Below are 61,828 nucleotides of genomic sequence, written 5' to 3'. Positions count from 1 at the left end.
GGTTTCGGCGATGAGGGGGCGAGGGTGGGGAGGGCCTGACACAATTTTTCCAGGGAATTACTGGCTGCCTCATTCCTGGAAGCGTTCAAGGCCAGGTTGGACAGGGCTGGGAGCATGGAAGGTGTCCCTGCCTGTGGGAGTTGGAGCAGGATGATCCCAAAGGTCCCTTCCAATCCAAACCATTCCCTGATCCTGTTTCTCCTCCATTTCTGTGTTCCAGACATGGAATTCCTAACCTCATCCCCAGGATGGTTTTTGAGGTCCCTCCCAACCCAAAGCACTCCACGATTCCACAGTTCTGGTGTCCCAGTTTCTGTCAGGTTTTTGGCACAGCAGCCTCGGGGTTAAACTGGTGGAGGCTTGGACTGGGTGGATGAGCCCCGTGGGGGTGAAAAAGAGGCAGATTCTGGTGCTGGGGTTGTTTGACACCTTAATTAAAACGTTAATTAATGGGATGGGTTTAGAAAATCCTTGGGTGGCACCAAATTGGGCTGGAATTGCTGAAGGAACAGTCCCAGAACTGGGATAACTGGGATGGGTTAACTGGGATGCAAGGGCTGGGAAAAAGCAGCTTGGAAGATGAACTGGACCAAACTGGAGCTGGAAGTGAGGGCAGAGCTGGCCCTTGGTCTGTGGGCTCTGAGTCACAGCACTGGGAACTGGGAAAAGGCTGGGAAGAAAATCCCGAATAAAAAAAAAAAAAAAAAAAAAAAGGCTCTCCTAAGGTAAATTCCACAGCTTTTTTTTTTTTTTTTTTTTTTTTTTTTTTTTTTTTTTTTTTTTTTTGGCTAGGGCTAGATAGGAGAAAAACAAATTGTTGTGGTGAAGAAAATGGGGATGGATTTCCTTTTTTTTTTTTTTTTTATTTTTTTTTTTTTATTTTTTTCCTTCCCAGTTTTCCGCGGTGGTTGTGTGAGGACACGGAGGCAACAGAAAGAAATCAAATTATTTATTGTAATGCACTTCGTGGGAGGTTTTTCTGGCGAGGTGAGGAGGAGGAGCAGCTCACCTGTGCGCCTGCATGAGCCTGGCCCGCACCTCCCTGCAGGAGCGAAAAGGCATCCCCGGCATGCACGGCCACGCGCTCATTAACATAATTAACATTTCAATGAGGATGCCCTCCCCGTGCACTGCTTCCATCCAGGGGATGATGGAATCCAGCTGTTGGTGCCCGGATTAGTTGGGAACCACGGCGGGGAGGATTTTCCACCGCCCAGCCTGGAGGAACCCTCCCGTGTGAACCCTGATTGTGATTTAAATGTACGAGTTTTAATTTAAATGTACAGGAGAGTTTTAATGTCTTTCAAGATCTCGTTGTAATGTCGGTGATGCTCGCGGGGGCAAGAAAGAGAGGAACCAGATTTGCTAAATATTTTTCAACTTTATTCTTGAATACACGGGGGGAAGATAAAATCGCAGGAGTCCGCGATGCTCCTGCCGTCACAGCGGTTCCTTTTTCCCTCGCAAAATCCTGGGGCTGCTTTCAAACAACCTTAAAATCAGACCCCAGCGAGAAGGGAAATCCGTGGAAATCCGATGGAGAACACCCGGCTGCTGCTCCCCGGGGAAAACCAAAACCCGGCAGGTTGAAATTCCTGCCGGGAATTTAAAGTGTCGGTGCTCGGGACCAAGCCGGGGGTCGGCCCGACCCCAAATCTGATGTGCAAAGAGGAACGAGGAGAGGGTGGGAGCATCCTTTGGGTCGGGGGGCGAATCCTCCACGAGCCGGGGGCTGGCTCGCAGGGGTTCAGTTCTTCACACAGAGCGGTACCAGGGTGACTTTCTGCTGCTGCTGCTGGTGGCCGGGATGTGGTGGCAGGGGGACAGCGGGCGGGCAGCAGCGGGGCACGGCCCGGGGGCAGCGCCGGATGCAGGGACAGCGATGCTGCAGCGGCAGGGGCTGCAGCACCACCGGGGGCTCCTCATCGTGCTCCGGGCACTGCTCCACTCTCCTGCGGGGCTTCCCGCAGGAATCGGGCTCCGGGCAGGGCGGGCGAGGCCGGTGCTGCTCCAGCGGCCGCCGGTGGATTTTCACGGGCGGGGGGCACACGGGGGGCACCGGGCTCACCTCCACCCTCCGCCGGGGCTTGCAGCTCTGCGGGGCTGGGCAGCAGCCGGGCTGCGGTGGGCACAGCTCGGCAGGGTGGCAGCCCTGGGGTGGGCTCTGGCAGGAGCCCTCGATGTCGTGGCTGAGGCTGCCGGGGTTGGGATTTTGGCAGTGCCCGGTGGAGCCGGGCCACGTCCAGCCCTTGTGGCCGCAGTCCGAGCAGTGCTGGCACAGCTCGTGGTCGGTGCCGCCTTTCTGGTAGAGCATCCTGGGGCAGAGATCACAGAACACGGGAGTTAGTGAGGGTGGGGAAGGATTCCGGGGTCATCCAGTCCAACCTGGGATCAACATCTCCCATCAGCCCAGATCTCTGAGTGCCACGGCCAGGAATTCCTCGGACACCTCCAGGGATGGGCACTCCGGACCTCCCTGGGCAGCCCCTGCCTGTCCCTGACCTCCCTTTCCATGGGGAAATTCCTCCTCATCCCAACCTGACCGTGCCCTGGCCCAGCTCCTCTCCTCCTGTCCCTGTTCCCTGCGAGCAGAGCCCGAGCCCCCTTCACTGCATCTCCTGCCAGGGAGCTGTGCAGAGCCCGAAATTCCCCCTGAGCCTCCTTTTCTCCAGCCTGAGCCCCCCAATTCCCTCGGGAGCTGCTTCTCCCATGACTCACAAATCCTTTGAGCATGACCAAGCCCTTGGGCATAAACAGCCTGGGAAAAAGAAAACAAAACACCGACTCCTTTTTTTTTTTTTCTTTTTCTTTTTTTTTTTGTCATTTCCAAGGAAAAAAACTGAGGAACGTGAGAGAATCCAACTCACCCTGCGAGCAGAAACGGGCCGGGCTGAGCAGGGAGTCGGAGTCCTGGGGACAGAGCTGGGGCTGAAAGCTTTTATACGTGGCCGAGCTCTCCTGGGAATGAGGCACGTCCTGGGAATTAATAGCTGAGCACTGAGGCCGCTGCCGTGTGTGTGTGTTTGTGTGTGTTTTGTTTCTGGCACTCTCTGTCGGATTAATCAGCCACAATTAGCGCCGGCCCAGCGCTCTGCAGGACCAGTGGCCATTATGTCATTAGCCCTGGTCATGCTCAGATCGGCTCCTGCCTCTGAGTCAGGTGGGATACGGGGATGCGGATACCTGGGATGCCGCGATGCTGAGTGGTGACCCCAAAAAAGAGGCTCCGGTGGCGGTGGGGAAAACCATGGGAAAATCCAGGAGCTCTTCCAGGGGAAGGGGAGGGAACCCAGGGTAACCACAGGAACTCCTGTGGGTGTCTTGGGGATGGGAATTCTGCATCTCTACGGGCACGGGGGGACAGAGGCGAGCCGGAGATGGGATTTTTGGGTGTTTATTCCCTGGTTTAAATGAATTCTTTCCCGAGTGGCTACGGCAAGGAAAAGCCTTTTATGTGTGGAAAGTCTGGAATGGGGACACCAGAGGAGCGATGACCTCACACAGAAACAATCCCAGGCTTTGCCAGGCACCTTCCTGTGCCACCTTTCTGGCATTTCAGCTTTGATTCACGTTCAGGGTAGCTGCTCCACTTTGCCTTTCTGCGGCAGAGACATTTTTTTAAGTACCAGGAAAATTCCTCTCCCGGGGTTCCAAAGGCATTTCCATGCGGAGCCTCTGCGAGGGATGCTCCGAGCTGTGCCCGGTTGGAATTTGGGTCTGAATCACTGGGAGAAGCATCCGCAGAATTCGGGGCTGTGGCTCCAGGGCTGCGCTGGCACCTGACAGGGTTCTGCTGTAATTTATTCCGTAGCTACAGGAGAAGTGGAATTGCCTGGCATGAAGCCATGGGATTTGTGTGGAAAGATGGAAAAGGACCTCGGGATCTGTTAGGGCCAAGCAGGATTTTAGGTTTTGAACTCATTGCCAGAGTCTCAAGTTTATGCTGGGTTTGGATTTTATTTTTTTTTTTTTTAATTTTCACATTAGAAGAGTTTTGGAGCCACTTCCCGAGGATTTAAAAAATCCCCAGGCGTGAATACTGAATTTCTGATCTGGCCTCTTGAAGTTTCCCACATTTTAATAGAACCCAGAGAAAATTACTCAGCATTTCTGGATCCTTCAGTCTGGACCTAAATCTGATCAACCTGGGCTAGTGGGAGATGTCCCTGTCCTTTAAAGTCCCTTCCAGCCAGAACGATCCTGGTCCATTTAATCAATTTAAGAACTCTTCTTTAAAGCTCAGCAAATTCTCTGGAAATATTCCCATTAGGAAAACAATTCAGCTCTGGCTTTGGGACCACAGAGATGCTTTGGTACAAACCGGGTCTCAAATCAGGAGAATTTCAAATAATCAAATAATTAAATGGAATTAAACTGATGCTCCTCTTGCTGAGGTGACTTTTTTCACCTGCCGGTCCCATTTTCCCCCAGGTGAGCACCAGCCCGAAGAGGCCACCAGGTGCACTGGGACATCGTCATCACAGAATGACAAACATGCAAAATTAATTACGTTAATCAATTAGGCAAATGCTAAACACTCCCACACTGAAACTCTTGTTTAAGGGATAAAGAGAAATGAATAAACACAACCCAGGAGTTTGCAGGATCAGAACTCACAAAATTTATTGTCTTGCACAGCTAATTGGGGATTAAAGAAAGGGGAGGGAGGAGGAGACATCCATCATCCCACACACCAGGAGGGGAAGGAAGAGCAGCACCAGAAACTCGCTGGGCAGCGGCTTCAGGGCACAGCAAAGCACCTAAAGGGGACTAAGAGCAGCAAAAAGAGAAGATCTGAGCATCCAAGAACAGCAGGAAGATCTTTTGGGGCGGTGTCCACATCTGGCCTCAGTTGCCGCCGCAGCAGCCGCCGCAGCAGCCGTTGTTGTTGCTGATGGTGTAGCAGCAGGACATGGGCATGCAGCAGGACTGCATGGGCATGCAGCAGGGGCTGCAGCACTGCATGGGGCTGCAGCACATCGGGGTCTTGCAGCACTGGGGGCTGCTGTAGCAGCACACCGAGTAATTATTTCCACCGCCGCAGCATCCGTTGGGCATCTTGGGGGTTGGTGGGAAGCTGGAAGGAGCAGAGAGAGGCCGTGAGTGGGAACACGGGTTTGGTTAAATGGGGTTAATTCAAAGCTCTCTTCATTCATTCACATTTGGGGACTCAGGGAGGGCGAACCCAGGCATTGTTTGTAAATGGTGGAACCCACAACTCCGCGTTTTTACCGCAGTGCAGGTGCCCAATGACACATTCCAGGGCACCTCTGGTGTCTTAGGAAGAGCAGCCCAGCACTGAGCCCTCACTCTGGGCCCTTCTGGAATGTTCTCCATCCCCCTCCCCTGCATGGTTAATACTCCCAGAGCATCCCCGAATGTCTCAAGCTCGTCCCTGTAACTCCTTGTGCAGAGTTCGTAAAACTCCGACATCCAAGCCCCATCCCAGACCCCAAGCAACACTTGGATCTGCTGCAAGAAATCCGAAATTCCCATTTGGGAGGTGAAGGAAGGGTTAGAAGTTCTCACTTACCCTGCTGAAGAGTGAGGAGAAGTGAAGGGAGGAGGAGACGAGCGAATGAAGTGAGCTGGGCCCGGAGCCCTTTTATATTCCCGGCCATCCTTCCTCCTGGAAGTGAGACAGCCATTGACCATTCCAGCTTCCCTGTTTATCCATCCAAACCCATATTTTTTAGCCATATGTGTCGCCTGGAATTTGCATTTCGCCTCATTACTGGAGATCACCACCCTCGTTCTGCCTCGTCATGGTTTAGCCTGGAGATAATCAAAGGGCTCCCATGAATTTGGATGAATTTGTCCTCCCCACAAACCTCGCGAGGGAGCCAAAAAATGTGGCCTCGTATCTGCTGGACTGAGATGTTCTGGGATTGACTCAGCAGCAGCTGGTGCTGAATCAGTGCCGGAGTCGAAACCGAGCCCCGGCGTCGTGCCGGGCGTTCCATTGGAAAGGAGCTTGGAGCAAATTGGGGAAATGTCAGGAAAATTGGAGGTGCTTGCTCCTGGCTGCTGGACACTCACGTGAGGAGCGTTCGGGGTGTCTGGGGCTCAGTCACCCGCACGTGACTCCGTGCAAATCCATTCTGGAATGGTTTGGGTTGGAAAGAACCCTAAAGATCACCCAGTTCCACCCCATGGGCAGGGACACGTCCAACCAGAGCAGGCTGCTCAGAGCTCCAGCCAGCCTTGACCTTGGACACTTCCAGGTTTGGGAAGTTCTCGTTTCATTCATTAAGGTTTGTTAGCAGTAGCGTTTTTATTATTATTCCAATTCAAAAGGTTAAGGGGCGGCTTTGCACAAAGGATGGTGGCTCTGGGGCTGGGTGTGACCCCAAATCAACATTTCCCTGCTGCAGCCTCCCCTAAAGTCTAGCAGGACCCCCCCTTGCCCAGCCCCCAGTGGGGAGGGAGGGATCTGGAGTTGGTGCAGGACCCTTGGAGGGTGTTGGAAGGGGAAGGGGCCAAGAATGAACCAAAGGTGAGAAGGTTGAGGAGGAAGAGAAGAAACAGCACCGAAACTGCTCCTCACTGGGCTGGTGGACCTGAGGGACTCAGGAAGAGAATTTGTTGAGGTGAAACCATTTTTTGGGAGGGAGAGAGAGGAAGGGAGGGACATGGAGGTGAGGCAGAGCCTTGGGCAGCTGAACCCTGGCAGGAACAATTCCAGGGAGGAATTTGGGGAGGAATTTTTGCACAGTCTGAAATTGCAGCTCTCAGATGAGGACCTCGCCGCATTATCCTGAGAGCTGCCTAATGAGAGGATGGTGGATCCTGCCGGGCCAGTTCCCTGCTGCTGCCTGACATCCTCAGGGATCCCGGGGCTGCTCGGGACGGGGGTCGGCCCAGGTGAGCGTGGACCAGCCCCGGGATGGTGACAGGGACCTCGGTTTGCTCTCTGTTCAGTGCGAGGGGGAGCAGGTTGAGATTTTAGAGCTGTTTCACCCCTGCAGGAAATTCCAAGAGCTCCTTTCCAGGCTTTCCTGGCATGAAAACAATTTCTTGGAGAAGCAAGGCAGGGAACTGTGACTCCTCTGTGAAGGGCAGGAGAACATGGGTGTCATTTCCTTCCTGGTGCGAGACACATTTATTTGTCTATCAATTTATAAATTTACATTTATTAACATAAACCCATTTATTAATTTACAAGGAATTAATGGGGCACAGGCAGAGGGATACACTCCCCTTGTGCCTCCTGAGGGAAATTTTCCTTTGGTGAATCCTGCAGCTGGGAGAAGGAAGATCGAGGTGGGCACTTCCCACCCCAGGTGGTCGTGCCCAGCTCTTGACCCGGACCATTTTTGGGGAGTGGGATGTGGATCACAACAAAGGGACTGAAGCAGGGTGGAAACAGATCCACAAAAGGACATTAAATGCACCAAAAGGACGGCAGTGCAGAACTTTCATGTTTTGGTGCAGCCCCGACTGACCCTCGAAATCAGCAGAGGTTTCTCAGCACTGATTTTACAGCTTCAGCTCAGTTCCATGTCCCCAGTGTCATTCTGTTCCCAGGGACTGTCTGTGGGTCCTGAGGAGGTTTTTGGCTGTCTGGAATCTGTGGAGCTTTCCTAGCCAGGATGTGTCTGTGTCCTTTCTGAAAATACTCCAGTTGTTTTGTGAGTTTATGAATTATTTTCATAGAATCAGAGACCGCTTTGGGTTGGAAGGGATCTTAGAAATCCACTTATTCTGCCCCCTGCCATGGGCAGGGACACTTCCACTCTCCCAGGTGGCTCCAAACCCTGTCCAACCTGGTCTTGGGCACTTCCAGGGATGACAAAACCAGAAATTCCCTGGAAAACCTGTGTCAGGCCATCACCACCCTCACAGGGAATGATTTGTTCCCAATATCCAAACTCAATTCCCCCTCTGTTGGTCTGACCCCGTTCCCTGTGTCCTGTCCCTGCAATTCCAGATGAAAAGTCCCTCTCCAGCTCCCCTGCAGATCCTGGAAGCTGCTCTGAGGTCTCCACACAACCTTCTTTTCTCCTTTTCTTTCCCCATTTTTCTGTTATTTTCTACTGAGAGGGCAAATATTGCTCCCAGAAACCCCAGTTTCAATTAATTTACCCAATTCTCTTTGCGTTCCCCTAGTGAACAGCTTGGAGACAGGAGAATCCCAAAACTGGGGGAAAAAATAAAACGCCAGGAAAAGGCGAAAAGCGCGGAAAAACCCTCAGGATCCACCAGCGGACAAACAGATCAACACCAGGAGGTTGCAGGGTCACAAACTAGGGATTTTATTGGGTTTTTTTTTCAGACAGATTGACAGTGATGAAAAGAGTGACACATCCCACACACCAAGAGGTAAAACGAAGAGCAGGACCGGCGCTCACGGGAGGAACTCGCTGAGCGGCGGCTTCAGGGCACATCACAAGCACGAGGTGAGGGAAGGCAGGAGGAGAAGAGGAGTTCTGCAGTCTCTAAGCACGGGAGGAGGAGAATTTGAGCGTTATCCATATCCACATCCATATCCGAGAGGGAATTAGCCGGGCCGGCCTCAGTTGCCACCGCAGCAGCCGCCGTTGTTGCCGCCGCAGCAGCCGCCGTTGTTGCTGCTGATGGTGTAGCAGCAGGACATGGGCATGCAGCAGGACTGCATGGGCATGCAGCAGGGGGTGCAGCAGGGGCTGCAGCACTGCATGGGGCTGCAGCACATGGGCCTCTTGCAGGTCTTGGGGCTGCTGTAGCAGCACACGGAGTAATTACTGCCACCGCCGCAGCATCCGGACATCTTGGAGATGGGAGAGGAGGCAAAGCTGGAAGGGAAAAAAAGAATTTGTCTTTTTCTCTGCTTGAATCTCCCCGAGGATGAGGCAGCCCAAAGGATTCTTATCCCCAAATCCATCCCAAACCAGCCAGGGATGTTCCTGCTGTCCTGAACCCCAGCACAGACTCCTGTGTTGCTGGCATTTTATTCCAGCGCTGGTTCTGCCAGAGAGAACCCACCTGGGTGCAGCCCAGAAACAATCTCTGGTCCCCAAAACCAATCTGTGATCCCAAATCTCATCCCAACCAGCCCAGAAAATCCTGGAGAAGCCCTGGGAAGCAGAGTCCCAAAGTAAAGACAAGTAGCAAAGCCCGACTTACCCTGCTGAGCAGTGGAGAGAGGAGAGGAGAAGTGGAGATGATCGAATGAAGACCCCTGGGCTCCAGGAGCTTTTTATACGCTCCAAAGCCTCCTCCCCTGGAAATGAGGCATCCCTTGGCAATTCCCTGACCCCTCACGTGCCTTCCTCCCGTGTTTAACCCCTGCCTATTTCTGTTTGCTCACCCCCTCAATTGTGTCCCCATAATTACTCATCCAGAGGAGCAACAGATGCAAATTTTCTAATGGATTTGCGTTAGTGGGACTGGGAGGGAGGGAGGGAGCTCTGAGGTATTCCCAGCCCTTCCCAAGGAATGACCTTGGGACACGGGGACGCTTAACAATGTGCCTGGGGGGAGCTAGGTGCTGGAGCAGTGGCACAACCATGCCTGGAACTCAGAGCTCTCATTGTCCAGGTGTCCCCTCTGCCTCTGGCCGGGATCTTTGCGGGTCAGTGGAAATTTTGGGTCAATGGGAATCCTTTTATCCCTGCCTCTGTGGTCAAAATTTAGGATGAAATTTCCCCTTTCTCAGTCTTGCTCTTGGGCCTCCCATCAGGGTGCTGGGTCCTCACACTCCCTGGGGTTTTTTTAAAATTTTTGTTGTATTATTAACATTTTCTTTTTACATTTTCCTCTGTGGAATGGATGGTTGAGTAGAAATGAATCAACAGTGAACACGTGAGGGTTTTTTCCACAACAATCCCATTTTCTGAGATTATCCCAAAGGTTTCTGAGGGCGCTTGTGGTGACCACGTTTGAGCGTGCACACGAGGAACTGAGGCCACGTGCAGAGCAGGGAGAAACAACCCCACGTCAGAAGATGCTGGTGGTGATTCCATGTGGCGAGAAGGGCCCACGGTGAAAGATGGGAATACCAGGGTGCTGAGGCAGCACCAATTCATGACAAAAAGAGGTGGCCATGACATCCAGGAGGCTCTGACTGTGAGGCTGACGTGGTGGCAGGTGATCCCTGGTGACTGGGACAGGATCTGCCTTTCCAGGATGTGACCATGACCTCTTGTGACGTCGCGTGTCCCTTCCGGAGTTGACAATTCCCTGGAATTGTCCCCAGGGGAGCATTGTTTTGGTCACCCAATAATCACTGAGAGTTGCCTGCAGGAAGCAACGTCCTCCTTGTGTAAACCCTCAAACATCTCCCCTGAATCAAGCATTCATCGCATTTTTATCGGGCTTTATTGTCCTGTTGGCCAAGATGATCCCAGTGTTGTAGTCATAGAAATTCGGGATGATTTGGGTTGGAAGAAAACCCAAAGATCATCCAGCCCAACCCTCCTGGATGGGCAGGGACACTTTCCACTAGCCCAGGTTGCTCCAAACCCCATCCAGGCTGGCCTTGGGCACATCCAGGGATGGGACTCCCATAGAACACCCTCACAGGGAAGGATTTCTTCCCCAAATCCCATCTAAACCTGTCTCTTCTCCAGGCTGAACCACCCCACCACTCGCAGCATTTACAGCATTTTCCCTGTTCAGTGCCATTTAACCTGCACTTGGGACACAAATAACACCTCCACAAAATTCCTTTTAGAGGCCACGTCCCATCCTGGGATGTCTTTGGGAACTTCCTTGGTGGTTCTGTGGGTTTGAGTTGCAGGACTTTTGTGGATCTGTTCCTGCAGCTTTTCCAATGTTGGGTGAGGCCAGGTCTGGTTTAGCTGGAGATGTCTCTGTCCATGGCAGGGGTGTTGGAATGAGGTTGATTTTAACATCCCGTCCAACCCAAAGCCATCCCACAAGTCTGTGATCCAAAGATGGAATGAATATTCACAGAAAGCTCTTTATAAAACATTCTGATATGGGATATCCTCCTGCCCGTGCACTGTGCCTGATTCACAACAAATAAAAACCCTCCTCAAGACCCAGGCAATGATTTCAGGAGAGTCAAACACGTAAAGAAGATGATTTTAATGTAGAGAAGATGATTTTAATGCAGATGTCGCATGTGAAGTTTGGAGGAAGCAAATCAAGCCAGAGCTCCGGGCATTTTCTCCAGACCTGCAATTCCGAGCTGAGTCCTGAATTTTAATAGCAAAGAAAGTCCCAGCTGGGGAGGGAAGGTATCCTTGACTCATGGGTTTGCTATTTTAGGAATGAGGCTTTTAAGTTGGATGCCAAGCCCGGGTTTCATTCCTGGGCTCGTAATCCAGGAACTCGTGGGGGAAATGCTTTGCTCACGTAAAAATCCTGATTTTGGGGTGTTTCTAAGCTTTTATTTTTGGAAGATGGTGGTGGGAAGAAGATGCTGCCTGCTGTCCAGTGAGTAGTGAATTCCTCTGGGAATGATTCCGAGATCACAGATGAGCTCCTGTGCATCTCACAACTTCCTCCCGAGGGCAGCTCCAATCTCTGCTCTGGGACATGGGACAGGAGCCCAGGGAAGGGCTGGAGCTGGGCCAGAGAAGGTCTAGGCTGGATATTTCTAGAAAGTTCTTCCTCAAAGGGTGCTGGGCACTGCCCAAGTTCCCCAGGGAATGGGCACGGCCCCACAGAGCTCCAGGAACATTTGAACAGCACTGCCAGGGCCAGGATGGGATTTTGGGGTGAGGATGGGATTTTGGGGTGTCTGTGGAGGGGCAGGGGTTGGACTTCATGATCCTGGTGGATCCTTTCCAAGTCAGGATATTCCAGGAGTCTCTGATTTGTGGAGTGCTGTGTTTTCAGAGGGTGCATTTCTGCCTCACTCAGTTTTGAGTTTTAATTACTGCAGCTTTCAGCTTTGTTGTAAAGTCTGAGCTGAGATGAATGTTCAGGAGGGGCAAGAAGGGATCAAGGAGTGGTCTGGGCTGGAAAGGACTTTAAAACTCATCCCATTTCTCCCCTGGCCACGAGGCACCTCCCACTGTCCCAGGCTGCTCCAAGCCCCAGTGGCCAGCCTGGCTTTAGACACTTCCAGGGGTCCAGGGGCAGCCACAGCTGCTCTGGGAATTCCATTCCAGAGGAGCGGGAATGCTCCACTTGCTTCAGACATGACATGATTTGTGCCAGCAGCCTCGACAACTCTTTGTGTCCCAAATGTTCTGTTGTGCCACTGGGACACATCCAGGACCTTGGCCAAGGGCACAGGGGGTGCCAGAATGAGGACAAATTTTGGGCAAAGTGACAGATCCTGGGCAAGGTGACAAACTCTGGGCGAGGTGACAAACAAAGCACAAAGCCATGTAAGAACCACCAAAAGACCAAATGTTGCATTTTGCTTAATGCTGAATTTTATTGTCTGCAAGTCAAGAGAGAAAATGAAGAGTGATCACAGTGACACCAAAGGTTTCCCAAACACCAGGAGGAGAATGAACACCTCAGTACTATCTAATGATAAATTGATAAATTCTGGGCTACAAAAGACAGTAAAAAATTAAAGACAGTCGATTACTAAAGGACAGAAAGAAGGAGCATCTTAAGTTTGAAAAGAAGAAAATCGCTACGAATGGGCTCCGTCATGATGAGAATGAGCAGCAGAGGAGCAGCTTTTCACTTCCTTGTGCCCGTTCCCAGAGGGGGAGCAGCTCAGCAGCTCTTCTTGATGCAGCACTGCTGGATGGGGATGCAGGGGGTGCAGAACTTCCTCACGGGGGTGCAACAAACCACCACGGGCTTCTTCACCACACACGAGCAGCAGGACAGCGACCCGCAGGGGCAGCAGCAGGGCCGGGGCACGCAGCACACGGACTTCTGGCACACCTTGGTGCAGCACACGGACTGCTGGCACGGGTCACAGCACACAGACTGGCACGGGTTGCAGCAGGACTGGCATGGGTCACAGCAGGACTGGCATGGGTCACAGCAAGGCTTCTGGCACGGGTCACAGCAGGACTGGCATGGGTCACAGCAGGACTGGCACGGGTCACAGCAAGGCTTCTGGCATGGGTCACAGCAGGACTGGCACGGGTCACAGCAAGGCTTCTGGCATGGATCACAGCAGGACTGGCACGGGTCACAGCAAGGCTTCTGGCATGGGTCACAGCAGGACTGGCACGGGTCACAGCAGGGCTTCTGGCATGGGTCACAGCACACAGTCTGGCATGGATCACAGCAGGGTTTCTGGCATGGGTCACAGCAGGACTGGCACGGGTCACAACAAGGCTTCTGGCATGGATCACAGCAGGACTGGCACGGGTCACAGCAGGGTTTCTGGCATGGGTCACAGCAGGACTGGCACGGGTCACAGCAAGGCTTCTGGCATGGATCACAGCACACAGTCTGGCATGGATCACAGCAGGGTTTCTGGCATGGGTCACAGCAGGACTGGCATGGGTCACAGCAAGGCTTCTGGCATGGATCACAGCAGGACTGGCACGGGTCACAGCAGGACTGGCACGGGTCACAGCAGGGTTTCTGGCATGGATCACAGCAGGACTGGCACGGGTCACAGCAGGGCTTCTGGCACGGGTCACAGCAGGACTGGCATGGATCACAGCAGGACTGGCACGGGTCACAGCAGGACTGGCACGGGTCACAGCAAGGCTTCTGGCATGGATCACAGCAGGACTGGCACGGGTCACAGCACACGGTTTTCTGGCAAGGGTCGCAGCAGCGGGACTGCTGGCATGGGGAGCAGCACACCGTCTTGCAGGGACTGCAGCACACAGTCTTGCATGGGCTGCAGCACACTGTCTTGCAGGGACTGCAGCACACAGTCTTGCACGGGGTGCAGCAGACGGTCTTGCTCTTCACGACAGAGCAGCATCCTGTGGAACAGCATCCAGTGGAGCACATGGTGTTGGGAGAGGAGTGAAGGGTGGCCGGAGCGAGGACCTGAAACACAAAGGACTTGGAGATTGAACCTGTGTTTCCAGCCCCATATCCCATCCCATCCCATCCCATCCCATCCCATCCCATCCCATCCCATCCCATCCCATCCCATCCCATCCCATCCCATCCCATCCCATCCCATCCCATCCCATCCCATCCCATCCCATCCCATCCCATCCCATCCCACCCTCTGTCTTGTTTCTTTGGCTTGAGTTGGAAACCCAAGATCCTCGCAGTCATGGAACCACCTGTGCTCTGTACCAGAGAGATCTGAACTCTTCTGGGGATTGCCCGAGCTGGGCTCATCCAGGATGTTCCCTCCCCAAATTTCCACCCTGACCAGCACATTTTCCACTGTGCTCTCTCCACCTTCTCCAAGAGGCAACAGATCAACAGCGTCAAAAAAATCTGGATTTCAGAGAGAGCTGCAGGTCATGGAACCCTGCAACCATGGAATGCTGAAAACGTGGAATCGTAAAACCTTGGAATCAAAAACCCATTGACTCCCAAAGCCATGGAATCAAAAACCCCTTGACTCACAAAGCCATGGAATCAAAAACCCATGGAATCAAAACTCAGGGAATCCCAAAGCCATGGAACCAAGAACAATTTGGCTCAGAAACACCCTTAAAGCTCCACCCAGCCCAATGCCCTGCAGAAATCAGACACAAAGCCCCATCTCATCGCTCACCAACACCAAAAGAGACCTGAGGATCCCTGGCAGGAGACACTCACCGTTCTTGCTGGGAGCTGAAGGTGTGTGAGGAGCAAAGGCGCCCGGACACCTTTTATTGAGGTCGGAATTGTCCTGCCGGACATGAGGTACCCCCCAGCAATCTGTGATTTACGCACCAAACCTGTACTTATTCACCCCATGGGCCTTCATGTGTTTAGTCTTTGCCTCGTGGCTTTTGACCAACCCCTCAATTTTGGGTCATTACCAATTTGTCGTGTGAATTTTTTACAATTTTTTAATGTCCAGTTAATTCTTGTGGGATGCTTGGAGGGGTTGTTTCTGCTAGCTTTGCATATGGTGTGGCTGCTGCGTGGATATGATTAATTGACATAAAAATCCTAGTTAAGATCTAGGTGCAGTGGATTCCAGAAGCTTCTGGATGTCAGTTGCTCCTTGATACGATTTAAAAAATAGAATTCCATGAAGTGCAATTCTACGGTCCCGTGCTTTTTGTCTGAATGCAGAAATGGTGAAGCCCCAAATCCTTCTCTGGGGCCACCAGAAGGGCAAATCCTTGCTAGGAGGGTCTTTAGAGATCTTAGCATTATGTGAGGATAAATTAGCAAAACATCATTTTATACAGGTTTGCTTGCTCAATGAAATGTTAAACAGTGAATGGAACAGGAGCACATCTTTCCAAAAGAAAAATGAAAACAGTGCTCAGCCTGAAACCTCTGAAATGTAAAATAACAATTTAAATCTTATAGGGTAGCAAAAAGAATTTTATTGTATGGGTGAGTTGTGAACTGGGGCAGGAAATGCAAAATTATTCATTAAAATCGTAGATATGAATATAGCAAATTATAAAACTGAGAGAATTTTATATGTGACAGAAAATTCAAAGTGACTGAAAACACCCAAGAAAGTTCTCAGCATCTCATCCCACGCTGCCTCATCCCATCTGCACACATTTTCCCATGAAAATAGAATTATGGGATCATGGAATATCCCAAGCTGGAAGGGACCCACAGGGACCATCCCATCCACCCGTGCCTGAGGTCGGTGTCCAAACTCTCCTTGAGTCTCAGGGCCTGGCCAATATCAAATATTCCCACTGCAATCTGGAAATTTGGGATTGGTTTTGGAAATCCGGAATTGGTTTCAGGTCTAATCAGAGCCAGCATTTTTCCCAATTCCTCTCTGATGTATTCAAATAAAAGCAAAATACAAAACCACTCTCGAAGTTTTGCATCCTTGTTTATGCTCAGCCTATCTCGATCTGCAAAATTCCTGTTCGATTATTTTCAGATTCCAAGATGCCCTGGAGTAATGGAAGAGCCACCCACGGATGTTAATTCTGGAAAAACTCATTAGTGCTGATGCTAATGACCATGTGATCAGTCATTAATGGGGGATGCTAATATCTGTTTTGCATAAAAGCACCCGTGGGATGCCCTGAGCACCTCTCAAAGATCTCAAATTAAGCCACGACTTTATAAAAAATTATCTCTGTCCGGTCAGGAAAAACTCACGGGACTCACGGTGAGTGACCCTGAGCTGAGTGACCCCGAGCTGAGTGACCCCGAGATGAGTGACCTTGAGTGACCCCAAGATGAGTGACCCCTGCCTGTGAGTGACCCCGGGGTGAAATATTTGGAGCAAGGGCTGCTCCTGCTGGGGGTCCCCTCCATCCTTGGAGACCCCTCACTCCTGCTGGGCTGAAGGAGGGCAGATTTTGGCTGTGTTTGCTCCTCCAGTTTGGGACGTTGAGGACACTTTGGGTCACCAGAACCTTGTGCCTCTGTTTCCCCTCAGTTCTGCTCCTGATTGGCTGCGTCACGATTTGAGGAGCTGGTCCTGCTTCGAAGGATTCCCAGGACCGTGAAGTCACTGCTTCTCCAGGCAAGGTCATGCCAAGGTCAGCGTTCCGGTTCCCTCATAGCTTAATTTCCTATTGGGTTCAGGTGTGTTAATGACCTTGAGCCAGGTGCCTTAATTAGTGATTGACATTCACACCGACCGAGCAGCCTCGGCTCAGGGAATTCCAGAGCCTGCTAAGAAGGGGCAGGAAACTCTGTCATTTCTGACATCCAGAGAGAGGAGGTAAAGGAGGAGAGCTTGGCCAAAATGAGGCCGTTTTGAGTTGACTTTGGATGGATTTGGTGCACAGATTCATCCAGCGAGCCAAAAAAAACCCCCATTGTTACAGCTGGATGTGGACACCAGAGGTGTTTAAAGCTCTGCCAGGCGGAGTCATTGACCCAACAGCGATTTTTACGGAGGAAAATATTCAAATCAGGGCTGTAAAATTTCTCAGTTGTGTTTTGCTTTGAGAGAAAGGCTCTGGAAGATGCCCAGAGGGGAAGAGCTCTGTTTGTTTGGATTGGGGATCCAGGAAAACAAACCTTGCTGGGACACAGCCGAGGCAAATTCCTCCCCATGAATCCCTGGTGGTTTCCTCACAGTTTATCCTGGTTGTGGAATCCTCTGCATCGTTATTGGACCTGCCCTTGGCAGAGCAGAAATGTCCCTTTGGGCGACCTGGATTTCTCTTGCCAAATGTTTGTGGTTCTCCAAGGCCTCCCCACCCTCACAGGGAAAAATTTCTTCCTTTTATGCCACTTAAAACTCCTCTCCATCACTCTGGAATAATTTCCCCGTGTCCTGTCATTGCAGTTCCTGAGGAAAAATCCCTCTCCAGCTTCCCCGGAGTCCCTGCAGATCCTGGGAGGGGTTCTGGGGTCTCCATAGGCTCAGCATTCCCAACATTCCCAGCCTGGATCCACAGGGAAAGGCTCCTTATCGACTTTGTGACCCTCTGTGGATTTGGAAAAGGAAATAAAACCATGGTCAGTGACAGAGGAGAAAGTTGGAAGCTGGGGCAGCACAGGGTAGTGAAAGTCTCTGTTGCAAGACCGAACCTGGGGCCACAAAACCTCAGGAACCCAATTCCCACCTTCAGGGAGGGCAGGAATGAGTAAGAAAATTATTTATTTTTCAGGCTTCTGTGAGGCTGAGCCACCTCCTAGCAAGGGCAAGAACCCCCAGGCATGTGAATCATCCACTGCTCTGTCCCGGCTGCAACTTTTCCTTTTTAACCCATTCCTCTCTAATGAGCATTTCCCCCATAACCTATAAATAACTAATTCCAATTGCTTATTGACCAACTGGTCATTTAGCGGCCGTTGCAGCACTCAACTCATTCCAGGCTCTTTCCCATGCCAGGGATGGGTGATGAGGGATGAATCACGCCAGGGAAACCTTTGTTTGTTTTACACTGCAGAAAACTGGTTAATTGAGGTTGTTCCACGTTCCAAACCCTGCAGGAATTGGTTTTATTTTGGTTCCAAAAATAGCAGAGGCTCTGAAAGCACAATTAGGCGGGGAAAACATGAACGGACAGGTCAGGTGGAAACCTGAACCCCCAACATCTGCTGAGCCCAGGGCAAGGATTAATTTCCCCCAGGAATTCACCCCACATGCTCCTCCTGGCCCTGGAGGGTTTTTCCATGGATTTCACGTTTCCTTGGCACCCCTCTGGCTCTAGGGGTTAAACAATGCTTCTAAACCCACAGGAAAATGGAGATGCCACCAGACCAGCATGGAATCCCAGAGCAATCCCAGAGAAAAAAGGTCCCAGGCCACCAAATCCAAGCTGTGCCCGATGGCCAGGGCACTGAGTGCTACCTCCAGGAATTCTTTGGACACCTCCAGGGATGGGCACTCCAAACCTCCCTGGGCAGCCCCTGCCAAGCCTGACCCCCCCCTTTCCTGGAGGAAATTCCTCCTGATTCCAACCTGAGCCTCCTGCCAGGGAGCTGTGGAGGGCAAGGTCCCCCCCAAGCCTCCTTTTCTCCAGCCTGATCCCCCCAGCTCCCTCAGGAGTTGTCCATTCCCTTCTCGTACTGCCCCAGCCCCTTCCCCAGCTCCGTTCCCTTCTCTGGACACGCTCCAGCCCCTCAATGTCCCTCTTGCCCATCGATGCAGCCTATTTAATGAAAACATCCAGGACTGTTAGGTCAGCTTGAAACACCATTTTTATTTTCTTGCTGGAGAACGAAGCAGCAGAGCAAGAAGGGAACCATTCCCAGCGTCGGCAGAGGAAAGATAAACAGCTCAGATCTCCTTAAAACCAGAGATTTCATCCCAAAACTGCGTCGCCTCGGGCAGTTTTAGAAGGCTTTGCTTGCTGAGAAGTGCCAAAGCGAGCACGGAGAGCAGGTCCTGCCCTCAGTATTTGGGGTACATTGGCAGCTTGCAGATGTTCTTGGTGACCTGGGGACAGACTGGGGGGCAGTAACGCTGCACTGGGGGGCAGCAGGGCTGCACCGGGGGGCAATAGCGCTGCACTGGGGGGCAATAGCGCTGCACTGGGGCACAGCAAGGTGTCACGTAGCTGAACTTCTGCACAGGCTGCCTCTGGATGGTGTAGTGGCACGAGGGCCCCGAGTCGTGGCAGGAGGAGCGGGACCCGTGGCAGGAGGAGCGGGATCCGTGGCAGGAGGATTCGTAGTCGTGGCAAGACCCGCGGGAGCACATCCTGGAGTTCTGGCAAGGCTGTTTGGAGCGAGGGATCAGCACCGTGAGAGCAGGCTCTGATTCAATCCTTACTATTCCACCCCCCCCCCCCCCGCCTTTCCTTTTTAGTGATTTTTTATTTTCTTGGGATCTCCCATGAACTATTTCTCCCCATTTTTTACCTTTAATCCAGACCCAGCACCCCTTTGATCCCTCCTGGATCTGCTGGGTGTGCTCTGGGAATTGGGGTGTGAAATCAGGTCCCTGTGAGTTAATTGGAGCCCATCTGCCAAACCCCAGTTCCAGCGGAGTTTGGGTCACCCCAGGATCCCTCTGGGGGCTGCACCTTTCCTGGGAATCCTTGGAAGGAATCCTTGTCCCTCCATCTGCCATTCCCCATCCACCCCTCAGCACAGGCAGGAGGCTCTTCCCTAAATCCCAGCTCCATAAAAACCCTGTGGTGGAGGTTTCCTCTCTATCAGCAAGAACAGAAATGGTAAAATTGCTCTTAATTTTTCTTACCCTCTGCAGCTGCAGCGAGAATTTTCTGGAAGCGAAGGTGAGCGGTTGTGGAGGACGGGGCTGAGGGACCTTTTATACCCTCCTGAGGTTCTCTGGGAAGTGAGGCACCTCCTTGCCACGACACTTTAATTAATTCTGTGTCCAATCCCGCCGATGTTTGCACTTCCCCTGATTTGAGGTGTTCCCTCCGTGACGCACCGGGCCTCGTCCCGCTGGCGATTCCCAACGCAGGGATTTTGGAAGGCTCCTGTCTCCCATTTCCTGGAGACTGACACTGATGTGACGGGTGTTAATTAGGGATGAGGGACAAACTGGGATTGCATCAGGAAAGGTCTCAGAAACGCTGACTCCTGCTCCCGTTGGGTGCAGGTGACAGCTCAGGGTTTTAATTCTCGTGTTGCTGAGTGCCAAGAGGAAATGGGATTACCAGGCTGCAATTCCTGAGGATGGCACAACCCTGGAAAATCCAGCGGGATCTCCTCAGCTCCCTGCGATGGCAACAGAGAAAAATGTTCCTGTGTCTTCACGTGTCCCTCGACTTGGCAGATGCCTGGGATGATCCCATCAGGTTGTTCCACAGGTTATTAATGCGTAAGATCGGAGAAAAAACACCTGACCCTGAGCTCTGCACGAGGTTTGAGGATTTGAGTTTTCCCATTCCTTGGTTTCTCTTTCCTTCTCACGTTTTTTTCAGCTGACCTCACCAAAGGATTCAGATGGGAGGAGCTGGAGTTTGAGCAAATGCTGGGTTTTGTCACTGCTGGTGGAAGTTTGGGCACTAAAACTGGATTTATGGCCCTGTTTCACTCAGAGTTTGAAGTATAAGAAAATGAAACTCCTCAGCCTGGGGAAGTGTGGCCCATTCGAGCACTTCACTGCCTGGGAAGGGAAAATCTCCCAAACCTGGGGAGTCCCACTGCTGTTCTCCAGGTTGAAGGCAGCTGGTTCCTCATGGGGGGTTTTGTGGAGCAAGGGAGGATGGCAGGAACTCCTCAGGGATGTTTGGAGACCCACGTGTGGGGCCCTCAGCAGGTGCTCTGGTGACAAAATGGGAGCTCGTGGGACAGTTCTCCTCTTGCATCACATTGATGCTCTCCAAAAATCTTTCCACCTCCTCAAGAGCCTTCCAAAAACACCCCAAAACCATCTCTGAATCTTTGAGATTCAGGGCCTGCTCAGGAAAATGGGATCTCAAAAGAGTTCCCACCATACTTTGTTCTTTTCACAGGAATTTGGGCCTTTCAGATATCTGGAAATTTCTACCCAAGGTCAGAAATAGAGCTCGGAGTAAGTTATTACATATTGAGAAGGACCACTGGCAACTGTGACCTACTTATTCCACTTCCGTTTGATTTCTGGAATCGCTGAGGTGGGAAAAGCCCTCCCAGATCATCAAGTCCAATCTTTCACCATCTCCCCCTTTCTTTTCCTGATGTGTCTTTTATTCATTCCCAAATGAACGTGGGAACTATTTGACACCAAATATTGGGAAAGAAATCTGAATAGAAAAACCCCTGAAAAAATTACAAAAAACCTTCCCAAGGAGAAAGACAATAACGGAATTCAAAGGCAACGAGGGTCTCATGAATCAGATTTATTGTTTCCCACACCCAGATGAGTCTGGAACAGAAGTGCAAGACAGAGAAAGATTCCCAACAAAGGAATTATGCCCTGAGTAATTAGAAAGAACATTTCCCAAATAATTAGCAAGAATAAGACCACGAACATTAATTAGGGGAACATTCATCCCCACCAGGACCCTCCACGGCAGAGATTTCAGCACAGATCAGACAAGCCGAGGTCGGAGCCAGGATTGGATCCAGTTCAATACTTGGGACACGCCGGTGGAAGGTTCCAGATGTTCTTGGTGTACTGGGGGCAGTAGGGGACAGGGGGGCAGTAGGGGACAGGGGGACAGCAGGGGACAGGGGGACAATAGCGCTGCACGGGGGGACAGCAGGGGACAGGGGGACAATAGCGCTGCACGGGAGGACAGCAGGGCTTCACGTAGGTGCATTTCTGCACCGGTTGTCCCTGGGGGTAGCGGCAGGAAGGCTCCGGCTCGTGGCAGGAGGAGCGGGATGAGTGGCAGGAGAACCAGGAACGGAGGCAGGAGGAGCGGGACCCGTGGCAGGAGGACTCGTAGTCGTGGCAGGAACCGCGGGAGCACATCCTGGAGTTCTGGAAGGGCTGGAGGGAAGAGAGAGATGGTCAGGTTGGGATCTCTCCCATCTGCCCCTTCCGCGTTTTCCTTGGCTCTTGTTGGGGACTGGGATGGGAACTGTTTCCCTGTTTTGTGAAGTGTGGGATATCGTGGCCCTTCCTTTTGGAGGACACTCCATGATGGCGTGGCTCTGACCAGAATTTCCCTCTCAAGATGCTCCTGTTGGCTTTTTAGGGAAGAATTTCCTTCCGAAGAAATTTCCTTCTGCTCTGGCATGTCTGAGCTCTCTATGTCTCCATCACCTGCCGGGAATGAATTTCCTGCTGGCTCCCAAAGACTCCCTGTCTTCAATTCCTCCCGTTTTTCTGCCATCCCACCCATGAGCAAACCGAGTGTGTGTTCAGGCACCCAGTCACCAAAAATAAGGAATTTCTACAACAAAGGCAAGGTCTAAACACAGAACTCTGTGAACTCCTGCTGCTCAAGAGTAGATAAATCGACATAATCCAACTCACCCTTGGCTGGAGCAAGAGGAAGAGCTCGAGGAGCTGGTGCTGAGTGAAGGATGGACAGGGAATGCTGGACTTTTATATCTCCCAAAAGCTTGTCCCAGGAATTAGGCACCTCTTGGCAATGCTGACACAAACCCTCATATTCATATTTTTCCCGTGTCTCGTTTTTAGCATTTCCGACTTGACGCAGTCAGGAAAAAAAACCCTACAATGACTTTTTTCCCTCAGCACTTTAATAAGCAAGGAATTTCCCAATCTGCTTAGAAGGGAATTCTGGAGGTAGTTGCATATTCCCGTGGCAAAAAATGAACCTATCCCTGGAGTTATTAAGTGATTTGTCGTTGGGCAACCGGGGTTGCATCAACTCCGGAGCGTTGACTCCTTCCCTTCCCCGTATGCTGCTCCTGGTTCTCTGTGGCAGAGTCACATTTCGATGGATAGGGACACAATTAAGGGACTGTAATTAAGAGCCACAACTCCCAGGGACTTCATTAGAGGGAGGTCCTGGTGATTACCTCGCACCCAACGCCTTGACTCCGGAGGTGACGTCCCCAGTCCCGATTTTTTCCATTCCGTTTGCTGGACATCAGCTGCTTTTTTTTTTTTTTTTTTTTTTTTTTTTTTTTTTTTTTTTTGTTTGGCCACTATATTTTCCTGTCCACGTATCCTCACCAGGAAGGGTTTGGAGGAGGGAGGGGGATTTCACCTCTTTGCAACCCCATCTTCAATCTCAGATTTTTGTGGAATCCCATTTTTTTAAAAAGTTTTGGAATTTTTATTCATTCCCACGTTTTTCTCTCTGCTTCCAAGTTTCTCTAGGAGCACCCCAAGTTTTAGGACAGTAAAATGGGCGATTGTCACTTTCCTGGGACTTTTATCCAGGTGAGTGTCACAGGAACAACTCAGGGATGATCTTTATGGCCCCTCCCAACCCAAAATATTTTATGATTCTATGATTTTTTTTAATTTATAAATTATTTATTTAAATTATATATTTATTTATTTATTTGTTTATCAAGCCATGGTTCAGAAACACAAAAGCTTTAAAGAAAATCTTTTAAAGCCAATCCCTGCTTAGGAAAATCTGAAGTTTTGTGGGAGCTGCTGTGAGCTGTAATGTAGAAATGGGTGGAAAAAATTCATCTGGGTGGAAAAAATTCCTTTTTGGGGGAGGCCCTTGGGTCAGTTCTCCATCAGGCAAGAGGAGTTCATGGAACCAGGGAATCATGGAATGATTTGAGCTGGAAGGGACATTAAAGATCATCCCATTCCACTGTCAGAGCTATTAATTCAAGCTGAGTGGGGTTTGCTGAGCTCCTGGGGAAGCTGATGCAGCCACAGAGCCTGTTCTAGAACTGGTGTCTCAGCTGGACGGCGAGATAAGGAAACTCTGAGGTTGTCAAATGTCCAGAGAGGTTTCACACTCATTTTTAAGTGCCTACAATTGCCACTGAAAACAGTAATTTGGGGCTCAGTGAAAGAAGGAGGGTTAGGAAAACCCACGAGGTGCTTATTTGCATTTATTAGACACCTCACAGTGTTTGTGACTGAGTCAGAGGCACAAATGAAGTGTGAGGAGCTGAGGAGGGGACTCAGTTCTGCACTGAGTGGAATCCTGGAATGGACCTTAAATGTCCCCAGCGCCATCCCTGCCATGGGCAGGGATACCTCCCCCTGTCCCTGGGTGCTCCAAACCCCTTCCATCCTGGCCTTGGACACTTCCAGGCATCCATGGAATCACCTGTGCCTCACCACCCTCATGGGAACAATTCCTTCTGGGTATAAATGTGTAAATTCATATTCTGTGTGTCAATATGTGAATAAATAGGGTGCAGGTGAGCTCCCTGAGCCTTCCCCTGCTCCAGAAACTCCTCTGAAATCACTGGCTTTTGTTATTCTGAAATTTCAGGAATATTTTGTGATCAGCTTGAGGAGAAAAGGGTGAGAAGTGCTGTCTAAGAGGCAACAATTATTCTGAAGAAAAAATGTCAAAGAACAAACAGACCATAAACCTCTTTTGCTTTTGGAAATCAAATTTTATTGTTTTGGAGGTGAAAAGCAGCAGGAATCATTCCCAGCTTTACAGAAAGCAACCTGAGCTGGGTCTTGTGTGCTGAGCAAATTCAACCCAACAGGAGCAGTACCAGGAACCCAAATCTAATCAGGGATGAGGAATTCAAGGATCAGATTAAAAACTGGGACTAAGGAGCCATCAGTCCAAGAACCAGGAACCCAAATCTAATCAGGGATGAGGAATTCGAAGATCAAATTAAAAACTGGGACTAAGGAGCCATCAGTCCAAGAACCAGGAACCCAAATCTAATCAGGGATGAGGAATTCGAAGATCAAATTAAAAACTGGGACTAAGCAGCCTTCGATCCAAGCTTTAGGCGTGGAGAGGATCCAGTGCCAGGTCCTGCCCTCAGTATTTGGGGTACATTGGCAGCTTGCAGATGTTCTTGGTGACCTGGGGACAGACTGGGGGGCAGTAACGCTGCACTGGGGGGCAGCAGGGCTGCACCGGGGGGCAATAGCGCTGCACTGGGGGGCAATAGCGCTGCACTGGGGCACAGCAAGGTGTCACGTAGCTGAACTTCTGCACAGGCTGCCTCTGGATGGTGTAGTGGCACGAGGGCCCCGAGTCGTGGCAGGAGGAGCGGGATTCATGGCACGAGGTGTCGTGGCTGTGGCAGGAGCCGCGGGAACACATGGTCCTGGAGCGGGGGTAGAGCTGCAGGGAAGAGAGGAGCGGTCACAGCGGGCACGAGTTTATAGACATTTGTTCTGGGATTCCCCATTCTCTTCCTGATTTCCAGTTCTTCAGGGGTGAGAAAGAGAGGTCAGTGTTGTTGGGAGATGCTTTAATCCCTCACTAAACCCAAAACCTTTTATGGATGGGATTGGATTTCCAGAGAAAAACAGTTCCAGACATCCATTTCCCAAGAGCAGCTCCAGAGCCTCTGGTTCCTCCTGCTTGGAAACCTCCCAGTCCCTTTTCCCTAAAACCCTCTGTCTGAATTTTCTACCCTTTCTGTTATTTTGGTATGACTTGAGCCTCTGCTCAAGGCCTTTATTGTAATTTACTTTAATAATTTGCTCTTGTGGGTAAGAACTTGATCCAGAGGTGAGGAGGGAGGATCCAACTCTACAATTCTACCCAAACTCGTGGGAAAACATCCATTTTCCTAAAGAAACTCCAGGGGAAGAGAAAAATGGGACTCACCCTTCTAGCAGTGGGAATGGAGCTGTTTTTGGAGCAGAGCAGCGAGTGAAAGAAACTGGGATATGAAAACCTTTTATACTTTTCTATGGGGTTATCTGGGACGTGAGGCATCCCTAATTACAGATTCCAGCCCATTTCTATCCGCTGTGTTCAGCTTCCCGTATTTTCCCTTTGATGCTCTGTGCTTTTAGCATTGTAATTATTAATAGCTCATTAATTCCTTCACCTCCCTATGAACGAGATTGGAAGGAATTTCACGTGAAGTGACGCCAGCACCGATACCAATGGATCTGCTCATGGATCAGGGACAAGAGGTGTTTGTAATCCAGAAGTGCCAATTCCTCAGGGTCACATGGACCAGGAGCTCCACGTGATCAACCTCCATGTGAAAAAAAAATAAATTATTGATGTTAATCCCTGTGGATTAGAGCAGAAAACAGGTTCAGGGCAGGAATTCTGCAGAGGAATTGCCCAATAGGACCGGATATCCCTAATGAGAGATTTGCATTAACCCAAATCTGTCCCTCATTGGTAATTCCAATTTGCCTGACCTGGCCCAGCAAGGATTTCTCCTCCAGAGGTCCACCAAACGGTGGGGTCATAGATTCTGTCACCAAACCTGCCCCAGGGTGGGCTCCTGTCCATGGGGTCACAGATTCTGTCACCAAACCTGCCCCAGGGGGGCTTCTGTCCACGGGGTCACCTCTGTGGATCCCCATCCACCAAACCCTGGCCAAGCAAACCCAGGCTGCTTCAGTCTGGTTTTACTTTGTGGTGTTGGGGGTAGTGGTACCAAATCCTGGGTCAGGATGGTTGAGGTGAACAGAATCCCAGATTTCCAGAGTCATCAGGGTTGGAAAAGATCTCCAAGACCACTGAGCCCAAGCTTTGACCAACCCCCACCTTGTCCAGCAGACCAGAGCACTGAGTGCTGCATCCAGGAGTTCCTTGGACGCCTCCCAAGTCCTGCTCACCCTCCCAGAGGTGTTTTGGGTATTTTCTCTTCTGGTTTTACTCAGAATTTTTTATTTTATCTGGGACCGGGGTGCTGCTGTTGCTGTCCTGCTTCCAACACTTCTGGAATGATTTCAGGGGTGATGAGACAGGGATGAAGCTCGAGAGGGACACAAAACAGAGCCGTGATGCAGGAGACTCTTCGGAACCAGGATTTTCCCGTGAATCACGGGTGAACCTTGGCCTCCCATGCCTGGGTACAAGTCATGCCCATCTGACCCATCAATTACATCTTCTCGTCTCATAAAAGGCAGGAATGTGTCAACACTGGGATGGCACCAGGGATTAGGTGTGAAGCACCAGGGATTTGGGGTGATGCTCTGCTGACTCACTGGGATCCCTCAAACTGCTCCATGCATGCCTGATCTTTGCTATCCCAGTGAACAGAATGAAGCCATGGACAATTCCCTGCAAGGTTTGGGTGCAGCCAGCACCTCAGGGATTTTTTGCCATGTGTGGGAGGGGATTTGGTGTCATGTGAGAGAGGTGAGGAGGGAAAAATGGAAGAAAAAGAGTGTCAGGTGTAAATATCAGCAGCTGGAGGCAGGAAATGGAAATGTCTGAGGTCATGAGAGGGCAAAGCCCCCATCCTCCAGGACCCCTCATTCTCCAAATCCCCCAATCTCCAGGACCCCTCATTCTCCAAATCCCCCATTCTCTAAATCCCCCATTCTCTAAATCCCCCAATCTCCAGGAGTGGCTCACTGGGAGCTCCCAGCTCCAGGAAATGTGGGATAAGCAGCTGGAACCGAGCAGCAGAGCTGCCACTCCCCATTTTTGCCATTTTTTACTGAGGAGGGTCTCACCAATATATACAGAAATTTATTTCTATAAATATTCATTTATACTAAATTATCCACAGCCTCTGTGTGTGCACACATGACTTGGCTCTGACTCAAACCTGTAAACAGTGCAAGAGGGAGAGAACTTCCCTGGAATATTTTCCTGCAGGAGGGAGAGAACTTCCCTGGAACATTTCTCTGCAGGGTTTCAGCATCTTCGCTGCTGTGGGAGGGGAAGGTGGGGACAATTTCCTGCTGGATTTTTGCTGCAGCCTTTCCTGCTTGGCTTGGCAGATGTATGTGGAGATAACAGAACTCCAGCTGCGGAGAGATTCCCTGTCTCTGTTCCTCAGCCCTTCCCAAACTTCTCCTTCCGTGAAGTGACACAACCCGGATGGCTCCAGCTCAGCCGGGAGCGCAGGTGAAACCTTGGATCGCTCCAAAAGGATTCACATCGGAGATTTTATCTCCCCTTCCCACAAAGTCAGACTCAAACCCCACCTGGAGCCTCTGGTCTGGCCGGGTTTGAACCCTGGGTGGGTTTGGCACTGCCCGTGGGGTGCAGGGGACAGGGATTGGCACTGGCACCACTCGATGTCCCTGTGCCAGGCTGGAGCCGCACGTTCCCAACCCCGGCGTTCATTCCTTGCTCCTCACACCTGGCATTGAGGCTCCTCACTATTTTAATTAAGAGTAAGAATAAAACGAATGCTAATGGTAGGTTTGCAGTTCCTTGGCTGATGAATAATGAAATGTCTCGCGTGAAACACACAGAGCTGGTCTCACCCCGCAGAGCCACCGATCCCCGCTGGGTTCTGGGAGAGAGCCCAGGACAGGTCTGGTGCCATGAGAAATCCAGCTGCAGATTTTCATGAGCATCTGCTCATCTGAAATTCCTTTTTTTTAGCTTTCACGCTATGAGGAGGGGCTCAGAACTTTGATGGTTTAAGTCAGTTTGAACCTTGGGAGGATCTGGGAATATTTATTCTCACTCAAGAGGGACATTGAGGGGCTGGAGCGTGTCCAGAGAAGGGAACGGAGCTGGGGAAGGGGCTGGGGCAGCACGAGAAGGGAATGGACAACTCCTGAGGGAGCTGGGGGGATCAGGCTGGAGAAAAGGAGGCTTGGGGGGGACCTTGCCCTCCACAGCTCCCTGGCAGGAGGCTCAGGTTGGAATCAGGAGGAATTGCCTCCCGGAAAGGGGGGTCAGGGCTTGGCAGGGACTGCCCAGGGAGTTTTGGAGTGCCCATCCCTGGAGGTGTCCAGAGAATTCCTGGAGCCCTGAGTGCCCTGGGCTGGGGACAAGGTGGGGTCTGGGCACAGCTTGGACTCAAAGGTCTTGGAGAACTTTTCCAACCTCAGTTTCTCTAGGATTCTGGGATTTCCTTCAGGGAACACAGGCTCGTGGTGGGATTTTCAAAGCAGGGAGAATTCCTTTGCAGAAAAGACCAATCTGATCCCAAATTCTCTGTTCAGAGGGGTCAGAAGGGACCCTGAGGACAGCCTGCTCCTTCCTCTGCTTGGATCCTCCTGTTCACGGAGGTCAGGGATCCCCAGATTTCCCAGAGTCTGCTCTGTGCCCTCCAGCCATGAACAAACTGCAAACCCTGCACAAGGTGAGGGTCTGAGTTTCTGAGCCAAGGGCCGGGACTCCAGAGATGCTGATCTGCACCTGCAGCCCCAGACAGATTTGGAAATCAGCCTGGCAGGTGCCCAAGGTGTGGGGACTGCAGAGCTGAGCCATCCCAGCCACTGGAATGCCACGGGAAGGGGAGGAAGCTGTGGAAAGCAGCTCCCCTTAGCCCAGACAGGCTTAGGAACGATGCCAAAGATAAGGAAAACCAGTGGAAAAACACCACGACGCCAGCAGGTTTGATGAGCTTTAGGCTTTAATATCACACCTTTGCTACTGGAGACGGGAACAGGGAACGAAGAGATCGGAAAAAAATCCCAATTCCACCGCGCTAATGCCACTCAGGGTTCTCAGGAGGAGGGGAGGGGATGAGCAGGGCCTGTCCAAGCTCAGGGACAGGGGACAGGAGCAGCTCCAGGCCCCGTCACTTCTGCTGCTGCTGCGGCGGCCACTGCACCGGCTGCTTGATCTGCTGCTGCTGCTGCTGCTGGCACGGAACCTGCGCCAGGGGCACCTGCCCCGTGCCGGTGGCCACCGGGCACTGGGGGGTCAGCACCACCACGGGGGTCACGTCCGGCACCGGGGTCACCTCGTGGCACACGAGCCCCTCGGAGCCGTGGCAGGAGCGGTCGTTGTCGTGGCAGGAGGAGCCGCCGCCGTGGCAGGAGGAGCTCTCGGAGCTGTGGCAGCCTCTGTTCTCACGGGAGCACATCTTTGGGTTGGTTGGAGAGCTGGGAAGGAGAGAAGTTTGGCATTAAATCCACCGTTCCCATCTCTCACCCTGCTCTGCTGTTAGGGTCAGGCTCCCCAGCAGGGCCCAGCAGGATTTGTCTTTCTGCCCGCCCAGTTTGCCCAGTTTGGGGCTTCATTCCTGCACTGCTGGATCAGCCTGGAGCACCCGAACACCCTCACGAGTCCCCACAGCAGCCCTGGCCTCTGCTTCTGCTGGGCTCCATGAGCTGTTTCCCTGTTCTTCCTTGAGCCATTTCCCTGTTCTTCCTTGAGCCATTTCCCTGCTATTTTTGGAGCCATTCTTCCCTGGCTGCATCCTGGGATGCTCTTGGAGGAGCAGATGCTCTGTGTGATGCTGAAATATCCCACACCAGCAAAAGGCACCTTGGCAAGAATCCCAAAATCTCATAGCCTTGAGGGGCCCTGGCACAGCCAGGACTGGTGGCAGAGCCCAGGAAAAAAATCCACTTCCAAAAACAGGTGCCCAAAATAAAGACAAATTCCTGTGCCTTCATCCTTCCTCGTGTCCTCTGCTCCCTCCAGGCCCAATTTCCTGAGTATGAGGAAAATCCTCTGTGCACATCCCAAACCCCTGCTGAGGATTGCTGGGAATTCAGGGATGCTGAGCTGGAGGAGGATCCTGCTGCTACTCCCTCTCACACTTTAATTCTGCCTTCTCTCTTCTTTCCTAAATTTCTTCAAGGATGTTTTAATACTTTTAGCTCCTGAATGTTTTCCAAAGGAGCTTAGTCAAGAAGTCAGGCTTAAAAATGCAATTAAAATTCCCAGCTTAACCCCAAGAAGGATCAGCCTGCTGTCTCCCATCCATCCCCAGATCCCATTATTGGCTTTTATACATTTCCAGTTGGTCCTTTGGATACTGGAAAGCACCAGAATAATCCAAATATAACTACAGGTAATAAATTTTACCTCTCAGCACAGGCAGCCCTAATTTTTGGGAGCACAAAAACAGCCCCAGCCACAGAGCCAAGGATTTGGCCCTCAATAACCCCAGAAAATTCCCCCAGAGCGAAACTCATCTCGGTGCAGGGAATTTTCTTTGGAATGAAAGGTCAGCAGTGGAGCAGGGACTCACCTTGGCTCTGGAGGCTCTGGAGGAGAAGTGGAGCTGAGTGAATGAGCTGCTCTCCCCTCCAAGGACTTTTATAGAGCTCCCAAATCCCTTCCTGAAAATGCAATAACTCCCCTGGGGGAAAAAATGACCGAGCTATTTACAAAACAGCCACACCCCTAATTACCCACCACCTTCAAAAGCTCCTTCCAGCCCATTTCTTTGATTGATTTGTCAAGCTCTGGATTGTCTTCCTCGTGTTGCACAGTTTTAATTGCGCCCTGCCCCTCCAGGCTGCGAGTGAAAACCGTGTGGGAGGCCCGTCTGTCTCACCCTCACGGCACGATGAGTTTTAGGTTGCAAAATGGGTGGCAAAGGTAGCGAGTTTTGGGGTTCCTGTCCTCCCAAAAGCTCCCAGCTGGAGTCTGGCAGGAAGGAGAGGTCTCGGTGCCCAGTCCTCACTGTCTGGTCTTGGCAGGACCAGGCTCTTGTGGGGAAAAACCACAATTTTCTGGTGCTTGCCGTAAAAAATGGTAAATTCTTAGAAAGTCCTGGTTGGACGTCCTTGGAAAACATCTTTGAAGTGGTTTTCACTCCGTGAGACACCTGCAGGTACCACACCTGAGCTGAGGGTCCCCTCTCTGATGGTCATTTCCCAAAACCATGACCATGAAATCTGTGGCCACAGTGGGAGGCTCTGGCAAACCCAGCTGGTGGCGCAGGCCACTTTTGGAAGGGTTGGCATTGACCTGCGAATTCCCCAAAAATGTAACGAGGTCTCCTCAATGGGAAGGAGAACTTCTTCCCACGAAGCGGGGCAGAACCCTGGAACAGCTGCCCAGGCAGGGCCTGGAGTGACCGGATGGAGTCATCCCAAACCCTCCTGGTTGTGTCCCTGTGTCACCTGCTCCAGGAGACCCTGCTGCTCCAGGGTCCCGTGACTGGGAGATCGGGGATTCTGAGATTCCATGGGATTCTGCGGCTAGGACATCACGGATTCCATGACTGGAAGATGGCTCCATGGCTCCATGATTCTGGGATTCCCTACCTGTGTCCATCTACCTCCCACCCGATTTTATGGCACCTCCATCACCCCTGACACAGCCACCACTTATTTTCATTGCTGACATTTCTCCTGGCCAGCCCCAAGATGCTCCACACTGTTTTTCTCTTTGAAAATTTCAGTTTTTATTTCATCTTTTACTCAGTTTTATTTGCCGAGCTCTGGAGCAGTGACAGGAAATCAGAAGCTGCTTGTGCAAACCTTGCACTTGTGAGTAAGCTGTGAGTAAAATGCTGGGTCAGAGACCACGCAGCCGAGCTCCCCACGCATCCCAAGCTCTTCCCTGGGGCGGGATGGGAGCACTGGGAGCACTGGGATGGTGCAATCCTGGACGCAACCGGGGCTTCGCAACAGCACCGATTTCTCATTTCCCCTCCCATTCCTGGCCTGACCATGGAATTCCAGCTGGGATCCCGATGTGCTCTCACTCATTTTCCACCTGAGCTCCCTCCTGGAGCTGCGAGGTTTTGCTGGGAAGAGATTTGGGAGGCCAAGGGGTGGCTCAGGTTTGCTATGGCTGAAAGAATTCCTGGAGTTTCTATCCAGAGGCGCCAGCTGAAGCCAGAGCTGTGTTTGCTGCTCAGCCTGTTCTTAGCACCAGCTGCAGGAGACAGGCCTGGTTTAACAAGCACCGACAGGCTGGGGATGAGTCCTGGCTTATCAGAGCTGGGCATGAGCCCAGAACTATCAGAGTTCAGGATGAGTCCTGGTTTATCAGAGCTGGGCATGAGCCCAGTGTGATCAGAGTCAGGATGAGCCCAGTGTTATCAGAGCATCTCAGAGGATGACTCGTACCTGCCCTGTTGCACAAGGAGAGGGGAGGAAACTTCGCTGTACCAAGGATAAAACCCAGCCTTGGACTCCTCCCAGACCCAGGCTGGAGCTGAGTTCTGGGGAGACTGGATCAACTCTGGCTCCTTGTGTCCAACCTCTGCGTGCAAACCCACCCTGCTCATCCTGGGTCTTTTAAATATTGGTACCAAATATTGATACTTGGATCTATTAAATATTGATACCTGGGTTTATTAAATATTGAACTGTCCAAACTCAGGGAGTGCCCTCCGACAGGAGCTGCAAGAAACAGGGAATGAGAAATGGGATTTTCAAGTGTTTTCTGTTTTCTTTTTTCTGGGAGGGTCTGAAGTTTTTTCGGTCAGCTGGATAAACACAAATATTTGAAGATTTCAGGGTTGGTTTTATGGAATTCTCTGAGAATTTGTTAGATCTCTCAGTGTTTTTTTTTTTTTTTTTGTTCCCTTCATGAAGGAAGGAAACCCACAGGAATATCGAGAATGAAGTGGTAGATTTTAGAAATAGCAATAGAAATGAATAAATGATAAGGCCGCCTAATTTTAGAAAGGAATTTAATAGGGCTGTTGACAAAATCTTCTGTAATTGTCCCTGCATGATGATCTTACAACACTTCACGTGTGAAGGATCCTGTGGTATCAAACATGGGTTCAGAGCTCAGAGGATTTGGGTCTTTGGTGTTTCAGGGTGAAGTTTGCTGGATTTTTATTGAGTTAAAAGGGTCAAAATCCTCCCAGATGGGTGAAGGCAGAATGGTTAAAAACAAACAACAAAAAAGAAAAAAGCAACAAAGTGCTTTTACATCTCACTTTTAAAGGCACAGATCTCTGGGTGGGGTTTTTTGGTTTTCTTTTTTTTTTTCTTTTTTTTTTCTTTTTTTTTTTTTGTTTTTTTTTTTCCTTCCCAATGAGTATCTGGATGAGTCAAAAAGCCCAGAGAAGAGTCCTGGAAGATTAAACATTGAGCAAACCCCGGCTCCCAATCAGCACTGGAGCCTGTGCCTTATTTAGGGCCTGATCCTATCCAAAAACGCCACGAGCGGGTTGTGGGGAGGGAGCCAAGGGTCTGAAGTTGCCTCATGCACGAGGTTTTACCTGCCCAGGTTGCGCCATCCCCAGCAATCTCTGGGCCAGGTAAACAACCTTTCACTTGCCAGGTCACGCTGTAAACAACAATCCGATGGAAATCCCTCGGGACATTGGCGGATCTCCTCAGTAAGGCTCAAATCCCAGAATTCTGGAATAGCTGGGAGTTCTGCAGAGCACCTGGAGCAGGGAGGGGCACAGGGACACTTCCAGCTGGGTTTAGGATGACTCTGGGAGGCTCTGTTCCTTCCCTGGGCAGCTGTTCCAGGGCTCTGGCGCCTCCGTGGAAAGGAGTTCTCCCACATGGAGAGCTGGAATTTGGGGTTTGGTTTTGGCCATCCTTGTCCTTCCACTGGGAAGAGTCTGGCACTGTCCTGTTGCCATTTGAGGTTCTCTCGATGTGGGAAATGCTGTATTTTAATGGTATTAGTTAAAATGTTACATTAAAATTGGGAGTAAATTGCCTGTGACAAAAGTCCTTTGTCTTGTGGAGATTCCTTGGGATCCCATTTGCATTTGGAGTGAAGGAGCCAGAAGTAAAAGAAATCATCCCAATATTGAAACTGTCCACAGACTGGGAGGTTTTATTTTTCCAGCCTGTGATCCAAAGGAGGTGGAGAAAAGAATCCTTTCCCATTTCCCCTTTTCCCAGGAGTTCTTGGGGCTCTGCTGTCAGCACAGCCCCACGTGAGGAGCACGGAGCTCTGCGATGGGACAACGCGCTCAGGGGGGAAGAATTCCACTTTTGGGGAAAAAGTGAGTCCATAAAGGGTCATTTTTGGGGTGCGGGGAGAGGCTGCTGGGCCAAGTCACTTACTTCTTCTGGATGGGGGGCCACTGGGTGCTCTGCTTGCACTGCTGGGACTTGATGGTGGTGGGGACAACCACGGGGCATTTCTGCTGCACCACCTGGGCACATTCCCCACCCGCAGGGATGAGCTCCGGGCTCGGGAACGTCACGGCTCCGTATCCCCCGTAGCACCCTGAGACCTCAGTGACCCCCCCAGTGGTCAGGGAGTCACTCGAGGGTGCACCGTACCCATACCCTGCTCCCAAATCCCCTCCGTGCTGGATGAATCCCCCTCCTCCCACATCCTCGCCGTACCCCGCTGCCACCCCGGTGCCATAAACCGGCACCGTCCCCGCTGCCACCTCCCAGCCCGACGTGAGCCCACAACGCCCGCTGGTGGCCACGAGGGACCCGTGGCCGTCACACGAGGAGCCCGCTGGGATGATGTAGGGGGCTGGGACTGGCAGGGGGGGCCAGCACGGGGGTCTCCGGCTGTAGCTGACCGAGCCTTCCCTGCCGCAGGTGAAGGAGGCACGGCCGTCGGACAAGGAGCCGCTGCAGAACCTGCGGTGGCTCAGGGAGATCTCCCGGCTGTAGCCGCGGCTCCGACGGGAACATTTCCGCCGGAGACAGTGGTAGAGCTGCAGGAGGAAAGGAAAACAACCAAAAAAATTGCATAGTTTTTGCTTTGTCTTTGAGCCGGGGCAGGTAGGGAGGTGCCGGGTGGTGTGGTCAGGAGAGTTTGAGGCAATTCCGAGCTGAGCTGTTAAAGAGCCACGGAATCGCGGAGTGGTTTGTGTTGGAAAGGAGATAAAAACTCCAATGCCACCCCCTGCCACAGGCAGGGCCACCTTCTGCTGGGCCAGGTTTCTCCAAGCCCCTATTCTTCAAATCCAAGGATACCTGGGCTCTTCCTGGGATAGCTTTCCTCTTTCTACCTCTATTTCCAGAGAATCCAAAAGCTGAAATACATTCTGAATCCAAAAGCTGAAATACAAAACCTGAAATGTATTATTTTCCCCTCTAATGACTGCCATGGTTTCCCCCACTCATTTTCATGTCCACAGCCACAGAGCTGCAGAAAGCACAGAGGATGTTATGCAAAGATTCCGAAGATGTTCTGCAAAAATATGCTCGTCTCTGTATCTCAGCTCTTGCAAGAGTGATGGATCAAAGTTTCCACCCCGGCTCTGTTGCCGCAGCCCCAAAATTCTTTGATAGGTGATTTGCCCAGACACAGAGGTTCGTGGCCATTCTGAGGCCCAGCGCACAGTTGTTATTAATTAATATAAAAATGCATTATTAATTAATATCAAAAACCCACAAAGGCTGTGCAACCTGGCCCCACAACAGACCCATGCAGGTTTTTACCCTGCTCATCCCGGTGTGGTGCCTTGATTCCACCTTTCTCCCCAGGGATTGGATCCAGAAGGGAGCGAGAGCCCACCCAGACCCCAAGGACTTGGCTCGGGCAGAGGGGTCCTGCTGCCAGCACGAGCCCAGGTCTCAAAGGAGCTGCATGCCGTGAGTAGGAAATCATAAAAGCCCAGAAAAAAAAAAACAAACCCAGACTTACCGTCTTCAGCCATCGGAAACACATTTAGAAGGTAAAAGTCGGCTGAATGAAGAGCTTTAAGAGCCTCAGGAACATTTATATGGCGTTTAACGTGTATGGGAAGTGAGACACCCTCGGGAATGAGAAGGATTTATTTACCAAACTGCGATTTCAGTGTTTGCTTTGGCACCCGATCCGTATCTCCCTTCACACCGCTCATTTCGCTGCTCTAATTGTTACTTCTGCTTAATGAGCCGATTCCTGTGCCCCTGCCCTGGGCTACGCAGGAACCCTCCGGCCCCCAGCCCCGGGATGAGAGGTGGGTGGGGATGTGGGAGGAGGATGCGCAGCGATGCCAGTGGGGCACAGGAAAAAATTGTCACAGAGCTCTGGTGACAAGAGAGACCCTCCCGCAGCTCCCTGCTGGCTCCAGGGAAAGTTCTGTGGGGGTTTTGTTGGTTTGTTTTTTGTTTTGTTTTGTTTTTCTTTTTATTTTCCTTTTTTTTTTTTTTTTCCAAGGAAAACATTTGCATATGACCCAGAAGGTTCGTTAAAAATGATTGATGCCCTAAGTGGGAATTTTGCAAGGGTGCTAGAGGTGCTTAAAGACAGAACTTGCGGAGGTGTGAATGTCCCGATGCTTAAACCCAGCCTGGCTGGATTAAACTTTAATGAAGGACTGTGCCTCCAAATCCCTCCCTTCCTTCTCTCTCACCTCCTTCCTCTGGTTTGGAAAGAGCACCGGGGGGACTGGTGGGGGCTGCAGATCCCGGAGCTGCTCCGGCCCGGCCCCACAGAGCAGCTCCTGGAGGCTGGACCAGCTCCGGGAATTTCTCTGTGGGGACAGAGAAGTCCCAGCTTTGGCCAAAGCTCCATCCCCGGGCAGAAATCTGTGCCAGGGCAGGATGCGAAGCCTGGGAAGGGAAGGATTTGAGGCCGGGAGGAAGATTTGGAGCTGCCTGAGGGATTTGCTGCTGGTTTCATTCCCTCCTGCCTGTCCCCGAGGCTGTCTTGGCTGGTTCGCAGGTGAGGTTTCCCTCTGGGTACAGATCATGGAATTCCAGAATCCCTGAAGTTGGAAAAGCCCTCGCAGACCATTGAGTCCATCCTGTCCCTGCTTTGTTAGCCAGCCCGGAGCTGTGAGTGCCACATCCTGAGTCCTTCCTTGGACACCTCCAGGGATGGGCACTCCAAACCTCCCTGGGCAGCCCCTGACAAGCCTGACCCTCCTTTCCAGGAGGAAAATCCTCCTGGTGTCCACCCTGAGCCTCCCCTGGGGCCGTTCCCTCGTGTTTGCTGCAGGAAGGGGGAGGATGGCAAGGCCGTGGATGTTGTCATGGTTCCATTGCCCACCTGGGGCATCACCAGCTGCTCTTGGGTCACCCCAACCCCTGCTGGGCCTGGTCATGTCTCCCATCAGGTGCACGGAGGTGGTCATTGGGTCAGAGGACACAGGGCCTGCACCATGGCCAGGCACCAAAGGGTGTTGGTGCTGTGGTTCATTCAAATTTTGGGATCTTCTGTTCCTCCCTCATAGAGCCCAGGTGGGAAATGAAGGTGCAAAACCTCCAGGACAATAAACCCAGTGGCTTTTGTAATGAAACACCTCATCAGAGACATTTCTACATCCCAAGACTGTGAAGTGCAGGTTCATAGTGCAAGAGATGGACGAACTCCCAAAATAACGGCAGGTTTGAGCAATTTTAAATTTTATTGGATTTTAAAAGTGCCTTGGCAAGAGCAGCAGAATGTTATCAAAGGCAGCCCAATGCCAGGAGCTGGTCACAGCAGGGACATCCTGGAGCTCTCACGTGAGGATGCAGCGTCCAGGGGACAGGAGGGGACATCTGGGAAGAACCAGGCAGCAGAGCCAGGGCTGGAAGCAAAGAGATTCAGCACTGGAGTTGCCCAGGGCTGTTACTTCCACTGGCCAGGGCAGTGGGAGCTCTGCTTGGTCTGGTGGGACACCACGCTGGGGATGACAATGGGACATTTCTGCTGGGAGGAGCCTCCGCCGCCACCTCCAGAGCTGATGATGATGGTCTGGCCTGAGGAGCCGCCGCCGTATCCTCCACTCATCCCATAGCTGGATCCTCCACTGCAGCATCCGGAGGATCCACCACCACCTCCGCCTCCAATGATGATCTTCCCTCCCGAGGAGCCACCACCATATCCCCCTCCCATCCCATATCCTGAAGATCCTCCACTGCAACATCCAGAGGAACCCCCAATTATGCTCTTTGATCCTGAAGATCCACCATATTCTCCTCCTATTCCATAGCTGGAGGAGTCCCCACTGCAGCATCCAGAGGAACCTCCACCACCTCCACCTACAATGATGCTCTTTGATCCTGAAGAGCCACTGCCATATCCTCCTCCCATCCCATATCCTGAAGATCCTCCACTGCAGCATCCAGAGGAGCCTCCACTGATTCCTCCACCTATAATGACGCTCTTTGATCCTGAAGAGCCACCACTGCATCCTCCACTCATCCCATAGCTGGATCCTCCACTGCAGCATCCAGAGGAACCTCCACTGCTTCCCCCTCCAACAATGATCTTTGTCCCTGAGGAGCCACCACTGTATCCTCCTCCCATCCCATATCCTGAAGATCCTCCACTGCAACATCCAGAGGAGCCTCCACTGCTTCCTCCAATGATGCTCTTTGATCCTGAAGAGCCACCACTGCATCCTCCACTCATCCCATAGCTGGATCCTCCACTGCAGCATCCAGAGGAGCCTCCACTGCTTCCTCCACCTATAATGATGCTCTTTGATCCTGAAGAGCCACCACTGCATCCTCCTCCCATCCCATAGCTGGATCCTCCACTGCAGCATCCAGAGGAACCTCCACTGCTTCCCCCTCCAACAATGATCTTTGTCCCTGAGGAGCCACCACTGTATCCTCCTCCCATCCCATATCCTGAAGATCCTCCACTGCAGCATCCAGAGGAACCTCCACTGCTTCCTCCACCTACAACGATGGTCTTTGATCCTGAAGAGCCACCACTGCATCCTCCACCCATCCCATAGCTGGATCCTCCACTGCAGCATCCAGAGGAACCTCCACCACCTCCACCTACAATAATACTCTTTGATCCTGAAGAGCCACTGCCATATCCTCCTCCCATCCCATATCCTGAAGATCCTCCACTGCAGCATCCAGAGGAGCCTCCACTGCTTCCCCCTCCAATGATGGTCTTTGATCCCGAATATCCACCGCCGTATCCCCCTCCCATCCCGTATCCAGAGGAGCCCCCGCTGCAGCAGGATCCTCCTCCTCCTCCACCACCAGAGGTGATGATGACTTTGCTGGAGCCCCCTGCACCCCCGCAGCAGGAGGAGCCCTGGGACTGGTAACTGGAGGAGCTGCTCCCATGGCAACTGGAGCCCTGGCTGTGGCAGCCACTGGACTGGGAGGACATTCCGTGGCAGCCCCCGGAGCTTTGTCTGGAGCACATCTTGGAGCTGTGAGCCTGCAAGGAATAGAGCTGTCAAAAAGGAGACACAGCTGAACCTTCCCAGAAGAGAAAAAAGGAAGAATTCCCAGGAATGGTCCTGTTTATCCCAAATTCTGCAGCTTTAAACTCCCTCCCCTCCGTGAGACTGCCGGGATGTCCTGGGGAGCTCCCTGCAGGTCACAACAGTCACAGGAAACCTCTGCATGCAGGAAGGTTGGGAACGCTTCCCCAGCTTTGCACACATGCTCCGACACGCCTAAAAAATTGTGTGGATCCTTCTGGATGTCTCACACTGACTCAGCAGCTGGAAGTTCAGCTTTCTGAGTTCCAGCTGCAACTCCCCTGTCTAAGGAAGGGAGTTCTGTTGGCACCTCCAGTTGGTTTTTGGTGGAGCCACCACGGGTCAGAGAACACCCAAGGACGAACTGCTGGAGCGGGATCTCCCTGCGTGGAGATTCCAGAAGTTTCCGTATCCACGGCCTTACCTTCAGTGCTGGTGGGAACGTGGCGATGCTCGGCGTTGGTTGAGTGAGGAGCCCTGGCAGAGCCGAGCTTTTATACGGGATTGATCGCGCTCCCGAGGGAAGTGAGACACCCTAAGGAATGCTGAGAGATTGATTTACAGAGCTGGGCTCCAGTTGCCTCCTTCCTTGACTCACTTGCTGCAGAGGTGATGCGAAGGAGGCGCATCAGCCCCGTTCTGTCCCTAATTCTGCTTAATGATTCCCTTCCGGGAGCCTCACTCCAAATTTTTGGGACAAACGACACCTCGGGGTCTGTTTTTTTTGGGGGGGGCCCAATGTGTTTCTGCTGGGCTGGAGCTTCTTGGGTGCTCAGGACAAACTGGGGACTGAGCAGTGTACCCATACCCAACCCCTGCTCCCAAATCCCCTCCAGGGAAGCTGGAGAGGGATTTTTCCTCAGGAACTGCAGGGACAGGACACAGGGAATGGGGTCAGGGGCACAGAGGGGAAAATTTGGTTAGATATAGGAAAGATCTGTTGATGAGCACCTGCTCCAGCACTGGAGGCTGGAGAACATTTCCCAGCAGAATGTTTTGGATGTTTTTATTCATTTTTGGGGAGCAAACTGACAAAGGAGAGAAGCAACCTCACAAAGCAGATGAGCAGATGCAAAGTGATGGGGACTGGGGTGAGTTGGAGCCAGAGAGCGATGGAAGGACGAGGATAATAAGAGATGTGTTTGAGCAGAGTCCCGGAGAATTTTGGAGGATTTTGGAGAATTTCCTCAAGGACTGGCATGATGGGGAGCAGGACCACATCAATCCTGCTGGGAAAGGCCAGAGGTTGAACCCTGATGGAGTTCCCTGCTCTGGAGCTGCCCAGGTCTGTGTCAGAGGACACTGCGAGGGTGACAGTGACAAAGGGGATTTCTCCCTTCCTTCCTTCTTCTGTGACCCTGAGGTGGCTGTTGGATTTCCATGCAGGTCTGTGCTCAGCTCCAGCTTCCAGAGGTCTCAGCCTCCAGGGTGGAATGGGGAAAACCTTGAAATGCTTCTGTTTTCAAAGTTGTACTCAAAGGCCATCAATACCTTGAATTCTAGGACGTTCAACACCCCCTCTACCTCAACAGGACACCTTTTCCAGGGCCTTTGCTGTCCACCCCACCCTCACCTGAGCAGGGCAGTCCCCTGGATGTGTTCCCTGCTGCAGGATGACAGTTTGTCAGCACGGCTGTCCCAACACCAGCTCTGTGTCACGCGTGTTTGGAGCCTGACAGCAGCATCCGCCCTGCCAGGACACTGAGTAGAGGAAGGACTAATGGGGTTTTGGCTGTGGGGGACGTGTGACAGCCAGCAGGTCTCAGCTGTCACCCTGAACGTGACTTTGATGGGGACAGGGCCACCATCACCGGGGACACACGTGCAGGGGCTTTGGAGTCCCTGCCATGGCTTTATCTCTGTTCTCATCTCCAGATCTGAGGTGTCACCGCTCTTCTGGCTCCCAGTTCTGACGTGTGGGTGTTGTACTCCCGAGGATCTCAACACCTTGATCCCTTCTGTGCCTCCAACCTGCAGGGACTTGCCCAGAGGGACACTCAGGGATTAGCAGCTCCTTGGCACAGAGGGACACCCAGGATGAGCAGCTTGTCCTGACCCAGGGATGAGGAAAGGCCATGGAGATTTTTGGAGGGGTGCTGAGAGGAGCTCCACAGTGTTTTGGAGCCCCTAGACCTGTAGCAAATGGATTTGTTTGCCAGAGGTGTAGGAAAAGCACAGCTGTAAGCACAGCTGCTGGAAGGGCCGGCACCACCACAACCTCTCTTAAGTCAGGGAGAAATTTGGATACCTGCGTTGGCTAAAGGGAAGTGGGGATGTAAAAAGCTTCAGGGCCACGTTCTCAGTGATGCTCTGCTGGGCCCTTTTCCAGTCCTGGAACCCTCCAGTTCCTCCACCTGGAACCTACCAGGTCAAGGCAACTCTTCATGTCTTCACTGCAAACACCTCTCTGGGTGGTTGGTACCAGAGAGGACGAATCCCTGGCCAGATCCCACAACACCCTGGGTCCCTTTTCCCACCAGATTCCCACAGTGACGCTGACAATGTGGGCCGTGATCCTGGAGAAGAACTCTCCAGTCTTCCCCGAAAATCTGTCAGTTGTGATCCCTCAAGATCGTCATGATGGATGATCCCTTTAATTCCTGATTTTGTTTCCTCCCTTCTGGGTGTGTTTGTGAGATGAACAAAAAACCTTTGGGCTTAAAGTTAAAGTTTACTGGACTCAAGACTAATCCCACCTGTTCCAAAGAGGGCTTTAGGAATCCTTTTTAAGAGGATTTTACAGGAGAGTGGGCAGGGTGGTGAGGGAGGGATTTTTCCCTCTGCTCTGCTCTGGTCAGATCCCACCAGGAATGCTCTGTCCAGTTCCAGTGACCCCAGCATAGAAGGGATGTGGAATCATTGGAGCAAGTCCAGAGGGGGCCATGAAGTTGATAAAGAGCTTGGAGCCCCTCTATGGATCCAGACTAGGAATGTTGGGAATGCTGAAACCTCTGGAGACCCCAGAGTCCCTCCAAGGATCTGCAGGGGCTCCAGGGAAGCTGGAGAGGGATTTTTACTCGGGAACTGCAGGGACAGGACACAAGGAATGGAGTCAGGGGCACAGAGGGGAAAATTCGGTTAGATATAGGAAAGATCTGTTGATGAGCACCTGCTCCAGCACTGGAGGCTGGAGAACATTTCCCAGCAGAATGTTTTCGATGCTTTTACTCATTTTTTGGGAATGGAGGGAAGCAACATCACAAACCAGTTCTGTGCACAGAAATCTTTATTTCCCGTCACATTTATGGCACAGAGGAGCCACCTGGGAGTTCACAGCACAGGGATGCAGCACCAAAGGAACACGAGGGACAGGGATGTGCTATCCTGGAGTGCAGGGACTTGGCTGTTCCCTGCCCAGGGCTGCTACTTCTGCTGGCCGGGCCAGTGGGAGCTCTGCTTGGTCTGGTGGGACACCACGCTGGGGATGACAATGGGACATTTCTGCTGGGAGGAGCCTCCGCCGCCACCTCCAGAGCTGATGATGATGGTCTGGCCTGAGGAGCCGCCGCCGGATCCGCCACCGCAGCATCCTCCACCGCCACCGCCTCCCCCTCCCATGATGATCTTCCCTCCTGAGGAGCCGCCACCATATCCCCCTCCGCAGCACCCAGAGGAGCCTCCTCCTCCTCCGCCGCCAGAGCTGATGATGATCTTCTGGGCTGATCCACCACTGCCACTGCCGGATCCACCACCACAGCATCCGCCGGATCCTCCACCACCTCCACCTCCCATCATGCTCTTTGAGGCTCCACCGCTGCCAGATCCACCACCGCAGCATCCGCCAGATCCTCCACCGCCTCCACCGCCTCCCATGATGATCTTCATCCCAGAAGAGCCACCACCAGATCCACCACCACAGCATCCGCCGGATCCTCCACCGCCTCCTCCTCCCATCATGCTCTTTGAGGATCCACCACCAGATCCACCACCACAGCATCCGCCGGATCCTCCACCGCCTCCTCCTCCCATCATGCTCTTTGAGGATCCACCACCGGATCCACCACCGCAGCATCCGCCGGATCCTCCACCGCCTCCTCCTCCCATCATACTCTTTGAGGATCCACCACCGGATCCACCACCGCAGCATCCGCCGGATCCTCCACCGCCTCCTCCTCCCATCATGCTCTTTGAGGATCCACCACCGGATCCACCACCGCAGCATCCGCCGGATCCTCCACCGCCTCCTCCTCCCATCATGCTCTTTGAGGATCCACCACCGGATCCACCACCGCAGCATCCGCCGGATCCTCCACCGCCTCCTCCTCCCATCATGCTCTTTGAGGATCCACCACCGGATCCACCACCGCAGCATCCGCCGGATCCTCCACCGCCTCCTCCTCCCATCATGCTCTTTGAGGATCCTCCACCACAGCATCCGCCAGATCCACCACCACCCCCACCTCCCATGATGATCTTCATCCCAGAAGAGCCACCACCAGAGCTACCACCGCAGCATCCGCCGGATCCTCCACCTCCTCCACCTCCCATCATGCTCTTTGAAGATCCGCCACCGGATCCTCCACTGCAGCACCCAGAGGAGCCTCCTCCTCCTCCACCTCCACCGCCAGAGCTGATAATGATCTTCTGGGCTGATCCTCTGGAGGATCCTCCACCACAGCAGGATCCGCCTCCTCCCCCGCCGGAGGAGCTCTGGGACTGGGAGCTGCCCTGGCAGCAGCAGCAGCAGCCGCAGCCGTGGCACCCGCTTTGTCTGGAGCACATCTCAGAGCAGTGACCCTGCAAGGAAAAGCTTTTTACTCCAGGGCAGCCACCAACTATCAGGAGAATTTCCCAAGGCCCGTGATCCCGTTCAACCCAACAACTTTTTGTAGTGTCCAGGATCTTTTTTAAAAGACTTTTATCCCAGAGTTGTCCCATCTCTTATCCCAAAGCCATTCCATCTCCATCTCAGCACTGATGAGAGATGACCTTCAGTAGCAGGGGCTGGTCCTGCTTCTGTTTGGTCTGGCGGGACCAAGGCACACACAAGAGATTTGAATTCACCCCAGCAACTTCCCTAGCCTTCTGCCGCCACCCACCAGATGTTTATTCCCAAAACTTTTGCATTTTGGAAGCAGAAAAGAAAGAGAAGGATCCCTCCCTTGGGCAGAGCTGGACTTACCCTTCTGGGCTCTGACCACAGACACCTCAGGGCAAAGCTGAGTGAATGCAGCACCCCGAGATCCACCAGCCTTTATACCATTTTTCCTGAGTGGGAAGTGAGGCATCCGGAGGAATGGTGATTGGTTTATTTACCAAACGACCTCTCCTCCTTCGTCCCACTTGTCCTGACTCACTGCATGTGGACGATGTCTCTGCTGTGCATCACTTCCTCGGCCGCCCCATATCCGCGGCAGGACCCACACGTGAGCTCAGCTCCCATGGCTGAAATTCCAGGTGGGATTCTGGGTGTCCTGTTGGATTCTGGAGGTTGCCACCCTCCACTCCAGCCGGGAGATGCCGCTGGTGACCGACACCAGAAGGGGCTGGGAGCCTCATTTAATTTACATGTACACTCATTTTATTGAGATGTATACTCATTTTATTGATGTAACAATCATTTTATTGATGTAACAATCATTTTATTGGGTTACAGACAGGAGGCTCAGGGGGTGTTCATGGGGTGTCTGTTCAGGGCTGAGAGCTGGATTTGGGGGTTCTTGGGGGTCCCTTCCACCTCAGGATAGTCTGTGATTCCACCCTCCTGTGACTGTGGTGATTCCCAGGGGAACAGGGGTGAGGTCGTTGTTCCTGGGGCACCAAAGGAATCCCCCCGTGGCTGTGGGAGATTTCCCACCACATCAGTGAAGCATTGATCAGGATTTCTGTTTTGATTGCACTGCTCTGTGGAGAGCAGAGGTCAGGCAGGCCCCACCACTTCGAGTGATGTAGATGGAGGGGTACCAGATCCAACATCCCGCTCTGTGCAGCAGCATCTCCATGGATATGGACCAAAAGAATTAATTCCTGCCCATTTTGGGGCATTTCTAAAATAGGAACCAGATCTGGGACTGTGCCATGCTCCTGCTGTCACCCTGGGGATTTCTGTCGTTTGGATCCTGCTTTTGCTGGTCCTGGGCCATTTCTGGGATTTCTGACAGCACCGTTCCCAGCCCACTGAAGTGGGACCCCAAACTCTGGCTTTGCTCTGTGTCAGCAATGCCAGTGCTTGTGCACTTCTCAGCCACTGGAATTTTCCACCTTTAATGACCTCCCATAATAAAATCCCAGGAAACTCAGGCACCTCAGGCTGGAGGGACTCGTCTGGATTTGTTTTGAGGTGTTTGCCCTCACTGAGGTCCCCAAGGGGGAGAGGGCAGAGGGTGCAAGGACAGGAGAAGCTGTCACAGCCCTGGGTCACTCCTGTTTCTCCTGGGACAAATTCCAGGTGTCCGTCACCTGCCTCCTGTAGTTCCGAGGTTTAATTCTCTTTCCCTGCTAATTGCCAGAGTAGACCACATCAAAGAGATCCCTTCCCACAAGGAAACTCCCTCCAGAGACTCACACCCGGGGCTGTGTTTGAGCCCTGTGGGAATGAGGAAATCCCCAGGTGTTCCAGCCTGAGCACCCTCGGAAGGGCCTTGCCGAAATCCTGTGCCTGCCTCTGATTCCACTGGGGGCTCAGAGATGGAAAAGTCTTGGAGAGCCCCTGAATTTCTCCTCCACTTGTGAGAGCACCAGGAGCTTCTGCACCAGTTCATGAAGGGCCCAAGCTTCTCTCACCCCTGTAACTGCACCTTGAAATCCTGCACAGCAGGATTTTGTCATCTTCTCTCTCTGAACCCACTCAGAACTTTCTTGGGCATCACCAGAATTTTGATGCGGTGGAGAGACTGCAGTGATCAACCTTGTGGCACCTTCTCTGACAGGCAAATTTGGGATCATGAAGAGACACTAAAAGATGACCTGGGAATATTTAGTGAATCCAAAATCTCTTCTACCAGTGGGGTTTCAGTGCAGTTTTGCCCTGGAACTTTATTGGAACAGCACTGGAATCGAAGCTGGGATGGAAATAAAGCAACCGGGGCTGGAAAATCCAACCAGTCACACACGGAACTCTCTAGAACTGCAAGTTTTATTGTCTGGTGCATGCACTTGAAAACTGAGGCAGGAACAAGAACAACTCTGGCTGGAATTATGGATACACCACACCAGAGATTCCGGTCAGAACATTCGCAGGGGAAGGGAGAAGAGAACAAGGCAAATAATCTTAAATTTAATAGAGAAGGAAATGTGAGGCATCTTCATATCTCGGGCTTCCTCTGTGTCTGAGTCCTTCTGGTGGGCACTACTTGTGCTTGGTCTGTGGTGGCCAGCAGATGGGCTGGGTCTGCTGCTGCATGGACATTCCTCCGGAGCTGGAGGAGCCTCCTCCTCCTCCTCCTCCTCCACCTCCACCACCGATGATGACTACGGGACCTTGGCTCTGGTGGCCTGAACCTCCTCCACCTCCTCCTCCTCCTCCACTGCCTCCCCCAATGCACACGGGGCCTTGGCTTTGCTGCCCTGAGCCGCCACCACCACCACCACCACCACTAATGATAATGGGACCTTGCCCCTGGTGGCCTGAGCCGCCTCCTCCTCCTCCTCCACTGCCACCTCCAATGCAGATGGGACCCTGACCCTGGTGGCCTGAACCTCCTCCACCACCACCACCACCACTAATAATGATTGGACCTTGGCCCTGGTGGCCTGAGCCGCCTCCTCCTCCTCCACTGCCCCCTCCAACACAGATGGGACCTTGGCTTTGCTGCCCTGAGCCGCCACCTCCTCCTCCACCACCACCACTAATAACGATGGGACCTTGGCTTTGTTGGCCACCTCCTCCTCCACTGCCCCCTCCAATGCAGATGGGACCCTGACCCTGGTGGCCTCCTCCACCACCACCACCACCTCCCCCTCCTCCTCCTCCTCCCTTGCCACCCCCACCAACACAGATGGGACCTTGGCTTTGCTGCCCTGAGCTTCCTCCACCTCCGCCGCCTCCTCCACCAATAATGATGGGACCTTGGCTTTGTTGACCTCCACCACCACCTCCTCCTCCTCCACTGCCCCCTCCAATACAGATGGGACCTTGGCCCTGGTGGCCTCCTCCTCCTCCTCCTCCTCCTCCTCCACCTCCACCGCCTCCGCCGATAATGATGATTCCTTTGCCCTGCTGGCCTCCACCTCCACCTCCACCTCCACCTCCACCACCTCCACTGCTTCCCCCACCTATGCAGATGGGACCTTGGCTTTGCTGGCCACCACCACCTCCTCCTCCTCCTCCTCCTCCTCCTCCTCCCCCTCCGATGCAGATGGGCACGTGGCTCTGGTGGTCAGAACCTCCTCCTCCACCACCTCCACCCCCTCCAATAATGATGGGACCTTGGCTTTGTTGCCCCGAGCCCCCTCCTCCTCCTCCTCCTCCTCCTCCAATGATGCAGATGGATCCTTGGCTCTGCTGGCCTCCTCCTCCTCCACCACCTCCTCCTCCACCTCCACAGGAGGATGATGCCATGTGAGTCTGATAAATGATCCCGCCACCACTGCCTCCGCCGCCGCCACCGCCACCGCCATGACAGCATCCTCCTCCTCCTCCATGGCAGGACGATCCCTGGCTCTGGTATCCCATGGATCCACCGCTGCTGTGGCAGCATCCTCCTCCTCCTCCTCCTCCTCCTCCTCCTCCTCCGTGGCAGCAGCAGCCGCAGCCGCCGCCGCCGTGGCAGCCTCCGGACTGCTCAGCCATGCCTTGGCCATCGCCCTTCTGCTGGTGGGAGCCCATGGTCTGTGTGATGGGAGTCCTGCAGGAGTGACAAAAACCAGGCCTGAGCACTTCCAGAGGGAGGGAGAGCTGTGTTATTGAGACACCCCATCCCCTTCTGACAGGGAATTGTCTTCTCTTCCCTTTTTTGCCTCTTCCTTCACCTCTGGCTGATGCAAAACTGTCATCTTAAGGAATTAATGAATTAAACTGAAAACCTGTGAAGTTTTCAGCTTATTCCATCTACAGAACCTCCTTGCCCAGATATAACTATTGTTTTGCTTTTTTTCTTGTCTAGGACAGCAATCATTCCTCAATAACTCCCTCTTGCAGCTGGTGTGTCACTGCAAGTGGCACACGAGGCTGTGGTACCCCAGAATTACCTTCATCCAGATGTGGTTTGGGAATTTCGAAATGCTCAGGGATAAGGATTAATATTCCCTGGCCCGCAGGAAAGAACCTGGCTCCTCATTTGCATAACAATAGTTCATTGTACATTGAAATTCTTCAATCCGGCTTTCAAAGGAGCTTAGTGTTTCATTTCTCCTTCAGAAGGAGAAGGAAGAGCCTGTGGTTGACAGGCACTGAGCCCAGAGAATTCCAAGGGTCTCCAAACCCCCAAATTTTCCATGTCCCATCTCCTTTTCCCTTGTGGTCAAATGATCCATGAATCGGCAGTTAAAAAAACCCCAAAATATAAGTGCAAGTAAAGAGGAATTTTTGAACCGTGAGACCCACAAGCCACATTTAATCCCACATTTCCACTCCAGCACTCCAAGCCTAATCAGCCAAATTAATTTCCATCAGTAGCAGGGAATCTCTTACCGTGTCCCACAGCACGAACCAGTGGAAAGGAGTCAATGGGACTGAGGGAAGGAGCTATGGGAGAACTTTTATATAGGATCCTCTTGGAAAGAAACAATGATTGATTTATTTACAGCCAAGCCCATCCCCTGCTGCCCACTTACTTCGTATAATCTCGGGCTCGTCACTGCAGAGATTGCTATCACTCTTCCTTCCACCACCTCTCCTGTTGTTGGCGGCGTTAAAATTACTTGATGGCTCCACCTACTCTGAGTAAAGTGAGGAAACAGCAAAAACCAGGTGCATTTTCAGCGTAAAATAGTGATTTAATTTCACGCCACTCCTCTAGAAAAGTCTGCCCCTCCAGAGAGGAAATGTGAGGGGTTTTTTTGTATTTATGGGGAAATTTATTTCTTATTCTAGTAAATAATTCTGAGCTGCCAGATGTGGTCCTGGTGTGTCATTAAGGTGTGATGCAAGCCAGGCTGTGGATTATATGTTCCTAATCCTAAATATGACACCCACGTTATTGCCAGGGACTCGTTGGGCTCTGATGAATCCCGGGACCTGCAGCTCCCCAAAAACACAACAAATCCAGGGTTAGAAGTTGCAGTGATGTAAATCTGGGAGGCTCCAGACCATTTGTAGCCTTTGGAGGGTTTGACCCACAGAGAAGTGGAGGGAAGAAGCCCAAAAAAGGAGGGGAAAAGCCAAAAAAAGAAGGGAAAAAGCCCAATAAAGGAGTAAAATGGTCCTTGGGGAGATTTGGAGAAAGGCTGAGGGAGTTGGGACTGTCCAGCCTCGAGGACCACCACCTTTGGGGTGACGTCGTTGTGGCCTTCCAGGACCTGAAGGAACATGGGGACAGATTTTTTCAAGGGTTTGGAGCAACAGGAGAAGGAGCAATGGGTTAAAACTGAAAGAGGGGAAATTTTGGTTGGATGTTGGAGAGAAATTGTTCCCTGTGAGGGTGGTGAGGCCCTCATCCCTCAGCTGCAGGGGAATCCACTCTGGACAGAGTTTGCTCCAACTTTTCCTGCCTTTCCTCTGCCAACCTGGAATCATTCCAGGCAGTGGCAGGAAATTCCTCCAGCAAAACTCTCCAGGCTCCAAAGCACCAGAGTGGGGAGGATCTTTCGCTCAGATGGAGACGGTTGAGGCAACAGGAGGTTGATTTATTATTTCAGAGCTGTTCTTGGTGATAGAGCCTGAGGCTGTGCCACCCAGGTGCCACCCAGGTGTCACCTCCTGCCCTGCAGCACGAGGCTGCTCAGCCTTGTCTCAGCTTTATCTCGTCCTCCCCAAACCCCACCACAGAACCGGGCTGAAGGTGACACCAGCGCTGGGGGAACAGGACAAGGGACCCCCTCCCACAGCACAGAGTTCTCCAAATCTCTCACCAGAACGGGATTTCATGGGATACCTGCAGGGTTTTGTTATAAGAAGCCCCAAAATTATTTAACATTTTTGGTTATGAAATCTGTTGGTGGTTTCTTCATGTCACTCGCACACGCCTGGCTGTTGGAGGGTGAGCAGCCGAGCCAAATATCCACCAAAAAATGTGCAACAAAATGAATAAACACAACAAAAAAGTGAAATAAAACAAAGATCACTTCTGTTTCCTGCCCAGCCTTCCCTGAAATTCGGTGCTGGGGGTGTCTGGGCTGGGAGGAAATTAGGGCAGGGAAGGGAGACGTGGAGGGATTCGATGTTTGTGAAGGGCTGTGGTTGCAGAACATCCTCTGCAGATCTAGAACAGCTTGTTTATCTCTGCTACTGGCATCGAGGGCACTCAGGAAGCAGCTGGCAGAGCTCCAGAATGTTCTGGCACAGGAAAGACAAATCCTGGGGTTTTAGGGGGTGCCAAAGCCGGACTTGGTGGGGTTTTAGGAGCATTTCTCCTGATTTCTGGGATCAGTTCTCCTGATTTCTGGGATCAGTTCTCCTGATTTCTGGATGCATTTATCCTGCTTTCTCCTGTCTTCTCCTGATTTCTGGGATTATTTCTCCTGATTTCTGGGATCATTTATCCAGATTCTTGGATGCATTTCTCCTGATTTCTCCTGATTTCCAGGATGATTTCTCCCAATTTCTGCGAGCATTTCTCCCAATTTCAACACCTGCTGTGATTTGTATCTCCCTGCCAAGGAATTTCGACACAGGTGATGAGGTTTGTGTACCCCAACAAGGGCAACTTTCCCCAATAATTAATTGCCAGTGGTTTTGGCAGTGGAACAGTCAATTGTCCAGCTGTGCCTTGCTTCCCTAATTTCACTTTTATTTGGTCCCTGCATTTTGCCACCGACTTGGCCACACCCTGGCTTCCATTTTTTTCTTTCCCCCATCCTGGTTCCTCATTCTTTCAAGGCTCGTTGGGAAATCATTGGAGCTTCACTGGGAATTTGGGAGCTGGGAAATGGAATGAGCTGGGCCTGCTTTTGGGATGGCCCAAAGCAAAGCTCAGCTTAGCACAACCTCACCTGGCTTTAAATCCCAGAGGAACTGCCTGGGGATCACAATGCTCCGTTCAGTTCCTGGCAAGGCTTGGTGGTGCTTGAGTGGAGGGAGGCTGGGGAATGGGATTGCATCCAGGCTGGGAATGTTGGGAATGCTGAGCTCGTGGAGACCCCAGAGCACCTCCCAGGATCTGCAGGGGCTTCAGGGAAGATGGAGAGGGATTTTTCCTCAGGAACTGCAGGGACAGGATGCAGGGAATAAGTTCACAATGAAAGAGGGGAAATTTAAGGCGGGTATTGGGAAGGAATTGTTCCCTGGGAGGACCTGGACCAGGGAATTCCATGGATTGCCCATTCCTAGAAGTGTCCCAGGCCAGGCTGGAGGGGACTTGGGGCCACCTGGGCCAGTGGGAGATCTCCCAGTGTGGTCAAACAGAAACAATCCCTTTTAAATTTCTGAAAAAGTGGAAGAACATTTAGAAAATAAATCAAATGTGAGCCTTTCTGGCAAGCGAGGACCTGGAGCTGAGTCTGACCGAGGCAGACTCTGGTGGCAGATGAAACAGAAAGGAGGAGAAGTCAAAGCTGAGCAAGAGCCTCACTCCCTCAGAGGTGCAGATCCCTTATCATGGGAGGGTTTGGTAATGGCAGCAAAATCCGGGCCACTTCCTTCCTGCGCACACCAGTCCTTCGGCTCATTTGGGTTGTGTCATCCCAAATGATCCCTGGAGCTGCACTTCCCACCACGATGGTGACCAGGGAGCCCCCAGCCCATCACCCACCCCCTCCTGGGGTGGGAAAAGACAATTTCCTTCTTCTTCCAGATGGGCAGTGAGCCACGGGAGGGACCCCAGCTCACAGCAAGTCCTGTGGGGTGACCCAGGCACCGCCTGGGAGCCGAATTTCCTGTGCTGATAAGGGCCAGGGAATCACGGGTGCTCAGCTGGAGGTGACTGGTCCATCAGCTCAGGGCTGTGGTCGCACACCTGCACAGGTGTGGGGACAGGACACCTGACAGGACATCCCTGGGAAGCGGTTGGCACATGGGGAAGGGATATTTTCAGATTTAATGATGTTGTTCCTGGGCTGGGACAGAGTTAGGAGAGCCTGGGATTTTATTTGCATGACAACATCTCCTCCCAGGAGGGAATTCTGCTGTCTCCCAGCACCCCGGGCTAGGAAAAGGTGTCCAAGGTGATTTTTGAGGTCCTTTCAAACCCAAACCCGTTCTGAGGTTCTGTAATTTTGACATTTCAAGATCTCCCCAGAGGGAACAGCATCCACCATGAAGGGAGGGAAAGAAATCCTTGTGGTTTTATCTTGGGTCACTCCCTGCAGCTCTAAATATCGCAGCGAGTCTTGATTTGATCTTTATTTGCTCCAAACCTTTTCTCTTCACACACAAGAATTTTCCAGAGTCCCTCCTGGGCATTTTCCCATTCTCCCTCCTCCCCACCACGGAACTGAAGCATTTCTGGGATGCCAGGAGGGTTCGGTGGCCAAACTTGTCACTGTCACTGTGACAGCAGCGATGCCCTGGCTGTGTCACCGCCAGCTCCAGTCCAGCATCCACCAGGGATCCGTGGGGACAAGGCAGGACAAACTCCTGGGGAAGAGGGAGCTGCTCATGCCCTGGCCAGTTTAACTGCATTGTTTCCTATTTTTGAGGATCCACCCAGCTCTTTACTGGGTCATCTGCCCAGTTTTTTCCCCTGTGACACCTCGGCAGCTTCCTCCCCTTGTTGCTCAGAAAATTACAGTCATCAAATGGAAAGTCTTAATTGCTCCATTCATTATCCTCGGGAGTCATATCCGACTGTTAATTTATTTGCCTGGGAACTCCCCAAAGGCTTCACGAGGTTTTTGGCCTAAATCAGGATTAGCTGGTCTGAGGACAGTTGGAGGAAAGAATGTCACTCACACAGGGGACCCTCTCAGTGCCACCGGCTCGTGGCACCCCTGGGCCACCAAAACCAACCCAGACTTTCAGCTACCAGCTCTGGAGTGGGGGGAAGCCTTGTGGCTCCGGGGCACCGAGATTTTTGAGGATGTTGGAGCCTTTCCCCCTCGCCGACAGCTGATTTTTGGTTACTTCCATGAGGATTTCAATAGAGGACAGAAAAGCCAGCGCCTGTTTTGTGGGACACTTTTGAAATGCAAGGTTTTGTGCGGGGTAGAGGCAGGACAAAGGGGAATGGCTTCAAAGAAGGTTTAGATGGGATCTGAGGAAGGAATCCTTGGCTTTGAGGGTGGGGAGGCCCTGGCACAGATGGTCCAGAGAAGTTTTGGATGCCCCTGGATCCCTGGAAATGTCCGGTGTCAGGTTGGACGGGGCCTGGAGCAACCTGGGGCAGTGGGAGCTGTCCCTGCCTGTGGCAGGGATGGAATAGGATGAGCTTGAAGTCGCTTCCAACCCAAACCATTCCACGATCCCACCATCCTCAGGGTTCACACTTCAGGGCCAGGGTCCCCCCAGATTCTCCTGGTGGAATTGCAGCTGGGTGAGGTCAGCCCTGCCTGCTCCTCATCCCTTCAGCACCACCCAGAGAGAGCTCAGGGAAGTTGGGATTGAGAGGGAGAAGAGCAGCGAATCTCAATTCTCCTTGCCTTGCAAAGCTTTGGTCTGAACATCCAAAACCGGGATTTCCTCCTTTCCAAGCCTTCACCTGCTGTGAACATTCCTGCAGGATCCAAACAGGGGAAATACAGGCAGGTGCGGGAACAGACTGATGGATAAACTCTGAAAAAACTCCCAGAAGGTTCCTAAAGAAGCCAGAAGGTTTCCAAATATTCTAGAAGGTTCCTGAAGGTTCTTAAAAGGTTCCAGAATGCTCCTAAAGGTTCCAGAGCTCCATGGTGACTCTCAGCAGTCCCTCCCAGCCTCCCCCAGGCTGGGATTCACCTTTTCCAGCTTTATCCCTCCTCTCCTTGGAGTGCTGCTTCATTTCTCCACCACTGCACTGAGTCCTGGGCAAGAACCAGCCCGGAGGAGCCCCGGGGACCACGGAGCTGCTTTTCCACCTGTCCCCACAGGCCCTGCTCTATCCCTTTGTCACAGCAGCGTCAGCAGTGCAGCAGTTTGGGATTTCCACACCGCTCCTGCTCCACCTTCCCCACGCACAAAAACTCCCCAAATCCGTTGGGTAACACCCGGAGCCTTCCTTGCGAGGAAAGTACAAAATGTGGGCGGAATTTGTGTTTTCTACAGGTGCAAGGGACAGGCTGAGCCCTGCAGAGGTCCCTGGAGAGCCTTCCACTGTCTGTGCCTCTGTCTGGCCGGCTCCTCCCAGGGCGGGATCCGGGCTGGGAATCAGCAGAGCTCGTTATGCAACAATTACCGGTAATTAATGAAAGGGTGAGGCAGGAAGGAACATTCCAGAGGCTCGGTGCCTGCACAGCCACAGGATGGAGCTCCGAGACCGCGGGAAGGCTCGGAGGGAGGAGAGCTTGGAGATGGTGAGATGTGACCCCACCACCTGCCGGTCCAAAAAAACCCCGATTTCTTTACAAATTTCCCTCCGGAACAAAGTTGGAAGCAGAAAAGAAAATACGTTTATTTTTGGTGGTGTCGGCACGGGTGGCACTTTGGTGGCACCGAGGCCACTTCAAGGCAGCGCTGTCCATGTGAGCTCACATCTCCTTCACGCAGCCATGGGAATCTCCTCGTGCCATGGAGAAAAGAGAAAAGAGAAAGAGAAAAGAGAAAAGAAGACCCCCAAATCCAACACAGAGAATTCATGGAGAGGATTTAATGAGGGCTGGGTCCCAAAGGAGCCAGAAGGTTCCTAAAGGTTCTAGAAGGTTTCTAAAAAGCCAGAAGGTTCCTGAAGGAGCCAGAAGGTTTCTAAATGAACCAGAAGGTTTCTAAAGGTTCCTAAAGTTTCCAGGAGGTGACTAAAGGTTCTAGTAGGCTCCTAAAGGTTCCAGAAGGTTCCCAAAGGAGTCAGAAGATTCCCAAAGGAGCCTGAAGGTTCCAGAAGGTTCCCAAAGGTTCCAGAAGATTCCCAAAGGAACCAGAAGGTTTCTAAAGGTTCCTAAAGTTTCTAGGAGGTGACTAAAGGTTCTAGTAGGCTCCTAAAATTTCCAGAAGTTTCCCAAAGGAGCCAGAAGGTTACTAAAAGTTCTAGAAGATACCCAAAGGTTCCCAAAGGAGCCAGAAGGTTCCAGAAGGTTTCAGAAGGTTCCAGAAGGTTCCCAAAGGAGCCAGAAGGTTCCTGAAGGTTCCAGAAGGTTCCCAGGGGTGCTCAGGAGCAGTTGCAGCAGCAGAAGCACTGTGTTCCCGGGAGCTGCCCCTCGGTGCTGGGTGTTCTCCTGCTCCTCACGCCCGGCTGTGCCCCGCGAGCTTTCACTGCCCGCAGTTGTACTGGTAACTGTTGGACCACTGGTACGAGTAGGGGCAGGAGCCGTCCTGGCACACGGGGGCCGGGGCGCACACCTGGGGACACCTGAGCGTGCCCAGCTCCCTGCCTTGTGCCAGGGGCTGCGGGAAGGGCGCGGGGCACGAATCCAGGCACCTGGAGCTGCTGCAGGATGAGCAGGAGGAAGAGGAGTGGTGCCCTTCCACCACCTGCGTCTCCACGCAGCGCGGCCGGCAGGGCCTGGCCAGGACTCTCCTCGTGGGGCAAATCTTGGCCCCTGCGGGGGCACAGGGCGAGCAGGAACCACAGGGCACCATCCCGGGGCTCTGGCACTGCTGGGGGAAGGCGGGCGCGGGGCTCTTCATCCCACCGGGGATGTAGCACTGCTGCTTGTACTGGTACCCGTAGTAGGACATGGCTCCGGGCATCCTGAAAAACACCGGGGATGGAGATGCAGGAATTCCCGGCTGGGTTCTGCAAGTTCTCCTGAGCCACGGCATCCCCACCCTCACAGGGAAAATTCCTGCCCGAAAGACCAACCAAATTCCCCCTCTGTGCCCCTGACCTCATTCCCTGTGTCCTGTCCCTGCAGTTCCTGAGGGAAAAATCCCTCTCCAGCTTCCCTGCAGATCCTGGCAGGGGCTCTGAGGTCTCCACAGGTTCAGAATTCCCAACTTTCCAAGCCTGGCAAACACTGATCCAAACCTGGATAATTATCACCTGAACTACTAAAATAATAAAGGAGAAATCTGTAACTCAGTTCTAACACAACAAATAAAAGATAAGGGTCCAAGAAGAAGTTGAAGAAAGCTCACATCCCAAATTGGGCGAGGTTCTGTAAATCTCAGGCTCAACTTTAAAACCATTTCTCTGTCTCTGCCTTTAAAACAAACAGAAAGAGCCTTTAACAACACAACCGTCCTGACTCCCAGTGCCAGGGTGTTCCTGCAGGACCCAGATTCCAGTTCTAAGTCCCAGCAAAACGCTAATTTCTTAGGCGTAGAAGTAAGGAAATAACTTACCGGGTTCACGGTGGAGAGTAAGGACTGGATGGAAAGCTTGGAAATGGGGGTTTTTATATGGAGTTTTTATAGTCCTTCAGGCTTCACGGAAAACTTGAGCCATCGAGTGTCAAATCCTAATAAAGCACAGCGGGGAATTTGTTCACACACAACTTTTTCACTGGCTGTAATTACTTTACTCACTTGGGCTCGTTAACGCATCGTTATCCCCGAATCCCGTGAAAAACACCTCACGCCCCGCGGCTTCTTTCCATTCTAAAGCTTTATGGGGAGAAGGAAGAACCGCCTTTTATCCCTCTGACCTTGTTAGGTACCTAAAGAAATCCATCCCTCTCCTCCTAAAGCTCCTTTTGTCCGAGCAGCGGTGGGGAAGCAGCGCTGGGGGAGAGGGAACTGATGGATCTCGCTCGGCTTTTCCTGCGGGAAGGCAGCCGGGACACTGAGGAATGAAGTCTTGGGAAGCAGGACTGGGAGAGATGCACCCAAGGCTGGCACTGAGCTGCTCCTTATGATCCCCAAACTTTGTAAAAGCCATTCCCTGATTTTGCTCCAGGCCTCATCCAGCCTTGCCTTGGACACTTCCAGGGATGTGGAATCTTGTGGGATCACCTGTGCCAGGGCCCCCCCCCCCACCCTCACAGAGAACGATTCCTTCCTTCCCAGTGTCCCGTCTAAACCTCCTCTCTGTCGGTCCAAACCCATTCCTCGTTATCCTGTCCTCGCACAACTTTTCACCCCCGTGATAACAGAACAGGGAATTCTTTCCTTGTGACCGCATTGTCCCAGCCCAGAATCATCCCAATGGCTCTGGGGTCTTCCCAACAGCCCTGGGACCATCCTAACAATTCTGGGGTCATCCCAATGGTTATGGGACCACCCCAGTGGTTCTGGGATCATCCCAGTGGTTCTGGGATTGTCCCAACAGCTCTGGGACCATCCCAACAATTCTGGGACCATCCCAAAAATTCTGGGACCATCCCAAAAATTCTGGGACCATCCCAACAGCTCTGGGACCATCCCAACAATTCTGGGACCATCCCAACAATTCTGGGACCATCCCAACAGCTCTGGGACCATCCCAACAGCTCTGGGATCATCCCAACAATTCTGGGACAACCCCAAAAATTCTGGTACCATCCCAACAATTCTGGGACCACCCCAACAGCTCTAGGATCATCCCAAAAATTCTGGGGTCATCCCAATGGTTCTGGGATCATCCCAATGGTTCTGGGATTTTCCTAACAATTCTGGGACCATCCCAACAACTCTGGGGCCATCCTAACAGCTTTGGGACCACCCCAACAGCTCTAGGATCATCCCAAAAATTCTGGGGTCATCCCAATGGTTCTGGGATTTTCCTAACAATTCTGGGACCACCCCAACAGCTCAGCTTTGCACCCGGAGCTCAGCTCTGTCCCCTTGCATTGCGCTGGGCCCTCAGAAGGGATCCTGCTGCCCACGTGTGATGTCATTAGGGTAATTAGCAGCCTTTGATGTGCTGGGACGCGGCCCTGAAATTGGCTCTGTGCTGGCGTTGCTCGTCATGGGGCTGAGCCGGGGCAGCTTGGCTCGTGTCAGACATTAATGAGCGTTGGTGAGGGGTTTATGAGGTCCTGTTATGAAGCTGCTGTTTCGTGTCCTGCTCCTGCTTTATGTGCAAGTAAACACCGGGAGGAGCCAGCTCAGCACCTCGGAGTGTCTTCATTAATCAGGAGTGTCTTAATTTATCACCAGAGAATGTCTTCATTTATCACTCAAATGTCTTCAGGTATCAGCAGAGCTGAGCTGAGTTTTGGGGTGAGAACAGGCTCTGATAAAAAAACCTTTTCCTCTCTTTCCAACTCAGGGCACCCCTTGAAATAAAAGCCTGGCTGGATGTGGTGGTTTAGCTACGGTTTTTATTAGTAAATTAGTGATTAGTAAATTAACCACGTGTTTGTGTGATGGAAAGGGGAATGGAGTTATCTGGGGGTGGTGGAGGGGTTTGGGTGGGAAGCACCTCCAGGAACATCTCGTCCCACCCCTGCCATGGGCACGTGGGAGGTGGAATTGTCTCTCTCCAAACTCCTGATGGGAGGTTTGGAGGTCCCATCCTTGGAAGTGTCCGAGGAATCCCTGGACATCACTCTGGGTGACCAGGTGGGGATTGGGCGCAGCTTGGACTCGGTGACCTTGGAACTGCTTTCCAACTTCAGGGATCCTGCGGTATTTTTGGTGTTTCATTGGTCTCGAGGATGGATTGGATCCCTGATTTTTGGGCACTTAACCCACCTTGGTGTCCTCAGGGATCTCTCTCCTCCTGGGCTCAAACCTTGCTTGATCCTTTCAGTTTTATCTCTACAAAGCTGGTGATTTTTGTGTTTTGCACCTTTAGAGGAGCTGGAATTGGATCCTTCAGCCTGTATGAGCTGGAAAATCGAGCTGACACTGCTCTGTAGTGCTCCTCACCCAGGTGCTGAATTTTGACCACGTGTCACCTGTTGATTCATCACTTTTATTTCCTGGTTGTATGAGCTGTTACGACTCCTGTTAACAACGATACGGTGACAGCATCAGGGCACTAATGAGCTTTTATGATGTGTTTGGAAACACCTGCAGAAAGCCTTGACATGATTCCTGTCAGGGTTAATGTTTATGTTCACAGAAATCCACCCTGGCATGACAAGAACCCTAAGCAGAGGGAACAAATCCCAGTGTTGCAGATTCCTCCCACACTGGAGTAAAGATCCGCACTTTTAATTATTCATAAATCTCTAAGATAAGATTCAACATTTAGTTTAATCTTCAGCTGGCTGGAACCACTAATTAGGTATTAATTCCAGTGTTTTTGGCTTTGGGAAGAATTGCTGACCGATTGAAGCTGAGGTGAAGGCGGATGTTGCAATCCCTGTGGTTATCTTCCATTATTTTGGGTGTCCCACCCCTGGAAGTGTCCAAGGCGAGGATGGACAGAGTTTGGAGCAACCTGGAATGATCTTGGAAGTCCCTTCCAACCCAAAGGAGAAGGCTTTGAGGCGATGTTTAATAAAAGAGAGCCAAAGTAGGAAAATCCTTTTGTTTTTTAAACCGAATGGGAGCCAGAACCGAGCAGTTGCTGGTGGTGGGAGCAGCTCACACTGGTGCCATCCTCGACATCTGGTTCTGACTCCACTCCTGGCTGTCCCAGAGCCTTCCCCTCAGCTTTAGCAGGGTGAGAACCCCAACCAACAGCTGGGATTCCAGAGGCGCCTCCTGCTCATTGTTCCCAATGTGAGCTGCTGCCCTTTGGTTGAAGTGACTCCCTGGAAAAAATTCCTGACAAGGCCTTGCCTCGGTCACGCCCCATTTATGGCCCTTTTTGTCAGTCCCCAAGCCCAGCCATGATTTATGGTTTTGAAAATATGGGGGGTTTAATGTGATATTAAATTTGGCCTTGCCTTTGTTTCTGTTTTGTTGGTAAAACGTGTGAAGGAATTGGGTGCTCTGTGTCAGGTTGAAAGAGGTGTCCTGACTTGTTTGGGTCTACAGCTATAAAATTCAGGATTTTTGAAGTGTGCCAGAGCTTTGATCAGACTCTTTATTAGTCTAAAGAACCCAGAACACAAGTTATCCATCTTTCATCTAATATTTCATTCAAGAACCCAGAACTCCAGTTTGTCCCTCAATTTTTGAGCTCTTCCTGGGCTGAGTCAAGGATATTTTCATCCAGAAAAATGTCCGGTTCCCCCCTGCCAAAAAAATGAGTCCAGTCATGGAGAAAATCAAGCCCACACCCCATAAACATTTTGCCTTTGAGATGCAGAGGCGAAGAATCCCCTCCCTATAAAGCTGAAATTGCAGAGTGGGGAAGGCAGTAAAGGACAGGTCATGCAGGACACAAGGACAAAGCAGCAATTAGCAAGAGTGACTTATCTAAAACAATTAACAGCCCTTAACAAAGCTGGACCTGGGAAGAATCGTGGTTAGTAATTGATTAGGAAGGTCTGCACGTGGGTGATTCACATGCTGAGTGCTTTGAGGCCGGGTATAAAAGCGCTCGACTTCACATCTCACATCACTTCTCTTGTCTCGCTTCTCTGGTGCTGTAGGTGAGTGAATTCCTAAATTCCTGAACTCCTGAGTTCCTCTTTCTGGGGTCACTCTGACCTTCTCCTGGTGAAAACCACTGGATGCTGCCCTTGGTGGTCTGGTCTGGTTGAGAAGGTGGGGACTGATCACAGGTTGGGCTCAGTGATCCTGGAGGGCTTTTCCAACCTCTGGAATTGTGTAAATGAATCCATTTGTGACTGTTCAGCCATTGGGAAATGAAGATCTGGGTGAGATCTAAGTCATATTCCATGAAAGCTCTTTCCATTTGTGCTCAGTACACAATTTAGGGATGGCTTTTAGGTGCTGAGCTGTGAGAATTCTCCCTGTCCCTTAAGCCTCTTCGTAGCCTTTTATTCTCATGTTTGCTTGTGAAACTGATGTGAATTCTGTTTTATTTTCCTTGGCCCACAGATCCCCACGCCCGAGCCATGGTCCACTCCCTGAGCCCCTGCACCGACGGCAGCGCCTCCCCCTGCGGCGTGGCCGTGCCCCAGCCCGTGGCCGACTCCTGCAATGAGCCCTGTGTCCGGCAGTGCCCCGACTCCACAGTGGTCATTTACCCTCCCCCGGTGGTCGTCACCTTCCCCGGGCCCATCCTCAGCACTTTCCCTCAACAGAGCGTGGTGGGATCCGCGGGAGTCCCCGAAGTCGGAGCCGGCGCTGGGGCCGGTGTCGGGGCTGGTGTTGGAGGTGCTTTTGGTGCTGCCCGAACCCCTGGAGCTTCTCAAGTTTATGGTGGGGCCAGGTGGGCCCGGGGGTACCCAGTTGGGAGCTGCAGACCCTGCTGCTAAAGCCAGGGAGTGGTTGCTGGAAGAAGGTGACCGGCAG

General features: G+C 52.1%; 8 protein-coding genes across 8 annotated transcripts; 1 reads left to right on the top strand and 7 right to left on the bottom strand.

Moving 5' to 3' along the window:
* Window positions 1-1,747: 1,747 nt before the first annotated feature.
* On the bottom strand, window positions 1,748-4,473 carry LOC134055314 (putative small proline-rich protein 5). Its single transcript, XM_062511578.1, has 2 exons — window positions 4,409-4,473; window positions 1,748-2,315 (listed from the first exon to the last, which is right to left on the bottom strand). Exons 1-2 carry the CDS (start codon window positions 4,471-4,473, stop codon window positions 1,748-1,750), a joined length of 633 nt encoding a protein of 210 aa, XP_062367562.1.
* A 375-nt stretch (window positions 4,474-4,848) lies between these two features.
* Window positions 4,849-5,058, bottom strand: LOC134055312 (keratin-associated protein 4-3-like). The gene has a single exon (XM_062511577.1). The coding sequence runs from the start codon at window positions 5,056-5,058 to the stop codon at window positions 4,849-4,851; it is 210 nt and encodes a 69-aa protein (XP_062367561.1).
* Window positions 5,059-8,515: 3,457 nt separating this feature from the next.
* Window positions 8,516-8,749, bottom strand: LOC134055311 (keratin-associated protein 4-4-like). Its single transcript, XM_062511576.1, has one exon. The coding sequence runs from the start codon at window positions 8,747-8,749 to the stop codon at window positions 8,516-8,518; it is 234 nt and encodes a 77-aa protein (XP_062367560.1).
* Window positions 8,750-12,627: 3,878 nt separating this feature from the next.
* LOC134055310 (keratin-associated protein 10-4-like) lies at window positions 12,628-16,460 on the bottom strand. Its single transcript, XM_062511575.1, has 6 exons — window positions 16,257-16,460; window positions 14,608-14,680; window positions 14,060-14,241; window positions 13,766-13,875; window positions 13,135-13,720; window positions 12,628-12,819 (listed from the first exon to the last, which is right to left on the bottom strand). Exons 1-6 carry the CDS (start codon window positions 16,458-16,460, stop codon window positions 12,628-12,630), a joined length of 1,347 nt encoding a protein of 448 aa, XP_062367559.1.
* A 4,952-nt stretch (window positions 16,461-21,412) lies between these two features.
* On the bottom strand, window positions 21,413-21,760 carry LOC134055209 (putative small proline-rich protein 5). The gene has a single exon (XM_062511373.1). It carries the CDS (start codon window positions 21,758-21,760, stop codon window positions 21,413-21,415), a length of 348 nt encoding a protein of 115 aa, XP_062367357.1.
* Window positions 21,761-37,940: 16,180 nt separating this feature from the next.
* LOC134055323 (uncharacterized) lies at window positions 37,941-39,485 on the bottom strand. Its single transcript, XM_062511591.1, has one exon. It carries the CDS (start codon window positions 39,483-39,485, stop codon window positions 37,941-37,943), a length of 1,545 nt encoding a protein of 514 aa, XP_062367575.1.
* A 3,424-nt stretch (window positions 39,486-42,909) lies between these two features.
* On the bottom strand, window positions 42,910-44,268 carry LOC134055224 (uncharacterized). The gene has a single exon (XM_062511398.1). It carries the CDS (start codon window positions 44,266-44,268, stop codon window positions 42,910-42,912), a length of 1,359 nt encoding a protein of 452 aa, XP_062367382.1.
* Window positions 44,269-61,428: 17,160 nt separating this feature from the next.
* On the top strand, window positions 61,429-61,791 carry LOC134055235 (claw keratin-like). The gene has a single exon (XM_062511417.1). The coding sequence runs from the start codon at window positions 61,429-61,431 to the stop codon at window positions 61,789-61,791; it is 363 nt and encodes a 120-aa protein (XP_062367401.1).
* Window positions 61,792-61,828: the final 37 nt, after the last annotated feature.

This window comes from Cinclus cinclus, chromosome 31 (assembly GCF_963662255.1).
Source record: "Cinclus cinclus chromosome 31, bCinCin1.1, whole genome shotgun sequence".
Taxonomy (NCBI): Eukaryota; Metazoa; Chordata; class Aves; order Passeriformes; family Cinclidae; genus Cinclus; species Cinclus cinclus.
The sequence above is the reverse complement of the archived record's forward strand: the minus strand, read 5'-3'. Positions and strand labels throughout refer to the sequence as shown.

Bases quoted from the DNA above. Each gene is read 5' to 3' on its own strand.
- LOC134055314 (XM_062511578.1), bottom strand. From the start codon at position 4,473: ATGTCCCAGTGCACCTGGTGGCCTCTTCGGGCTGGTGCTCACCTGGGG. The intron at 2,316-4,408 runs GTGAAAAAAGTC...TCTCTGCCCCAG, and splicing joins GGGGAAAATGGGACCGGCAG to GATGCTCTACCAGAAAGGCG.
- LOC134055310 (XM_062511575.1), bottom strand. From the start codon at position 16,460: ATGACCTTGCCTGGAGAAGCAGTGACTTCACGGTCCTGGGAATCCTTC. The intron at 14,681-16,256 runs GTGAGGGGTCTC...CATGTCCGGCAG, and splicing joins CCTCCTTCAGCCCAGCAGGA to GACAATTCCGACCTCAATAA. The intron at 12,820-13,134 runs GTGTGCTGTGAC...CCGTGCCAGCAG, and splicing joins GCTGTGATCCATGCCAGACT to TCCGTGTGCTGCACCAAGGT.
- LOC134055312 (XM_062511577.1), bottom strand. From the start codon at position 5,058: ATGCCCAACGGATGCTGCGGCGGTGGAAATAATTACTCGGTGTGCTGC.
- LOC134055311 (XM_062511576.1), bottom strand. From the start codon at position 8,749: ATGTCCGGATGCTGCGGCGGTGGCAGTAATTACTCCGTGTGCTGCTAC.
- LOC134055224 (XM_062511398.1), bottom strand. From the start codon at position 44,268: ATGTGCTCCAGACAAAGCGGGTGCCACGGCTGCGGCTGCTGCTGCTGC.
- LOC134055323 (XM_062511591.1), bottom strand. From the start codon at position 39,485: ATGTGCTCCAGACAAAGCTCCGGGGGCTGCCACGGAATGTCCTCCCAG.
- LOC134055235 (XM_062511417.1), top strand. From the start codon at position 61,429: ATGGTCCACTCCCTGAGCCCCTGCACCGACGGCAGCGCCTCCCCCTGC.
- LOC134055209 (XM_062511373.1), bottom strand. From the start codon at position 21,760: ATGTGCTCCCGCGGTTCCTGCCACGACTACGAGTCCTCCTGCCACGGG.